The 71020-nt window shown below is 42.5% G+C and overlaps 3 protein-coding genes and 1 long non-coding RNA gene across 4 annotated transcripts; 3 read left to right on the top strand and 1 right to left on the bottom strand.

The window, feature by feature from the left end:
• Window positions 1-4931: 4931 nt before the first annotated feature.
• LOC140257534 (uncharacterized) lies at window positions 4932-12578 on the top strand. The gene is made up of 5 exons (XR_011905048.1): window positions 4932-5007; window positions 9507-9631; window positions 10502-10598; window positions 10691-10794; window positions 12485-12578. It is a non-coding gene; the product is annotated as an uncharacterized lncRNA (long non-coding RNA).
• A 6437-nt stretch (window positions 12579-19015) lies between these two features.
• LOC140257332 (hepatocyte nuclear factor 4-beta-like) lies at window positions 19016-41112 on the top strand. Its single transcript, XM_072346564.1, has 12 exons — window positions 19016-19120; window positions 19899-20036; window positions 21010-21137; window positions 27220-27391; window positions 29181-29275; window positions 34684-34790; window positions 35570-35725; window positions 36070-36157; window positions 36719-36871; window positions 38608-38844; window positions 39440-39553; window positions 40523-41112. The coding sequence occupies exons 3-12, from the start codon at window positions 21023-21025 to the stop codon at window positions 40657-40659; spliced, it is 1374 nt and encodes a 457-aa protein (XP_072202665.1). The 5' UTR covers window positions 19016-19120; window positions 19899-20036; window positions 21010-21022; the 3' UTR covers window positions 40660-41112.
• Window positions 41113-42602: 1490 nt separating this feature from the next.
• On the bottom strand, window positions 42603-58723 carry ZDHHC7 (zDHHC palmitoyltransferase 7). Its single transcript, XM_072346798.1, has 8 exons — window positions 58533-58723; window positions 54266-54351; window positions 52434-52756; window positions 50994-51118; window positions 46750-46846; window positions 46235-46316; window positions 45839-45969; window positions 42603-44844 (listed from the first exon to the last, which is right to left on the bottom strand). Exons 3-8 carry the CDS (start codon window positions 52737-52739, stop codon window positions 44668-44670), a joined length of 918 nt encoding a protein of 305 aa, XP_072202899.1. The 5' UTR covers window positions 52740-52756; window positions 54266-54351; window positions 58533-58723; the 3' UTR covers window positions 42603-44667.
• Window positions 58724-62002: 3279 nt separating this feature from the next.
• LOC140257403 (uncharacterized) lies at window positions 62003-69640 on the top strand. The gene is made up of 11 exons (XM_072346694.1): window positions 62003-62283; window positions 63311-63445; window positions 63794-63918; window positions 63989-64057; window positions 64836-64949; window positions 65201-65316; window positions 65883-65938; window positions 67191-67243; window positions 67836-67963; window positions 68150-68306; window positions 69283-69640. The coding sequence occupies exons 1-11, from the start codon at window positions 62080-62082 to the stop codon at window positions 69383-69385; spliced, it is 1260 nt and encodes a 419-aa protein (XP_072202795.1). The 5' UTR covers window positions 62003-62079; the 3' UTR covers window positions 69386-69640.
• The last annotated feature ends 1380 nt before the right edge of the window (window positions 69641-71020 follow it).

Genomic DNA, 71020 nt, shown 5'->3' with positions numbered 1-71020 from the left:
CCTCCACATGCAGGAAACAATAACAGTTTAGTAGTATTGGCATGAAAGGGACTGATCTCAGCTTTATCGTATTGGGAATGTAATAAACACTCATATTAGAAGAGCTGTAGATCATTTCATTCTTCCTGCACACCCACTGTGGTCCTCCCATTCCCCTTCTCTTGCCGTTCCATAGGGGAGATTAAATAACACAGAGGATGGACTGTGTTGCATGGCTAGAAGATTGCTGAGACCTCAGGCTCATTTTATCCACACTACAGTAAGAAGAAGCAGTCTTTGTTCCAAAGATCTCCTAAGCCCAAAGAAAAATACCTTCTAAATGGTTGTTCCTGGAAGATGCCTCCACCAGTAACTCCAGCCCAGCTCACACAGTAGACACCCCAGGCAGAGGACAGCATGCAAGGCATGGAACTGCTGTCCTCAGCATCAACCAGAGAAGAACAGTCCTTAGAAAGAGTGGTCGGGCACTCACAGAGGCTGCCCAGGGAGGTGGTAGAATCACCATCCCTGGAAGTGTTCAGGAACAGTGGAGATGTGGCACCAAGGGACATGGTTTAGTGGGCAGTATTAGAGGTAGGTGGATGATTGGACCAGATGATTTTTGGAGGTCTTTTCCAAACTTAATGATTCTATTATTCTATAGAGCTCAGATACGAGCCTTGAATTTCATTAGTAAAAGTAAATATTCAGTCTAAGCTACTTAACTAGGATAATACACTGGACCTTTCAGAAGGGACCTTACCTACTGGGAATGCTCTCTCCTTTCCAATTTCCTGCTTCTTTTTTCAGAGTCCTGGAAGGAACTCCTGAATAAGCCTGCTCTCATGTTTTCATTCCTGAAATACAGAAGGCTTTGAGACATGTCGTCTTCTTCCTTCACTCCTCAAAGGACTGTGGTAGAGAACATGAATTATGGTGTAACCTGTGGCTGGCAACAGCATGTCAGAAGTGGGCAGCTCCCTGGGGACAGGAGAGAAATCACAGCCTCATTTCTTCTTGTCCACTGCAGCCAAAGGTACTGTGTGTGGTAAGGTCGTTGTTGGGTTGTGGTTCAGCTAGGAGGGCCTGTTAGCAGAAATCCAGAACTCAGGATATGCAAAGCAAGAAAATCCTTCTCCTTATTGTTGTTATTTATTTTTTTTTTAAGGATGGAAGTGCGTGGTTGAGTGTCTTGTTTAGCTTTATTGGTAACTTGTTTCCTAGGTGTGCTATGGTGGACGTTCTAGAATAGGTCGAATTGAGTTTTTGCTTCTCATAAACAAGAGGGACAAAGATTTTGTTCTTCCATTGATACTTGCTGGAATTCACCACTCTATGCTGAATCAGCTCCTCCAGGTTAATCTGTTCTTTAAACCAGACTTTAGGTCGATGCTTGAAAAACACGCTTGGGTTTTTTCCTAATTCTGCATTACTTTTGGACTTAAAATCTTTGAAAGCGCATGCAGTGAATGTGTGTGTGCCTGGAAGCCTGGTTTACTGCATCACTTCACTACTTAGAGCTGACTTTAGAAGTGGGGAATTTCAGTGAGAGCATCTGCCCTATAAACCTGATCTGCAATATACCACTGACTGGATAAGTTCATCCCCTGTGGTTCTGTCATTCCCTGTTGGTAGAATCTAAGTGCCATTTCCTTCTGTATGCTTCTGCATGACAGTAATTCTTACTGGTAGTCACAGCGGATCCCCTCCACAGCATCTCCCTGCCTATCCCATAGTTAGTCTTGTTAGGAAACCGAGATGCTGTGCAGCAGTCTGATGACAGGCTTTACAACAGAGTACCTATATCAAGTAGCAACTTGTCAGGAATATTGCTTGAAGAATATCTTGACAAATATCACTGAGTGGCAAGGTGCAGATGCTAATAATTTTCAAATGAACCTGGTGAACCAGGAATGGGTTTTGGCTGGATGGCTTATCCACCCTTCTACCACTTCCTCCATTTTTGCCTCTCCTGGACCATATCTGATGGCAGACACGTCAGAAAGGGATAAAACCAGCACGTCACTTGTCTTTGATGTGGGATTATTTTATATCCATCCATCTGAAAATTATTGCAGCGAGGCACTACAAGCGTAACATTGCTTGGCTATTATTAAATATTTTTTTTCTTGGATTATTGCCCATAATACAGCAACTAAAAGTAAAAAATAGAACGCATTTAGCTTGCACTTTCTCTTCACGCTGACTCTCCCTTTTGTTCTGTTTCAAGTTCAGAGGCTTCCTCTAGAGAGTGAGTGTGAATAAAGTATGTAATGAGAACTTGCACGGTGGTCTAGGTTTAAGACTAGGTCTGTACTTTAATCAGTTGCCAAGTAATCATCGTGTTGAAACTGCAGCTACAGTCCCAAATTTAAGGACAGTCAAGTGGGAAAAGTCATCTTCAAGGGCAGACAAGTCTGTAGTTTCCTGAGAGACTCTGATATTCTTGTTCATCATATGGAGATTGCACATGAACAGGCTCAGTGAGGGAGTTTATCTTTCTTTGCACCAAAGAAGGACCCAATCAAGTCAGATACTTTGTATGAAGCATTTACTGGAACTCACAGTTCTGAGTTTACAGCAGCGGATGCTGTTATCATGATGGCACAAAGATGCATGGCCTGGCTGGTAGGAGGAGCAGACAGCTTCAGTTGAAACGGTGCTGGATATTGGCTTTCTGCCCTTATAGAAAGCACCCTGATTATTCAGGTACTGGGAAAATCTGCAGATAAGGTTATAAAATATGCCAAGGTTAAGGATGTATGAGTGCCACAAATAGACTGCCAAGCTAAAGTCCAACCTTGTCCAAATCCCTTGCACTGGCACTGTATTTCAGCAGACCATTGCAGCAGGAGCAGCAGAAGAGGTAACAAAAAATGGAAAGCAGGCAAGACATCCCCATTGATTGTGTGCCTGAACATTGCAGGCAAAAGGAGTACGTCAGCCATGTGTTCCTTTTCAGAGAAGAGCAGGACATCAGGAAGTCTCTTAATCCTTGCTAGGTTGCAAAATGATGGAAACTTGAAAGACTGCCAAGGAGAGCTGGGATCCAAAGCATTAGCATTCTATTTTTTTGGGAAGAAAACTACCTATTCTGTGAAGAAGAAAAAAAGCCTTGTAGCTGAGTGGAATATCTGTGTCTGAAAGATACTTGAGATGGGTTCTTAAAATACTCCATCACTTTATGATGATGGTTTCTGAGTTCTTTCAAGTGGTTTTTTTTGGAGCTCCATTAGATAGTATGGGACAATTCACACGGCTCTTAGAAACCATCAAAGGCCGTCACAGACAGAAGCAGGAGGGCACAACGTGGAAGGAGTTTTTCTACCCACTCTGCAGATCTTAAGAAGAAAAAAAAATATTAAAAAAATACATTCATAATCAATCTGGCAAATTATAGGAAAAGATCACAACAACTTGTACTTACAAGAACGTACTTCGAAGAACAAGCTGTACTTTTATGCCGAGTTGTTTTACTTTCACTGCAAAATATTTTGAAATTGAGCTTTCCTGCAGGGTTATTTATCCAGCCCGTGTGGTTTAGGAGCACTGCAGAGGGTTTCAGGTGCTACCTCTCTGCCTCATCAGGGCTTGGGACAATGAACTGAATCCCATAAACAGACAATTTAGGCACCTGGGACTGAAGCCATGAAAGGAAGTAGCTGCCTGATAGTAGCTTAGCTCATCATGTCTCGGTTCAAAGTACAGATCCTTAATGCTCCTTTGTTTGGCTGTTACTGATTCAGAAAGCCCCTAACAATCCATTGACATCTTTATTTCCTTAGTGATGTCCCCTTCTGGAACCTTGCCACACTGTGTCTCTTGGACTATCACCACCCTCAAGAAAAATGGAAGCAGAAGTACAGGTGTCTGTCTCTCCTCGTCTCATCTATGGCTATGACTATGGTACCTAGGGCTATGGGCGCACTTCCCTAAAGCATTTGGGTTCTCCTCTGTTTGGTCTCCCTTCTCTGGAGGAATCTGGTTACAAGAGGAGGTGGTCCCAAGGGATCTGTAGAGATTGCATGCAGTCTTGGAAAGAGTTTGTCATGACTGCACTGCCCAGCACAAGTGGAGAAAAGGGCTGTCACTCAGGATCCGGCCCACAGCATAAGATATTGACATAATCATTGGCACAGGGATGAGAGGCATGAGACTGTGAATGCACAGTGAGGGCTGGCTCTTGCGATTCAGGTGAGGAGTCTCCATTAGATCTTTTATCCAGAGATGGAGATTGCCATGGGAAGAATGGGAGGCAGCAGCTGGAGCACCTAATTCCCCCTGAGGGCAGTGGCTTGAAGGCATACTTCTTCTGTCGGCATACTTCTGTAGGCATTTTCCCTTGGCCAGCATCCCTCTGCCTCCCGAGCCAGCTGTTCAGGATCCCAGTCCACAGGTGTCTTGCTGTCTCCACAGACTGGAAAATGAGCCTTGGCAACAGCAATCTGCTTCACACCGTAGGATGTTCTGGCTACTTGGCTCATCAGGGGATTTAATGCTGTTTGATTTGCCTGAAGTTATGTATGAAAGGAGTGAATTCACTCACAGGGATTGAATTAGACTCATCTCCCTGTTCTGCCAGAGCCATTGCATCCCCCCAGCTGGGCATCTCTGGCCCTTAGCCTGCTTCTCAGCTGAGCAGAGAAGCTCAGCTCACCATTAACTATCAGTGAGTCTTCTAGCCATCTCAGAAATCCCCAAATAGGTAAATCGCTTTTCTTCTCTGCCCTCCTTTATCCTAATGGCTTTTAAGTGCTGTAATTACCTTTCTCTTGCTGATGAACTGAGAAGGAACAACCTTCCTATAGCACGGCAGGCTTAACAAGGCAACATTTGCATCATCTGAGAACAGCAATCCCCAGTGACTCCATGACGTATTTGCCCCGTGCCGTTAATTATCTCTTATCTCAACAGGGCAATTGGGATTCACAGTTCTCCCATGTGTTTTCCTAACAGCTCGTGCTAAGGAAGAAAAGGTTCAGAACAGAAGTATGCAAAGAGCAGGGTGGGAACAGAAGGGTCACATAGGTAGGTGTCATTTCTTTGTTAACTTCTCTGGGCTGGATGCCAGTGACCTCTTTTTTCTTGAGCGTCCACATTTATTTCCAAACTCTATTCAATCAATTTGCTGCTCGTTGTGTTGAGCACTTTGTCCCCTTGATGTCAGTGCCTTGCTGTTAACTCTACAACATGTGCTTTGAAAGTGGGTTCAAACGATCTGTATTGGTGAGACACCTGTATTGCCATTTTTGTTTCACTGACTTGTGATTTACTGACTTCACTACTCATGGATAAGTTGTGGGAAGTCCCTAAACCACTGACCACTGGCTTGTAGGAGGCTGTATCAGGGGAAGACTTTGCATATATATCCTTCTCTACATATACACATTAATCAGGGCAGAAGGATGGGCAAACCTCTACTCTTAGAAGGCAGTCCCATGAGCAGCAAACCAGCATCTGTCAGTCACTTCAAATGCAGCTCATCATACTTTAACTTTTCCCTTTGTTCTCTGCCTTTTATCCTTCTTATGGCTTAACAGGCCACACTAAACAGAGGAGATTCCTGGCTCTTCAGAGCAGGCACTTAGCAGCATCTTGTGCAGTAGCTCAATCTTAGACGAAAGAAATGCTCCCCCAGCCTCTGGGGGGAAAAAAAAAAGCAGTAACAAATTGCAGAAGGTTTATTTAAACATGGCTGTTTATTTTTATTGGAGAATGAGTTACCTTCCCTTATAGGAGTAGTGTTTTGGAATCCTCAGTTCGCCTACAGTAAATCTCAGTTTCCAAAGAAAAGGAATGAGGCTCTTTGTCATTTTTCTTTGCTTTCTTCCTTTGGTGAGTGAAGGAAATTCACCATGAAGAATCATTTATAACAAAATTGCTTTTGAAATCATTGGCAAGTCCTTGGCATGTCGGCAAAATGAATTACTGCCCTATCCCTGGGCAGCCAGAGGACAAAGACATGGCTCTCTTGTTTCTACTTGTAGACTGGCAGAACCTCTACTATCAGGCAGCACAGAGAATAAAGAAAGCATGAAGAAAGATTCACAGCTGGATCTCAGAGAGGGTAGTGGGGATGGAGGGAGGGACCCGAGGTCCTGTCATGACTTCAAGCCATGTTTTGTCCCCGCAATTGCCAACAACCACATGGACAATGTTTTGTTGCTGGTATTGTGGCTTCTTGCAAATCACAGGCTTCATTTCTCAGTGTGGGCAAAGAACAATGTGAAGTTGCACCCAAGGCTCTTTAGTTCTCTGAGAAGGGATGGTATTTAGGCTAAAGCACAGTAAAGGGATCTCAGGGAAGAGCAGACTGATGGTGAACACCAAGACTTCAAAGATGTTCTCAAGTGGCTCTGGCTCTACTGGTTCTGAGCAGTTTTTCATTGAGATTTGCTGCTGTGGGCTGAATTGCTTGAAAGTGTTTGGCTGATAGGACAGCTGGAACTGGTAATCTCCAGCATCTCTGTTATGATGAATTTGTTTGCTTATTTATTTATTTATTTTGCAGTCACTTCTTGTTTTTGCAAATGAAGCTCTGAAAAGTTTTTACAATGGAGAACTATTTTTTTGCATCACCACAGATGTATGCAGGTAGAAAAACTGAGTGCTTATAAGTAATTCAGGATCACGTAGTGCACCAGCAAGTGGACAAAGGAGTGTAAAATAATGGGGTAGATACTTGGCAGCAAAGTCCAGGGAACTTCTATCCTTTTTGGTCTAATTTCATAGGGAAATTAATCGTATGATATCCATCTTGTCTGTATCTGATCATTTCCTTAAGTTTAAAGAGGGAATAGTTCTGGGATACACAATACAGCAACAAATAAAAACCTGCACGGTGGCAGAAGTTGAAATGTTATTTTAGGAAAAATGAAACCCCAGCATTCAACTACATTAGTGTAGAAATACCAGACTGGGCTGCCACTCTTTGATGGACTTCATCTAAAAAATCGTGAGTATCCAGTTTTTTACTGCTGATAGTTCTGTTTCAAGATTACTAAACCTTTCTGAGTATTTTGACATTATAAAGACATTGTACCTTGAGTGGTATTCATGCATGAGAATGTTGTGTATTCCCCCTTCTCTGTAGTATATACCTGAATCTGGAATGTAGCCATACTGCAGATCTGACTGAATAGTCTAGAAAGTCTGAAAGTATAGTTATTTTAGACTTTGCAAGGCAGGAAATGGGACATTTTCCTCCCTTTCAGTTTCCATCTCTGCTTAGTGTGGGGTTAGGATTTACAAGAATTTAGAGGATGTATGGCTCAGCAAAAATCATTTCCCCAGATTAGACGATGTTCATTCCTTGGTCTCCTTTAAAATTACTATATGAAATGTAATACATAAAGACCATGAAACACAGAATGTCCAATTAGAGTTTTATCCAAATAACCCAGGTTTGGGGGATCTTGTCATGCTAAGTGGGTTCTCTGGCCCTGACTACTTTTATTATGGATGGAGCCACTGTGGAACCACATTAGAAAAGGATATTGTTACAACACTTTCAATATCAACAATGCTGCTTGGAAAGGAGTAATGCGTTCCAGATGGCAAGTAATAATATCTGTCCTTTTCAGAAGTGATTTTTGTTTAGATGATTTATTCTGATAAAATTTGGGATAATTTAGATTTCCATCAAATTGTCATTAAACATGGAGATAAGGTTATTTGCAGAGTACAGGATAAGTTTATTCTGAAAGGTTACTTTAATTTAATTTGTTTAGATATGCTTTCGTGTTGGTTTTACTTCTTTCACCTCAGATATTGTGGCTAATATTGCTTTGTGAAAGCAGACATTGAAACTGTTGGTTATATCCTGGGCTTTTGCACACCACTGGTGAGTGATGGGAACCATTTGTGTCTGTAACTGGGCATAATAACAGACACTGATATTGCAGGTGAGATTATGAGTTTCACCACTGAAATTTATCTCAATAAAATATACCTCAGTAAAATACTGCCCCAGCAGTCTTGCACAGGATATTTTTTTCAATTCATCTCCATCTTTCTGGTTTGGCAGGGATTTTGATGCTTAGTTTTTTGTCTATCACATGCCATTGCCCCAAGGATGGCAATGTGAATGAAGACTGTCATGACGCGCCTTGGTTTTTACTGTCTGTTCTTTAGACTTACTGTTTCTGGGCTCTTTTCCAGTTTCTCCTTTGGCCATTGCTTAGTCCCTTTCAATCAGGTATTCATGGGCCTCCAGAGACACTGTAAAACACAAGGCACATGGACAGCAGTGGGATTTGGGCTGTCTGAGTCTGGCTGCCCTTTCTGCTGAGCCTTGTCCATGGTGAACTCCCTTGGTGGGACTCAGTGTACATGCCTGTAACTCCCTCTCTGCTATACCCAGCATCATCCACCCACATCTCCAGCCACTGGCCTTTCTGTCTGAAGATTTGGTTTTGCTTTGTGTATTTCTACAGCAGGCATTAGTTAAGCTGCCCACTGAAAGCCTTTTGAAGACATTCCCCAGAGTTGGTGGCTGCTGAGCATCATGCAGAAAGAGCTTGAGGAGGTTTTGTTAGTCCTGGCTGACCAGAATCCTGTTTCATATTTGAAATAGATCTGCAGCTGGTTGGTTAACAAAATATTATGCTCAGGATAACTACCTGAGCCACTTCGCCAAGCCAAAGATTCATAGTAGGGTTCCAAAAAAGCCAATATTAAATCCAGAGATGTCAACATTAGTGAAGTAGGACTAAATCATCTCCATCTGGCTTTTGCTCTTGCCTGAGGCAGAGAAATAAGTATCTCCCTTAAAAAGAAGAAAAGATGAAGGCTGTATTAACAAGGACCATAACAAGGCTTGCAGCTCAGGTCACATTCTTTTACCAGTCCTATCCAGTTCAGTCAGTGATCATCTCTCAGATCCTGTTGCTTACCTGCTGGCTTCTCTACTGAAACCCAGTTTCCTTGACAATGAGAAGAGCCAATGCCACCATGCAGCATCAGAGATGTGAGGCGACCTTGTTTCAAGGGGGTGGCCTGGTGTAGGCAACATGCTGAGTTTCCTTGTGCTTTGTGTTGTTCTTGATTAAATTAGCTGTTTTTTACTCTTAGTTGCAAGTTAAGCACAAACATAAGTTGCTACAAAGTGCTTAGAATCATAGAATCATCTAGGTTGGAAAAGACCTATAAGATCAACAGATTCAACCATCAACATGACCTAATGAGTCCTATCATTAAGCCATGGCCCTTAGTGCCCTACTTTCGCTATGAATCTATGCATATAAGTACATCAAAAATGCGTGCATTTTATAGGTATTTCATTTATGATTTTATTTTATGTATTTATTTAATGATTGGGCACTGAAAAAGGTCTTGGCACGTAGTATTGGGCAAAGTAGAGATGGGTTTAATGTGGCATGGAAAACATAAATTCAGTTGGCCGGGATCATGGAGAGGGGGAATTATCCCTATGGGAGGACAGCAGGTGGATTAGTTACTGGGCTGCATCTGCAATAAGCAATTAAAGGAAAACATCTGTTTCACATCATCTATTTCTTCTCTTCCAGGACACTCCTCTGGTTTGTCTCTGACATCGCAACCTGGAGACAAGTCATTTCTCTAACGAGGCCATGCAAACATCATGTGTTCCTCCGTGGAAAGAAGTGGAGAAGGCCAGGAGCAACAGTACACAGTAAGTAACATCCGGAAACATCTCCCGACTCTCGTTTTATTTTCTATTAGATTCTCCCTTGTTCCAACACAAGATAGATCTGTTTCCAGTGACTCGAGAGTGGAAGTGCAGAAAATACATCCTGGAGCCAGCTCTGCTGAGTGACTCATAGTATCTCTGCTGCCATCTTGAGTAAGAGGAAAGTCTGAGCATCGGGTCAACATTTTCCCGTCAGAGCTGCTCAAAGTGGATTTGTTAAATTAGCCAGAGCAAAGTGGTATCTGATGTGCAATGCATTGTGAAGCCTCTGTTTGAGCCAGGAGAGGTTTCCATGTTCTGTAGTGCTTCAGGGTATCTGTGGCTGATGATGAGTAAAAGCTAAGAACAAATGAAACGTAAATGCTGCACTTTGCATCATATATCATTGCAAGCATGATTTCTTCATGCTCTTGATGCATTTAACTGGACTGAGTTCTGTTCAATATTATAATACATTCCAAATAACCCTGCTTAAATGGATTGATTCTGTAGTGCTGGTGAATATTTACATAAGCATTTGAAGTACAATGAAATTGTTGTCTGATATGAAGCGTTCAAGCAACGTGAGAACTCTGTTTCCCCAGTCTCTCTTTTAGACAGATTAAAATGCAAATATTTCCAGTGCAATAAGAGTTCATTTAAACGGACTATCGCCTAGGGAAATATGCCTTTTGGCTGTGATTCAGTCAACTCTCCTAGAAAAGAATAGAATAGAATCTAATTAGTGTTGCTTATTATCCTGAGAAGAAAATCTGGCCAACCTCACTAGTACTTGGACGCAGTGCAGCCAGGTGGTGTAAATTGCCTTCTTCTGTTGGAATGGTTTTTCAAAGGAGCAAACTTATGTTACAGAGTCCTAACCAGAAGCAAGCAGAGATGCTGGAGATGTCCTGGAGAAAGATAGAATCACAGAATCATAGAGTCACCAAGGTTGGAAAAGATCTCAAAGGTACAACCCAGCCCAACCTCAACTCACCCCCACCATGCCCATTGACCATGAACCCTCATTGCCACATTTCCACATTTCTTGAACACCTCCAGGGACAGTGACCCCACCACCTCCTTGGGCAGCCTGTGCCAATGTCTGACCACCCCTTCTGAGAAGAAATTTTTCCTAATACCCAACATGGAACACAGAAGAGATGGTAGGATGATATATTTTATAAAACCATGAAAACAGTAGTGATATATTCTTTTATCTTTACCTTTTATGTGCGTCAATGAATTTTTGGCCAAACTGGATGGATTTCGGTCCATGATGATGTTGTTTCACTCTGTCTCAGCTTGTGGACAGCTTCTTGGCTGGTGACACAGTGCTAAATTTTTTTCCATACTTGCCATGGTCTTTCTGCTTTTGCATAAACGAATCAGTGCTGCCGATCAACTCCCTGGTGCCTGTTTAAGTTAAAACGATTACATGCCTGATAATACTTTCTCCCACACTGTGAGATACGAACTCAGGAGTATGTCATAATGATTCGGTGGGAAACACACTATCTGCAGCTGAGTAGATCTGCCCTCTGCTTTCATCCTTGACAACTTGCTTCACTTTCGCTTTTCCTTCCTACTTTCTTTCTGCTTTATTCGCTACAAGGAGGGACTGTTTCTTACCACGTTTCTGAACAGCACCTGGTCTAGAAGAATCTAGCCCCTAAGTGCTGCTGGAATATCAATAAGAACCTTTTCCCTGTGCTAATATTCCATCTGTGTTTTTTTTATGCAGAATTTTGGCCTGGAGCAAAGCATAATTGCCAGGTAGCTTTTAGCTAGGGAGGCCACATTGACCTATTTCAGCAAGGGACAGAGAATAACAAACCCATATTGTGCACTAAACATAACTGAAATGAGGAATGAAACTTGGGTTTGAGGGCTCCTTCAGGATTTAAGATAGTTCCCCACCAGCACTGCAGATACCTCAAAAATAAAGGACAGGTCAGCTTCTTCCACATAGTAGAGGAAAAATAGTTGTAGTAACAGGAATCTGAGCGCATTATTTGGCATTGCACTTCAGCTATGTCCATGTAGATCATCCCATTAACACAAATCCTGCCTCTTCTTCCCCTTACACATAGGCTCCTGAAAGGAATTCTTATTGGAGCTGGTGAAAAGCTTCCATTTACCATTACTTCTTTTTCCTCCATTATTTTTTCCTTCTCTCTTTCAAAAAGTAATGTAAGGAGGCAGAATCAATGCGTGTTAGGCAATAAATAAAAGGACAGATGTGGCCAGCTCATTACTGGGTTTGTCTCACCAGCACCTGCAGGGGAGCCACAGGATTAACTCATTGCAGGGCAAGGGAGGACAGAGGGCTTCCTTTTACCTCTTGCTCTGAGCCATGACATAAGCTAGGAAGCAAAGCAGGGGTGGAAGAGATGACTTTGCATCCCACACGTGTACTTGCATACACTCACATATAGAATAACAGAATCATAGACTTGTAGGAGTTGGAATTGTAGAATCAAAGAATGGCTTGGCTTGAAAGGGACCTCAAAGATTATTTTTTTCCAGCTGCTGTTGTGGGGCTGGGCTGCCAAGCACTCCAGAGATCATTGAGTCCAACCCCACCACTTAATGCAGGTTTCCTACAGTAAGCTGAGCACATAATCATCTATATTATAAGTAGATGTATGTATGCATGTATACATACATATTTTTAATGTGCAAAAATATATGTCCCTATATATAATGTAGTGTCCTACTACTAGTATTGCAATATCCCAATACTGCAATATTATATATATGCTCTCTTTTCTCTTTCAAAAAATATTGTAAATGCCACTGCTGTTTTATTGTTGTTTGTTTGTTTTTAATTTGGAATGCATTTCTGCTTGACAGTGGGGAGCCCAGTGGCACCAAATCCAGGAGTCTGATGAAAGTTTTCCCCCTGGGATTACTGATGCACAAACACAGTCACCAACAGCTAAAGGATAACTGCTCTGACTGTCAAGGTAAGCAAGCACTTTCTAGGAACTGTTTGTTAGAGTGAACAAATGCACGAGCAAATCTAGCAGTGGGAAAGGAGAAAGCAGACAAATGGCTTTCTTTTTGTGTGTCCTGCTATTCACAGATTAGCAGCACAGACTGCAGGATTGACAGAATCGTTTTCTGAATCCTTACTGGTGTTCAGAAATTGAAACTTGGTGTGAAACATAATCATAATTTTTCCTTCCAGTCTTGCTCTTATGAGGAGGTAAATGGTCATGAAATAACTCAGTCTGAGAATAACTTCAGCATCTGGAAGCTTGCAGATGGCTCTTTTTGAGTCAGCAAACTGACTGGAGGGTGCTGTGGGATGTTCTGTGTTTGGTTTGACCTAAATCATTGCGGTCACAGTCGTCATAACAAAAAGAAATCCCTTCCCCAGCACAACCATGAAGAATGGAGATGAGATTCCACCTTTGCAGTCTTCCAAAACTGGCTAGAGCCAGTTGGATTGTGGCTATAGCCACGCCAGATCCAATTTATATTGATAGGAATGCTCACTTCAGCTCACTTTTTACTGCACTGTGAAATCATGACAAACAAATTCTCTTTGTTGAGTGTGAGCTCAGATCTCTCCAAATTAGGAAGAATTTTGCTTGCTAGAGGTAGAAGATGGAGAGACTCACTTTGGGTTCATGAGGTCATTTTGATGAAGTGAAGGCTTCTGTGCAACTTTCCTTGTGATAAGCATGTTCTTTTAGATTTGATTTAGGCTACATTCAACAATTTCTGAATCCATGCAACATTTTGTTTGCTCTTGGATTCAGAGTATTTGTTAAAAACATGGCTATGAGTATATTTTGACACTGCATTTTAATGGTTAACTCCATTTTCTAAATAATTCATTTGATTTCGCCTACACTTCATAACATGAAATTGGCCTAATTAAGGACACATGGCAAAATATAACCTATATGACGGATGTAAGGAGAACATAATTTTCTGTGTGAGTGGTAAAGCCCACAGCCACAAATACCTCTCCAGTTTGGTAGCCTCAAAAATGCATCCACAAATATTATTCATCTCAGTGGTCTGCAAAGATTTATCAGGGGTTATAGCTTCCTGAAAACATCTGCAAAACCAGGAGTCTTGTATATGAACGCATTTGTCACTCAGTAAACACTTCCTTTTACTATGCCCACCAGTCTAAGAGAGCAGCAATTATGAGTAAGGCAGTCCAGAAGAGAATGAAGTATTCAAAAATATTATATTATGGGGAAAATATAGCTTAATGTTTATAATAATTTCCCAAGCTTCAAGTCATAAAAAGCGTCTTTCCAACACGTCAATATGTTTACTTAACACTTTTTTTTTTTTGCTTGTGGAAGAATCTTTTAGTAAGAAAATCTGTCTGAATTTGTCCCAAATACTTTTAAAATAGCTTCTCAGTTTGGTTGAGGAAGGCAGAACATAAGAACCTATAGAGAAATGCTGTAATCCTGAAATGTCAAAAGTTGAGCAAGATGCATTTAGTACTCCTTGCCTTTGAGGAACTACGGCTTCTTGATTAATGTCTGTTGTTGGATCAATACATTATATCAGATTTCTTCACAGTTGCTCCAGTGTTTTTTTAATGATATTCCTACTAGAATATCTTTCTTAGAATCTTGCAGATGGAGTACTTACAGACTTGGTTTGGATGGGAAATATGGTGTGTAGGCGTATATGGTTGGACTAGGTGATCTTGGAGGTCGTTTCTAACCTTGATGATTCTAAATAGAAATTTGCTCAAATAGAAATTTACTCCAAAGATTCTATGAGTTGGACTAGATGACCCTTAAATGTCCCTTCCAACTCAAATAATTCTATAATTCTATGAAATAAGAAAGAGCCCTCATGGGTTGTAGGGTTGTGGGTTCAATAGAGTGAGTGGGTACACTGGAGTAGTCCAGAGGTTGTACAGTTACAAATATGCACTCAGTAGACACCAGCATTTCTTTCCAGTATTAACTGGACTGCCAGCAGTATTTCCCAGAGGTTTGGTTTGTGAAGGATACGCTTCTGAATGACACTGCTAAATTAAATGTATGTTGATAATTACAGCCTCCTGTATTTCAATGTCCATCTGAGATGAATGGTTTATAATGACTACTTCTGGATGCGTGGCCATAGAGGGGAGAGAGACATTGATTTCTAGGGACCATTGGGTTTCCTCATTTTGTTTTAAAAATATGGTCTGCTCCTGTTGTCCACTTTTCTAGGTTAAACTATATTTTATAATGATTTGTCTCATTTTTATTTTTTCCCTTCTCTTTGATATTATCCATTAGCACTCCCGGATTTTCCCTTACTCCCCCCCAAAAACGTAATGTTGCTCTTAGATGGGTGAGGTAGTAAAAAATGTAAAGGGAAGGGGGAAACAAGAATCACAAACAGGAAAAATGATGTTGCTGAGTGTTTTCTTATGAAAGAGCATGGAAAGGAGTAATTTGGAGGAATTCCACGTTTGTTCTGAACTATTAATTTGCCTGCAAAATGACAAAGCTAGAAAATCTGGAGACCATGAACAGAAACCAAAACCACTTCGCTGAAATGCTGCATGATTTCTCAGGTAGGTGACTTGCTTTCAGCTCCTGTATTTACTGGAACACAGACGATGATTCACATGAACACAGCACAGGTTGGCTCATGTTCTTGACTCTTCTCTTGAACTCAGCAAAACTCTATTGATTGTTGTCCAATGTAACGAAAACGTAGTATGTAGATGGAGTCAGCAACTTACAACCAGGAAAAGTGAATCTAGGGGGAGATTTGAATCCTCGTGGTGGTAGAGCTGGCTCTAGATTTCATCACAGAAGTCTTAAGATACAGAAGAAAACCATCAAAACAGCTATACACCTTCAAAAACAGAGGTAGATATCTATAAGGTGCAGGAAACTTTAAGAACTTTAAGACTAATTCTTGGAAATGTGAAAAATTTAATTTTAATAACATTAATTTGTTGGATTACATTGAAAATTGCTTTACATGGCAGGAAAGGTCTCATAGAATAATAAAGGCATCCCCTAAAATAGAAAGAGCAACAGTAACATAAAACACTCATCGTGCTTTCAGTGTGAAGTGAGAATTTGCACTCCTAACCTCCCACTTTGGGTCTGGGGCCTGAATAGCGTTTCTGTTTTCCCTTCAGCTGAGCTAATGACAGATCTGAAGAAGTGTCAACACTGCAACTGAAAAAGCTCGAAGCAGCAGGAATGTCGTTCGCAGGGGAGATGGGAGTCATAGCAAATACACTTTTCAGGGCTGGTTACTCCTGACTAATGGCATGCCGTTTTCAGCAAGTAAAGCCAAAACCTTGTCCACAGGCAGCAGCACGCTCCAGATGAGTCCCATGCCTACTCTGAGCAGCAGCAGATTAGGTAATGTTGCCTCTCTATGCCTGGCTCCTCTCTCCTGCCGTCAACCCTGGTTCAGGCTTGTGTATTTGCTTTAGTCAGAGGCCAACATCACCCACAACCAAGGAATCCAGCCTAGTTCACGATGGCTGCGTGCACTGTATGGCTGTGGTGAGGTACTGGAACAGGCTGCTCAGGGAGGTGGTGGGGTCTTGGAGGTCTTTAAGGAAAAGATAGATGTAGCACAGAATGACACGGCTAGTGAGCATGGTGACGATGGTTTGATGGTTGGACTAGATGGTCTTTGTGACTTTTTCCAGCCTTAATCATTCTATGTTCTCTGTTGTCAGGAGCGAATTCATCTTTTGTGACTTTATCTTCTGAAAGAAACTGCAGAAGAACAGGAATTCAATCTGCTGCATGGAGGTATCAAATGTTTTCTGTGATGTGTTCGCCAGAAAGAGACAGGTTTGTAAAGGTAGGTACAGTCCAGGATACTCCGTGTAGGCTGTGAAATCTGATTTTACTCAAGTGTCCAAAACAGGAGATTTATTTCCAAGATACAAATGGCCTGTGGCTACGTGAAGACATCTGCAGATCCAGTCTTTATTCCCAGTGGGAGTTTCTCAACAGATCCGAAGGTCAGATTGTTTCATTTAGATATCTAAATGAGTACTTAGCACTTCTGAAGTTCTGGAGTTGGCCAAATGCACCATAGCCAAGAATGAAAGTGATATGAACTTGGAAAGAACAAACTACCAAGAAGTTAACCTTTGTTTGCTGAAAGAATATGAAACATCTCAGATTTATTTCCCAAATCCAGCTCAGGTTTCATCTGCATTGGACAGTTAGTACGTCATAGAAATAATTGGGAATTCCATGAATCCACTGACCTGTCTGGCAGCGGAGTGTTTGTGATGTATGCTTGATGGTTTATAAGAACCAGAATCCATAAGTGCATCCAAACACAGACAGGTCTTTAAAAAAAAAAAAAAAAAAAAAAAAAAAAAAAAAAAAGATCCTAAAGGAATTGTTTTAGCATAGTGATCAAAGTTTGCTTACCTTTCCATTTTACCCCACAATTGATGCCTTCCATGTCAGTGTTCCTCCTTCGGAGAAGGCATCCTCCTACATGATGTGTGATGTTATCTTATGTTCATCACAGCATTGTCCATCACATCTAGGTCCATCATGGGGACTTGAATAGGGCTGGTTGGTGAATGCCATCCTTCCTGTAGATGCTATCAAGTCGTTTTGAAGAAAAGTATATGCCCTAACTCAGGCTTTGTTCACTACCACAGGATGTGACTCATTGGCTGACCATTGGCCCTACTCTAGAAATGTGGTCTGACTCTAAACAACCCCAAATTTATTGGGTTTGGACATCAAAGGATCTCTGTCATGTCCATGGGTTTCTGGCAGGGGATGAAATGAATGTTAATGTAAAATGGCCCCCAAGCCAAGCCCCAAATTTATGAGGGTTCTGGCAAACTTTTTCTGGGTGAATGTGTAGGTTTCTTGGCTGGTTACCATTAACTTCTAAGCAAATAGTATTAACTGGGGGCTACAGCATTCAGAGATTGTCTTGAGAAGTGAGTGACCTGCCCATTGGGCTGTGTAGAGCCCATCATTCCCAAATGAGGAGTGAAAATGTGCACTGTGAAGGAGGGAAATCTTGGGGAGACTCTGCACATCCTCCTCCAAATGTGTTGAAAGAATAAGAAAACAGCAACCCCATCCCAATAACTGTCAACTTTAAACCTTGTGAGCATCCTCTATGGTCTGTTCATCCCTGCAACTTTCAGTTTAGGCTGTGGTGACACTGACAGTCCCAGGGTATCTGCTGTCCAGATTTTTAAACACACTGTGATTAAGTTACCTTGATGATTTTTGGAAAAGCAGCCCCTCACTATACAGTAAAAAAGTCAGTGCCATGAAACTGTTCATCATAATAAGAAATGCTTATTATGTAAGTGCAAGGATACAAGTCAAGAGAAATTCTACTGTATCTCGTGTTAACTGTACCACAAGTAAGACGTGCTGTCATATACCATAAGAAAGGAGGGAACCGATCTAGCAGACATCTGGTCTGGATGAATTTGTCATGTGTGAACTTGTAATTATATGCTAATGATATGATTTCACACTGTTTACAATCCCAGCAGCATGCTGGTTCTAATTATACTTTAGTCAGAGAAGAAGCCTTACTGGCTTCAGTCTTTCAGTTGTTGTTTGTGCCCAGTCACCCTGTCTCCAGATATGTAACATTACACCTACCATCATTTCTGGTATTGGAGAACCACCCAAGTGTTGGTGAATTCATACTCACAAACCCTTGAAAGGGAAGGAGAGAATATAATGATTGCCACTTTTCAAGTGGAGAAATTAGTGATAGTGGTTTTCAATGTGTTTCTAAGAACAAAGGCAGAAAACTCTCAAACTTTTAAGCTAAAAGTCTACACACATCTCCCAGTGCTTACCTTGCCAAAGAAAGGCTGCTTCTGACAGAGTGTTCTTGTTAGTTTGTATTCTTACCTCATTAGCCCAGGATTTCTTACTTTCTTCTGTACTTCATCTTGTCTTATAAGCTCTCCCAAAGGTATCTGATTTTCTGCCTAGGAATAAGTGTGTTGTCTCATGGCGACCATGTGTTTGCTAGAGCTTGCCCTCTGTCCTTGCTGCCGTGCATATCATACAATTAAACTCAGTCCTGGCCTTGTATTGATAGCAGCCTTAACTCAGAAAGTGAAGCAAGAAAATGAGGAGAGGAAAAAGAAGCAGCTGCTCACCCCTCAGCAAAGTTTCAGTATTCTTCAGGGCTGGTGGTGTGGTTTGGAACAGGGTGCTGACATCTGTTCGCAGTGGATAGAAAAGTGGCATTGAATCACTCCAACACCACCCTCCATAACAAAGTCAGTCCTGATTATCAGCATGGCTGTGACATTGAGAGTCTGGTCCCAAACTGTGAATCTATAACTGTGATCTATAACCTTTTCTCTTTCCCAGCGCCCTTTTCTTGTTCCCAGAACAAAAAGTGCTTAAGCACATCCTCACTGCCAAGCTTTCTTTGGAAAAGAGCCTTAACTCTGTATCTTCGTACTGAAAAATTGAGAACATTGAGGCATTTCTAAACCTACCAACTGTTGATATCAAGGTAGGAGCCCCAACATCCTCTCTCTGCGTCTTAGATGCCTGAAAGTATGGTGAATGCATATATAACTATTTCAATGGTGAGTAACCCATTCAAAGCCCACCAGACCTGCAGGAATCTGAGTCTCCTTTCTTGGCTGCAATGGTAGCAGAGTGCTGAGAATCAGGCAGGATTGTGCCTATAGCTCAGTTCAAAAAGATGTGCCAAATTAGTAGGTATAATCAAGAACGACATTGAATAAGAGGCAAGAACGACTAATCAGATGCTAACTTAGCTGATGCTGGCATTACTGAAAGCCTGGGGACATAGTCCAAGGATAAAAACATAACGTCTTATCTAACCAAGGAGTCATTTGTGCACCACTGGTTACAACACGTACTTAAAAAAGGAAAGAAGGAAAAAAAAATCTATGGCACATTAAATTATTTTATGCCCCAGAAATGATAAGAAAGGAAAGGTAAGTGTTCCTGCACCCAATCTTTATAGGGGAAAAGCCCATCTAGAGTTAACCCATTGCAAAGTCTACTGTAAGTCGCCAGGATGTGGACAAACCTTGACTGCCCACATGTAAAATGAAGACTGTGTAGATAAAATCAATTTGTGTGTATTTAATACATTTAAAAACTCAATTTTGGCATATTTCTTGCTATTTGGAGTTTGCTAGGATACACGGGGCCGCCCTGAGCTGTGGTTCAGTGAGAGTTCAGGCCGTCTGGCAACCTCTTTTTTCTGGCAACGCATTTCCCTGTTTCTCAAGACTTCTTTTCTCTAAATTCAACAGGATGTTGAACTGGATCTCACAGAACAGCTCATGGAAAGGAAGGGCTCTCTGACACACAACAACGTCACTGGAGAGGGAACTGTAAGGTCCAGGAAGGCATCTGGAGGATGAAACCAGAAGTAAACCAGCCACCTCAAGGTACAGTTCTGGAGGAAATTCATGGCCATGTTTTATTTCCAGTCCTTTGTGCTACATCTCACAGAGAATTAAACTTTTATGCATAATTTGGTAAGTTAAAAACCCAACAGCACAGTCTCTGGGGAAAAGCTGGACTTGTACTTCCATAACACGGGCCTTTCCCAAGGAAAGGAAAACATAAGTCAACGTGAAATGAAGCACCACACATCTGTGAGGGAGTCTGCCTGGTTCTTTCCAGCCTTTTCCATTTCCATCATTTGCCATCACATGAAATCTTCTGCCCCAGCAACTTGCAACTGCAGCTCAGTGGGAGTTCTGAGAAATCGGGCTGCCTGGAGCCAGGAGGATGGAGAAACAGGACTGGTGGGAGAAATTACCTCTCCTCTGTTTGTGGGGCAGGGTGAAAGCATGCATCCGGCTGTAATGATCCCTTATTTTCCCCTTCCAGTCGTACCTTGGGATGTGATCCATGTTCTCTTGGCAATGCCTCGAGCTCTGAACACCGATCTATCTTAACGGTTGTCAGCCAGTGGTGGCACTGACTCTTGGCTTCAGCAGCTTCAAGTGACATCACTTGATCTTTTCCCAAGGGCTGGTAGCCAAGCAAGGTGACATTGCAGTGGCACAGGAAAAGCAGTGAATATGTGAACGCCTCTCTGCAGCCCTTTTCAAAATGTTTGCTCAGGAACGGCCATAAACTGGGCTGTATTGACCCAAAGATGCAATCCAAGTCGTTTGAGTCTAGGCCTTATCTATGCCATATTATCAGGACTGAGAGCGCAGATGCATCCCGGGAAGGGAGGGGACTGTGAGCAAGAAGGAAAGGTTTCGTCCCTTCTCTGCTGGCATGGGGAGGGGACTGTGGGCAGAGCTGGGTAATGATTTGTCACGGAAAGGGCTGGGGTGTCTCTCTTTGCAGAGGAAAACTTGGCCGTGATTGACAGTAGGGCTGTTTTTGCTGCTTCTCTTGCAGTTGACAAGTAATAATGAAGCTGTGTCAGTCCATCATGGACATGGATATGCCAGATTACGTCGACTCCTTGGACTCCTCTTATACCATGCTAGAATTTGAAAACCTCCGGGTTCTTCCAAACAACACTGGTGAGATTTCTGTTCGCTTCCTCTATAATAACCTCTACCGCCTTTGTTAAAAAGCTGAAAGCCTAGGGCAGGCAGGTAGGAGGTGTGGGGCAAAGGGTGAAGAGGCAGTATTTAAGCGGCTGACCTTCCAACTTCAGTTGCATCGGCAGCTATATTTGGTTTGAAATGGGACGGCTTCACTTCCTAGTCCTTTTGGGGTTATTCCCGTCCTTGGTGTGCGAAGCATCATGTCCTGAAGAGCCCACAAGATATTGCAAGTGCCAGTGGAGCTCTTGATGGCATACTGTGCATTTGTCTCCCTAAGTGACTAATACAAAAAGTTATTATCAATATTTCTGCCTTAAAATTTATGTTTCACTCCTATATATGGCTTAGGTTCATATTTAACTATTGGGAAAAAAAGATACCATCTGCATGGCTATTCACACAATACACCGCGTGTCTGATATAACTTGTTCATAGGTACATAGATGGAGAAGCAGTATTCAGAGGATTACTTGACTTGTTTTTTAGCTTGGTATCAAGGTTGTCTATAAGCTTTTAGGGCACATGAAAAATGTGACTGGGATTCATTAAGTTTTATATAGAAGAACTTTCACTTTGTTCACAGAATTAGAGCATATCGTGTGATATTTGGGATCTGAACAGTCAAAGGCATTCTAAATTAAAGAAAATACTATTCTATGACATTAATCGTTCACTGCCTGAAAAGCAGAGGACATTTAAGTCATGCAGCATAAAACCGATAATGTAATTGAGATTCTAATGTTAGCGATGCCTTTGGAGAGTTTTGGCAATATTTCATTTAACTTGCTAAGAAGCTTAGTGAAATGGAGATGGGATTTTTATGGTCTCACATTTTCTCATTAGTTGACTCCTCATCAAAAAATAATTAACATTTCTAAAGGGCTATTATCTACAACATAAAATGCTTCTAATTATTATAGTGGGACATGGAATATGTCAGGAGAAAAATGAAGTTAAAAGGCCCGAAGAATTTTGAATTGACAATTAACTTCAAGAAAAGTTCTTTCTGTCCCCAAATAGGATCATTCTTCTTAGTATTTTTTCTCTCTCTCTCCTTTATTTTTTGCCAGATAGAGATCTTATTTCTTACTTTTGTGGAAAGGTTTTGAGACACCACCCTACTACATAAATGACATTTAACGCAGATATCTCACTTTATCTGAACAGCAAGATACTTTTTACTTTTTAGAGTGGTATAAATTTCCTCAATATTCAGTATATTTTTGCAAGTTAACTACCAAAACCTGCGAGGGGATCTTTATGTTTTTTCATTCAGTAGAACTGACAGGCTGAGTCTTTCTGAAGTTTATCTAGATCAGTGTTGGGTTGTTTGTTTAGCTGTTAATGAGTAACTGGTTCTCTCAGGAACTAGCAGTTTTGAAATTAGCTTGTTTGTCTTGGGTAAGTGTCCTCTTCTACAGTTTGTGAAAATAACTTGAAAAAAGACCTCAGATGTCCATGCTTGGAAATACACTGCTAACCAACCAAGTCATCTCCTGTAGATAACTCAAAACTAAAGTTCATAGAGATTCAGAAACATTTTAGAACTGTTAGAATCAAGAGATAGTCTCCTTTTACATCATTTTAAAAATGTAATGGGTTTGTTTTAAACCAAATCTACCTCAGTGTGTGAAATTATTCCGTATTTCCTTTACTAAACTGGACTGCAATTTTATTGTGCATATAAACTTGATCAGGATGGAGTGCCGCAGGAACCTTAGTGGTATCAGAACCATTGCTTACATTCTGAGTGATGTGAAAGTGAAAAATAGTTTGTTTTCAAATAAGGCAATTTGTTTTTAAAAACAACTCTTTTCTTCTTTGGAATGTTATTTCATCAAAACTTGGTGTTGATTGATGATGTGGAGTGATTTGTCGGCTAAGCTTTTCTGATTCAGGAGGTTACAGTTCTGAGATGTGCCTAGATACAGTTTGGTTTTTCCACCCCTAGGCATGTCATAATTTGCCAAACAGAAGTTCAAAATGAAGGGTAGAATCCATGATGGGAATAGAGGGAAAGTTTAAAAAACTATCTGTTTTAAATAGAAAGAAAAGCAAAAGGAAGTCACTGAAAATCAATGTTGATCCTTTCTTTCCTTTATAAAACAGGGGTTGTAACTGCAGAAATTGTCCCATTTGGTACAAACTTGTTTCCTTTACCTTGGCTGTCACTGCAAGCCATATTCTCACTTGTTTTTTATGTGCTGCTAATATCCATTTCCTTATGCTCTTGTCAGAGTTGTCATCTTGCATAAAAAATGAAGCAATATTAAAATATTGCACTAAATCTTTAGTGAAGTGGCGGTGAACATTTTCTCCCACTGCTGTGCTCATTTTCCTTTCTCAGCACTCAAACACCACACTGAACCTTGTTGGTAAAACCCAGTTCCCGACCCCACTGCTCCCTGACTCAGCTCAAAGCATGAAAAAAACAATTAAGAACATTTGTCCATTAGGAAATGCATATGATGGGTATCAGAACCATGAACTAAGACTGGCTTGTATTTCTGGGTGCATAGAAGGGAAGCACAGCTTCCCACAATCCATATCTCACAAAAGACATGCAGCTGAAACTTCAGGGATAATCTTAATGAGGAGTCTGGTCACAACCACAGTTCTTCAGCTCAGCTCAGGACCCAACCAGTGGCAAGATGAGTTATGGCCTTTGCTTGGAGAATATCCTCATCCACACCTTGCCAGTAGAAATTTCAGAGATACTGTGTTAGAGTGGGTTAGGAGTCATTCTGTTGTATCACAGCAATGAACATCTATAACTGATTCATTTCTGAGCATCTCTCCCCTGGGTGGTGAGAATAATCGCAAGCTTGGTTCAGATGACCAGCTACATTTGTTCATCTCAGTGCTGAATGCCAGGCAGCAACACCTCTGGAGAGGTACAATATATTCCATGATGTGCTGTGCAGCTCCTTGGCTTGTGTCAATTTGGGCTCAAGGAAACAACCTACAGTTTTCAGCTGATTTCACAGGAAAGCAGCAGTGATAACATGGGTCCTGGCTTTCCTCAACCTTTCTTAGTAGTGATTAGTTTTGGAAAAAGCCAGACATTCCCCAAATACTGAGTAGGATTGAAAACCCCAACAAAAGTTACTGGATGTACGCAATATTGTTTGTGTCCTTTCTGTTTTTCTGAGCTGCTTCTTGTTAGGAACTGATGATTAACTGGATTTTGTAATTAAAATTAGTCATTGCAAATAACATGTGCATGCCAGCTTGTGGCTTTCTTTTATCTTTTAAAATTTCTATTCTCATCCAGCTCAGCTGGACAGGACATGTGGACACCTAGTAGGGACTGAACTATTACCTATGAGTCTGCCTGAACATACAGCCACCCAACAGAATTGTAGTCTATGGCCTTGTTTGTGGTTTCACAGGTACAAAGGAAAGCAAAATTTGGCTCCATAGGCCCTCTCCTACTCAGAGCTGCTGGCTATGCCTCCAGTAGTACCCAGTTTAAGGCCAGAATATGATTTTCTTACTTAACACAGTTTCTCACATGTCTTACACCCATACAGGGTACAAAAACAACAACCTTTTCTGGTGAGCAAATGCTTTTCCAGCATCATTTTGCAATCTGGAACCAACTGAAGAATGAAGAGTCTATTTGAGAACCAAATTGCATGACCTTGGCTCGATTCCTCTGAAGCCAGCAGAGAAAGCATGGGTGTAGCGAGGAGAAAATTGGCTTTCTTATCTTTATTTCTGTTATGCAATTTTTTTTTAACAGAATCCAGCACATTCAGTGTATTTGTTTTTGTTCATATATTCCTTCAAAAAAAATAACAGATGAAGCAACAGATGCACAAACGTTTAGCAGTACAGCTACCTTTGAAGGAGTATTCCAGTACAGCTTACTGAAGACCGAGTTATCAAATCAATATTAATTATAGATCAATTTAAAAAAATCCAAAAAATCGATTTGAATTCCCATTAAACCCTTCTGACATGGACTCTGTCTGCACTTACCTACTAATGAATGGCACATGGCACATGGGTTATGGGTTATGGGAACAGGGAAATCGCAGTTCCTGTCATTACAACCTAAGAATTATTTCAGTGTTGTCATTTTTAAGTCTTGTGTTGCTCCCATCTCACTCCAACCTACTCGCTTGCTCACCTGTGTGTTAGAAGGTGAAATAGAGATGAAAAGGTCTTTCTGAGGATGCAAAAAGAAATATAACTTTTGCACTTGTGAAGTCTTGGCTAAAAATGTCTCCAACTCAGCCTTAGCTAACAAAACTCCCATTAATAATAATAATAATCATCATCATCATAATCAAGCCTTATTGGCTTTTTGAGGGGGCTTTTTATTACAATCTTTGTTGCATAGTAAATACTTTTGCTATACATTTTTGATGTGTGTTTACATACAAAAATAGCATTCTCTTGCTGTGTATTTATACATAAGTTGCACGAGGATAACCCAAAGATGTTTTTATGCATTATGCATTAGAAAACATTCTCTAGACTGCCCACATCAAGTACCAATTCCTGCCCTTCAAGTAATTTTCTCATTTTTCTCATTGTTCAATACAACATCAGCTGAGCTGTTCTCCTTTCTGCCCAGCTCTCTTGTCCCAGAGCCTTGCTTAGGTCACTGTAGCACAAGATCGGCTCCTCTGGAGCAAAGAATGCACTCCCAGAGGAGTGATAAATTCACAGAACCCTCCTGCAGTGAGTGCTTAGGTCAGGACAGACTCCATAAACATTCCTTCTCTCAGCTAGATGTAAACACTGTCATCTGCATCTTCTCAGGTCTCTTTTTTTTTCACCCAAGCTCTGCCTCGAATTAGGGGAGGATTCAGAGGGCAGTGAGTCTGGTGGTTAAGGCCAAGGGAGAAGTTTAAAGGGGAACTTTCAGCAGTGTATACACACAGCCCAGGCAGAGCTATTCCTGCCCCAAATGAGTGGGTGCAAACAGTGGGCATTCATATGACATAATTTTAGGTGCCAGATTTAGAAGGTCAATCCTCCTGCGCTCCTCTGGAACCAGTGGAATGTAATGTCCCCCTTCAGTGGGCAAAGCAGAGGAAGAACCATATTTAGGGTAACTAAAGTGACTCTTGTCTGTGCTTCTGTCTCTCTCTCCCAGCTGCAGAGGTGACCCCAAAGTGTCTTTCTTTCACCTCTATTGTGTGCATGAAGTAGCTCAACTTTCCTGTTTCTTCTGTCTCTTCTCTGCTTTCTATTTATTCAAGCTAACAATGTTTTTCTTCCATTGCTTTTTGTGGTGCAGGCTTTTGACCATGTTCTTCAGGTGTCTAATTGGGGAGATGGCTCTCCAGCCCTCAACAGCATATATCTCACATCCAGATAAGGTTTCTCTGCATCTGGTCTCCCCAGAGCCTTCTCTTCAACCTGGAGAAAGAAGGCTCCAGGAAGACCTGAGAGTGGCTTTTCAGTATCTAAAGGAGCTGTAAGAAAGGAGGAGACAAACTCTTTAGCAGGGTCTGTTGTGATCAGACAAGGGGAAGTGGTTTCAGACTAAAAGAGGGGAGTTTTAGATAGGATACAGGGAAAAAGGTTTCTACAGTACGAGTGGTGAAGCACTGGAAGAATTTGCCCAAAGATGTGGTGGGTGCCCCATCCTTGAAGACACCCAAGGTCAGGCTGAATGGGGCTCTGGGCACCTGATGGAGCTGTAGGTGTCCCTTTTCATTGCATGGGAGTTGGACCAGATGGCTTTTAAAGATCTCTTCCAATTCACATGATTCTATATACTTTATTGTCAAGAAAAGTAGCAGTAGCTGTTCAGTTCTCATGAGCACACTGCATTATATGCCTTGAAGTCTCCCTGCTCACTGAGGCTAAGAGAAATACCGGTATCCAGACACAAAGCCAAGTGAGCTAATACCAACTGGGGCTGAGAACAGCATGGCTTCCGTCTGGAGGTTTCATCAGCAACACGTACAGTGTGTGCACATGCAGGTATGGGGCAGGCTCAGTGCATGATTCATCTGTCAAAAACCAACCTGCTGTCTGTTGATTCTGGTTTCCATCACAGAGGAGGCTAATGGGCGCTGTTCAATGCCCGCAGAGACCATCGCAGCTGAATCAGCCAACACCAACCTGCTCAACAACGGCATTGGTTCCCTTTGCTCCATCTGTGGGGACCGGGCAACGGGCAAACACTACGGGGCGTCCAGCTGTGATGGCTGCAAAGGCTTCTTCAGGAGGAGCGTTCGCAAGAACCACGTGTATTCCTGCAGGTACCTGCTCACTCTATGAGATTTAAATGCCATTTATTGATACTGTAAGTAAGTGGGGTGGCGATCAAGTTGTACAACGAGGCCCCCCCATCCCCTGTGTTGAATTACTGTGATGTGAATGCTGACAATAATGTTGCAGTTTAGCTTGTGGTCAGAAGATAGGGAGCTAAGGAGTAAGCTATGATGTCCTATCTTATCTTGGGCGCTGGCACCTTTTATGACACTGTGCAGTCTGTTTTCTGAGTTCATGCCATCATGGTATGAATCAGGGGAGACTTAGGGTCGTGAGGCTTGTGTAAGCATACGGCCTCTGGATGTGGGGTGACACCACAACCTCACCACAAACCAGCAAGGGAAACCCAAAGGGGAAAAAGAACCAAAGCTTCAGAGATTTCTTGTCAAAGTCTTGTTTTTCCTGGTAACAATAGGAAAGCAAAAAGAATCCAAGAACCCATCACTTCCAGAGTCACCACAGCTTCTCCATCTTTGTTTTCAGACCCATTAAACTGACATATCTCTGATAATTTTACAATTATTCTGAGAATGTAGCATGGACCAGTGATGATTCACAGCCACTTTGGCACGTAGGTATACATTGGAGAGATTTGTTTTCCAGGAGGATGCTATAAATTATAAAGCAGCTATCTAGGTTGGCCTTGGAAAAAAAAAAAATGGTGTTTATTTTAGCACAGGAGGAAGAGAAAAAAATTTGAACCCACCCTCAACCTTTTAATCTGTAATTAAAACCTGGAAGTTTTCTTTCTGTTCCAGAGTTCTTCCTCCTTTAAAGGAGTTCCATATTTTTTTGTAATGCAAGTTGCTCTTTTTGTCAGAATGCTTTTGGGATACTTATCAGTCCAGGTTACAGCAGCCACAAAAGACACTCAATCTGATATCAGCCTCCACCTTCACGGGGCCCATCCCATGCAATGTGGGATCCTGTCAGGAGGATTGAATAGCTACTATTGATTTCTTTGAAATTTGGCTCTTTCTCTCCTGGGAGTATAATTGTTGCCCCTCCCTGTGAATCGATGAATCACTGTGACATTTGGCAGCCTGGGGAGTTGCAGTGTGTAAGCCAAGCAAATGGTAAATGCTCGCCTGTCTGTGAATCCTTATTTGGTGAGCCGTGCTGTATTTAGCCCAGCTCAAAGCTCTGTTGTTTATCACAGACTTGAATTCCTTGGAAAGTCTTTGGGCTTTTGTACCTTTGGCTTTTTACCAGCCTGGGAATGTGCCTCAGCTTTTACAACCTAATGATGTCCCCGGAACAACCCGCAGTGCCTCCTTCCTGCGCAACAGATTCCTCTTGATCCCTTCACCCATAGTGGCCTGTCCTACACAGGCCATCACTGGGATGTTTCTCTATCATCTCCTGTTGAGATGAAGAGGAACGTGGAGGCCACTTACCTCAAAAGCAGACTATAGACACAAAAGTGTTCGTAGGCCATAGTGCATTTATTCTCTGCAAAGTAAGACAGTGTTAACAAGCTGGTCCAAGCTGGATACCTGATAACCATCTGAAAGTGGGAGATGGAGACCCCCACTTGGCCATCCACCAGCCCAAGTTGTGTCACCATCACACTTCAACAGCCAAAACTATCATAGTCCTTATGGGATAGGTGGTCTGAAATGCTGGCAGTGGGAAGATGGGGAGTGGGTCCAAGCCAGAACTGGTTCCACCCATTCCCTGCAAAGCCTTTGGCTCCTTAGTGAGTCCTGGGATTGGGGCTGCTCAGGGTGAGCAGGGCACAAGCCATGTTGTTCCATCTTTCCCATCTCCTTCCAGGTTCAGCCGACAGTGTGTGATAGACAAAGACAAGAGGAACCAGTGCAGGTACTGCAGGCTGAAGAAATGCTTCAGAGCCGGCATGAAGAAGGAAGGTAGGTGTGAGGAGGCTGCTCAGAACCACCTGCTGCTGTCTCTGGCCTTGCTTCATCTGTGGGAGGTGGTGGAAGGAAGCAGCAGCTCTCATCTGAGCTGCTGCTGTGTTTCTCAGTGAGAGGGTTCTTGTTGCACCTGAAAACCTAATTTTCCATCTCTTCAGATGGGAATTTCAGCTATAGTCTTGTGCCAATATCCACACATGCCGGGAGGCTTCTCTCTTTAGGTGATTCAATACTGGGAGAGGGATTGCCACCAAATTCGCCCCTTACCTAAAGGCTGAAATCACAATTCCACAGAAACCAGTGGGAAATGTTTCACTCGTTTCTGGTAATTCATAAGGTTTCACCAGTGATGACAAGAACCTCTTTCCAAATCCCTGACCATCTGTTTTCCTGGAGAACGGGGTGTCTTGCAATTTGGGATAGGTCATGGATGTGGCTGAAATGCCTGCTGGTTTCGTTTAGGAGAAATGGAGTAAATACACAGCTGGGAAAAGATGGAATCCTCAAAGTAATATTAACCAACCAAAGCTGCTCTCAGTTCTAGATGAGGACTGAGACAATCACCAGTGCAGCAAACTCCACAGTTTGGGAAGGCTGAAATCTGGTTATCAGCTCCAATCTTTCATTTGAAGCGTGATTTTTATTGGTTTTATGGTAAAAGTTATAAAACCTTGGCTCATTCCTTCGTTATTGATTGCAGCTCAATGCGTGATGACTCATTCCAAGTTCCACATCGCCACATTCCTTGAAACTTATTTTATGAGTGCATGGTCAGTGCGTGCTTACAAACTGCTCATGTGTCTGGTACAGAAGGTTTTAAAGCACCTTGAGCAACTGCTTAGTAGGAATTAGCCGAGCTGACCAGAGCTGTATCCAAAACACGTGTGCAGAACCCTGAAAGAAATTTTCTTGCACAATTGTGTGTACAAAAAGAACGCCGTTGTTTGCTTTAGGTTGGTTCTGGATTAATATTAAACAGCACCGTGAAGGATAAGGGAAAGAAGAGAAGCTGTGTCTTGGGATAGAGCAGCATCGGGATGATAAAAGTGTTTATAGAATTGTTCCAGTGGTATGCACCAATTTGTGCCAGGTCCACGACACCCACACTCAGTGTGTCAAGTTGTCCCAGTGCTGGCGCGCAGCACTTTGACACTTGTTCTCTGGCACATCATTTTTCAACCAGCTCACGTAACAGCAATCAGACTTTCCAGGGTGTGGTAACAGCACTATTTATTCACCACAGAGGGGGAAAAAAGATGGAAACGATTCTTTTCCCAGCCTGGGTGTGACAATACACCTGGGGTGTGGCGGTGGGGGTTGTGTCACTTTGCCTGGTTCTATGTGGCTGGTTCTATGCTGACCTGCTGCTTCATGGCGTGGTGTGCAGCACTGGAAAACTTGCTGTTCTCTACATATCCTCAGCCTGGCAGAACTAATGGATAAGCTGGAGCTTTGGACCCAGTGTGATTTTTCTTCTTTTTTGATCTTCTTTCATGTTGTAAGACATGATGTGACACTTATGAATATTTTTTCTCCTTGTTTCTATGTTGGAAACAACTCTATTGGATAAGAGATTGGATATTAGTGGTGGAATGGCAGTTTCTGCCCAAAAGAGAAGATGTATGATGCTAAAGCTTGACCTCTATATAGGGGTAGGTGCATGGCTGTCTGAGCACTCTGAATTTGAATCTGCTTCTTGAAAAGCTCTCCCACACTTGAGCCCGATACCTCTAGTGAGAAATTTTGGCAAAGGAACACCCAAAATATCCAGCCACTGCTTGTGCCATGAGAATGGATCCAGGTCCCGCCGTCACCAGCGAGAGTAAAGAAGGGCCAACACATGAGTCTTGTGGAAAACAGTCCCCAGATTTCCTAGAAATTAGCTCACTTAGGAACACTCCTACCCCTATCACATTTTTTCGTATCAATAACTCACTTTAAGAAGTAAACACTCATTGAAGTTGGGACAAACTGTGAGGAAAAGACTTGCTAGAATGCTCTCCAGATCTCAGATAGTTGCAGATCTGCTCCCTTTCTCTTGCTGTGCGGTGAAGGTCAGGGCAGTGCCATGGGGCAGCAGATGTGTGCTCTGACATCTCCATCCCTTTCATGTCTTTTCTGGTTGCTCTCTCTACTTCCTTTTCTTTGCACAGAAGAAGGTTCGATCTCTATTGTTTCACACAATACTACCAGACAGGTTTTTGGCCAGCAAACCATCTATGAACGAGGTGTGCACCTGATATTAAACACCCCCCCCCAAAAAAAAACCTATTTTTAGCAGCTATTTGTCACCATGCTCAACCTTGAACAAATTAGTAGGCTGTGATTTCTCAAATGAGCCCCGCCGTCCTGCTCACGTGGAGCTGAGCTAATAACCTTGGTGCCTTTTGAAATGTCCAACACCGCACTGTCAGGATGCAGTTTGCTGGTGAAGAAAGAGGTTAATATTTAACCTCTTGTCCCCTTTAAAGAAATTTATGAATGTACATGAGCTCCTCTGGTTTTATGCAGAAGTAAAAAAGAATGATTGCTACCACTGCACAGTGGGAGGATCTGAAGCTATTTATTTATTCTTGTTAGATCAGACAGGTTTATAGGATGGTTTTGTTTGCACTTCATACCTTTTTGTGTTTGCACGTCTTTTCTACTAACCTGTAGAATTCTAGGACTGCAGACATTGCAAAGGGAGATGGAAAAGGTAAAGGACCTCCCTAGCACTGCGACGGCCATAAACCATCCCTCAGCATGTGAAAGGATTAAATGTTCACGTACCATTGGCTTTTATGTGCAAATAAAATATGCCACCCCTACAAGATAGTATGGGGAAAAGAAATGTTTTGTGCATAGAAATTAATCCGGCAGCAAGAAGGAGTGAATCTGTCAGCAGAGATGAGCACACTCTGAGCTCCAATGGGATACTCAGAGCTCCTCCTCCTGCTGTCCCCTTGTATGCTGCTCATTTATTAGCACAATTCCAGTCCAATTGGCATTAGAGATTGTTTAGCAGAGTGGTTATGGCATCTCCCATGTAGGCAGGTGGCAAAGGAGAGCTTTAATATCTGCAGTTCCTATGGAAAGTTACTGGTTTGCTGCTATTCCCTTCAAATCAGTGCCTGTGCCTATATGTATTGGATTCTCCAGAGGTTCCTTGTCACGTGCTCTGTACCGATGTGGCAAGGCAGCAAGGACAAAATGTTTGGGAAACGTGGGATTGTTGCAATCCCACAAACACACCGCTGTTTGCCCAAGAGCCGCAGCGAGCACTCCTCACGCCAGCATCCTCAGTGTGCTCATGGCAGAAAGGCCCAGGGTTGCTCTGAGTATGGAAACGTCAGATGGAGGAGATGTTTGTTTTCTCATCTGCTTCCCACAGGCTGGAACATGTGGTGAATTCCTTGGAGGGAGATGCGGGCATCATTCTGCCCTCCCTCCAAGTTCCCTGGGGAGAAGCCGAGGTCAGAGACACGCTATCCCCGGCCAACAGCATCACAGGGACATTTTCCCACTGACGTCTCCTTGTGTGGGGTTGCAGGGGTTCTTCTCATCCCTGGCACCCATCTGCCTGCAGGGATCCTGAGCTATTTGGGGTCATGGAGCAGAGCCATGTGTGTTGTGTGCATCGTGGTTGGATATTAGGAAAAAATACTCTATGGATGAGAGATTAGGCATTGGCACCGGCTGCCCAGGGAGGTGGCAGAGTCACCATCCCTGGAGGTGTTCCAGCACCATGGAAATGTGGCACTGAGGGCATGGTGGGGTTGGGTTGGTGTTGGGTTGGGGATCTTGGTGGTCTTCTGCAACCTGAATGATTTTATAATTCTGTGAGCTATGTGTGGTCCCTCAGCCATGAGCCTGATCCAGGTCTTTCCATTCATTGGCTTTGGAAACCAGAGCAGTGAATTGAGGACAGTATGAGAGAAAAAGGATGGGGAGTGAGGCTTGCTGGGTAAATAATGGAAATAGTGGAGTTTTAGTCCTTTCTTACTGTCAGCAAAGCCAAGATCACATCCAAGCCAGAGCACCTTCTGCACAGCGATGCCTCACCACTGTGACCTACCCCTTCCCTTTTACAAGCACAATAATTATGGCAATATAATTACCACATAGCAATAAATTATTTTTGTGGCAGGTAAAACATTAACTCCCTTTTGTATCTAATTCCACAGCATCTTGGGTACTTTCAGTGACAACGCCCAAATCACCTTGAGAAACTCAGCCAGAACATCCACTTACACTTGAGATTGAGCTTATCAGGGCATGAGGAAAGCACTGAAATATGTGCCATAAAAGCCACCAGAAGAATAACAAGCTGGAGGCTCTTAAAGGAGTCTGTCATAGGGGAGAAGGAGAGGTTTGTGGGACCTATGTCATTGTGTTGACCGATTAATAAGGGAGAATTATCTTGTCTTGGGAGTGGGTAAAAAGATCCTATTCATTCCAAGGAGAGCATCTGCTATGGAGCCAGTTGTGAGAGATAGGAAAGGGTTGTCTTTGGGTTGGCTTCTTTCTGTTCAAAGCTGGATGCTGTCTGGTGTATAGAAAAAAAATGCTGTGAAGGGTTAATCTGTTCTAAAGGTTAACTGTGGCTTATGGATGTATTTCCAGTAACCACTCATCTTTCTTCAAATCACCTTTTAACTGCCTCAGACTGAAGAGGCTCCACTGTTACATGTGTGTGCAGAGTACCTCTTCCAAATGGACTCTACCAAAGGTGGCTTTGAGGTGTAGAACCCCCAAATGGCTCTGGTGTCTCAGTCCTGGCAGCCCCGTGTCCAGCCCACCCTGTTCAACTACCAGCAAAGCTGAATGCCAGATCCTGGAAAACAAACAGCAGGTTTCTACCCATCATGGGAAATATTGATTTTGCTGCTGCTGCTGCCTGTTTTCTGCCCTTTCACTTTGTTGGCCTCTCATCAGGGACCGGTTAGGAACACAGATAAGAGGTTTGACCTGAGCTGACAAAAGAAGCCCATAAACCAGGCAGCTTCCCATCCCATGTGGGAAATGGTGCCCACGGCTCCTCCACCTGAAGAAATGTGCCCTGAACAAAGAATCACATTAAGACTGGAAAAGATCTCCAAGATCCCCCAGCCAACCCCAACCCACCCCATCACACCCATAACCGTGTCCCTCAGTGCCACATCTCCATGGCTCTGGGACATCTCCAGGGATGGCAATCACTCCACCTCCCTGGGCAGCCTGTACAGGTGCATCACTGCTCTTTCAAGAGATGAAATCTTTCCTAATATCCAACCTGAAGGGAACCTCAGATGGAAGCAATGGGGTGAGCAGGGCCGAGAGGATGGCTTTAATGGGGAGCAATGGGTTGAACCGAAGAAGTTTCTTATCTTCTGAGCTTCTTTAATGAGGAGAGTTCTCCTGTTCTCTGGCTCTCGTTGCAGCGGTGCAGAATGAGCGCGACAGGATCAGCATCCGCAGGAGCAGCTATGAAGACAATGGCTCGCTGTCCATCAGTGTGCTCACCCAGGCTGAAGCAATGGCACAGCAGGTAGGAGGCTCAGGGACAACCCCGCTACAAAACACTGCCTTTGGGATGTGAGATTCAGAGCTGCACTTCTGAGGGATGCCCCAGGTCCCCTCTGCTCCCCACCTCAATTATTGCTGCACCCCAAAATCTCCCCGAAGTTCAGGCAGAAGTTCAGCCCTCATTGCTGCACAAAGTGTCCTCCTGGCTAGAATGAAATGTTCCCATTTTGGTCACTTACATCTTTTATTTGTTACTCCTTTTATTTTTTACCAGGGAGAAAAAAATTGCTGTCTTAAGCAGATGCTGATTGCTTTCTGGTTTCACAACGAATTTCGCCCTGAGTGTCCTTTAAATTATTATGCAAATCGCCTCTCGCCACAGAGGCATAAGGTCCAGATGTTGCAGATTACATGCAACAATGCATCCATTTCCTTTGCAAAAATCATTACATTTTAACTCTCTCCCCACCATGCAGCTCTTTAGAGATCAAAGTGGGTGGGTTTCGTCCCAGACACACACCTCTGGGGGGGCCGGGGGGACGGGGGGGGATGGGGGGTGTGCATTTTGTGCATCCTGCTGGTTTGCTGTGAGCCCCAGTGCTGTCAGAACGGGGACACGGAACAGACAGTGAAGGAGGCAGGGATGGGACGTGGTGCTGGGACCGAGCACCACCTCGTGGTGCTTTGCCTGGGGAAGAAATGTGCAGCCATTGCTACGGGGGAAAGATACAGGCAAGAGCGCGGGGGTAACTACTTTGAGTGGTATTGCGCTGATCTGGGTGTGCCTTGCTTCTCTTCTAGTATTTGCCACTGAGCCCCGTGCACAGCGCAGATATAGCAATGAAGAAAGTGGCGACCATCAATGATGTGTGTGAGTCCATGAAGCAGCAGCTGCTGGTGCTGGTAGAGTGGGCCAAGTACATCCCTGCATTCTGCGAGCTGCCGTTGGATGACCAGGTGATGGGCAAACACCTTTCCCTGCAGTGCTGCTGCTTTCCGTGCTCATTCTCGGCCATACTTTGCAATGGGGAAATCTGGCATCAGTATATTACTATGCAGAGCAATAAACTAGCAAGAGATAAAGAATAACAAAGGACAAAGGCAACAAGTTCTGTAGCCTAAAAGCCCCCAAAATACAAAACTGATCACTCCGCTGTGCACAGGGAGCCAGTTTTCCCCTTTACTGAAACTTGGTAGATGAGTAGAAATGCCATTTCTTTCCTAAGAACTCAAACCATCCCCCTTTTCTGCTCTTTGAGTTGAAGTTCTATTAAGACCTCTCTCTTCTGTGCTGTCTGCAGGTCGCCTTGCTCAGAGCCCATGCAGGGGAACACCTTCTCCTTGGGGTAGCCAAACGGTCCATACCCTACACCGACTTTCTGTTATTAGGTAAAGTACTGAAAGCACTCCTGCTTTTATTATCTGCACATACAGGACCTGGATGGGTCACTGCACATCTGGCTCAGGATTAAGTGCTCAAGGAGGCCTCTGGAGAAGAGTAGAAAGGGAGAGGCAAATGCAATGTGACCTTTTGTAGAGTCATTAAGGTTGGAAAAGACCACTATGATCATCTTCTACACCTGTACTTTCTGCTTTGAAACTGTGGTTGGGAAAACCTCAGTATTAAGTGGGATCTCAAACAGTTGTGTCTTGGTTTTGCTGCAGGTTGCCAGGGCACAGTGAGGTATTTGGGCATGGGTGCTGAAAACTGTAAACCAGGGCAGAATATGGAACAAAACTGAGTATGGTATTAATGCACTGATATGTGCAAAACTAAGGACCAAAGACTCAGATCCACACCTTGCTTCTCCATTGTGAATCTGGGTGTGAAGATCTCTGCTGCAACTCTGCTCTGCATGGCAGTAGGATCTGGCAGCTCAGTTCTGGGTAACTGATGGGGGAGACCATTTCTGCAGTGCATTCAATGTTTATTTTCTCCCTTGTCCCCAGGGAATGACTTCATCATCCCAATGCACTGTCCAGAGCTAGAAATCGCTCGTGTGGCCACCAGGATCTTAGATGAGCTGGTGAAGCCTTTGAGGGACATCCAGATAGATGACAATGAGTACGCATGCCTTAAAGCCATCATCTTCTTTGATCCAGGTATGTGACTTTCCTGCTTACAGGGGCAAGCACAGAGCTCAAGGAGATGTTGTGTTATAAGAGGATATGGGAAACAGGGCAGTGGGTGGGAAAACACAGCTCTTCCTTCTGCTGTTGCATTCCTAAGAGCAACTCTGATAGCCAGGCTGAAAACCCCTTGGCAGCAGCTCTGCATTTCACCCTATTCCTGAACACTTTGCTATTTAGCATGCAGTAACTCCAGCCAGATGTGCAAGTCTCAGCAGAATTCAGAGGAGTTTTGCTCCTTCTGTAGGTGGCGTCAGGAAAGCCCATTAATCTGAAATGAAAGAGATGCCTATCGAGGACATATATGCTCATATTGAATTATGCATTAGCTGAATTAGTCAGCTGAGCGGCAGTTTGAAGCGCCCATCAGAGTTCTGAGATGAGAATTAAAAACCACAGAGAACTGTGGACGGTTCAGGGCACTGAGTACCCAGAAACATCAAGAATGTCTGTTAATGGATCTTGCTGGCAGCCAGCACCAGTGAGGGCAGAGCTGGGCAGCCCAGGTTGGAGAATAGAGCAGGGAAACATGGAGCAAAGAAAAACCTGCTTTGTATCATCCCTATATTGTCATTCTACAACCATCCCACTCAGGTTCACCCCAGACAAATGCCTACAGCAAGCACACTGTCCCCTCAGTAGAACATTCAGCTTTCGGTGTATTGCCCTGTAGCTTGGAGAAAAGGAGGAACAATTCCAAGCTGAGAGCAACGCCCCTTTGTGTTTGGCATCCACTAGCATGGAAAATTAGATTACCATCTTCCATCAATCATTTTTTGCTATGGTCTCTGATTTGAAATCAAGATACAGGAGTTCTACAAACATCATGAACTTTGGCTTGCCAAAGTGCCTGATGCAAACCTGATGTATAGGGATGGCATTATCGTGTTGTTAGACAAATTACCTCCTTAGCTGATTGGTATCTCAATTGAGCTTTAGATCATTGCAACAGTGAGGCACCGTGATTTCATCTGAAAGAAAAAAGTGCCAAGTTCTATGGAAGCAAAATTCATTCGTGCTAACAAGTAGGCTTATCCATGGAGCTGCATATTGACAAACAATAACTTGCTAACCACTTTATTTAATCTCTTGGTATGATGATCCCTAGGATGTATTGCTTGGCTGTTCTTTGTAGACTGAAGGAAATGGTCCAGTAGCCAGAAATTTCTGCTTTAGGTTGCAAGGAAAATCAAGAATGGAAAGCTACTATACATTATGCTCATTAACATACCTTGAACATTTACTTGATTAAGCAAAACTGGACCAGCAGTCCATGGAAAACAGAGTGGCCGTGGGTCAGAGACAGGAAATCAAGAGAAGAACCTGGTGCTAGAGCTCATGTATTTAAACAGATAAGCTCTAAACCTGCACAGATTTAGTGACAGCAATTGAAACTCAAAGCGAATGGGTGAAAGTCTCAGCAGCTTGCAGGACAAATACAAATCAGTCTCTAAATCCTCCCTATTCACTTATACACCCAGATACATCCATCTGAATTAATCTCTTTCTATTTGCACTGAAATAGCCTTCTCCATCTGATATATGAAGCAGTGACAGTGAACATCTGTCAGATAGACCTGCACACAGGGATAATTGTCGGAGAGTCACTTCTGTCTCAGCCTTTTCCCTCCCTGGAGCACAGTTGCCAGAGTAACACTTCTTGGCTACAAGGGTCATCAATTAACTTCATTTCTTCCACCCCTCCCTAGATTGCAAAGGCCTGAGCGAGCCTGGGAAGGTGAAGAATATGCGTTTCCAGGTCCAGGTTAACCTGGAGGACTACATCAATGACCGCCAATATGATTCCCGGGGCAGGTTCAGCGACATCCTCCTGCTGCTGCCCCCTTTGCAGAGCATCACCTGGCAGATGATCGAGCAGGTCCAGTTCATCAAGCTCTTTGGTGTGGCAAGGATCGACAGCTTGCTGCAGGAGATGCTGCTGGGAGGTAGGAGCTCTGCTAAGAAAGGGGTTTTATTATGAAGCCATTTAAGGGGCTTCCTGCCTAGATTTTTGTTCTCTGGGGGATGTTGGTAAGGACAAGTGGAAGAGAAGGATCAGGTTTAATTGTAGCTTGAACATGGGACATTCTCACTCAAGTCCAATTCCCAAAGGGTCCCCTTCAAGCCTATCTCTGGAAATGTGACCAAGGGACAGCTTATAGGAGTGGGTACACTCTGTGTGCTCCACACCAGCCAGGAGCTTGACTTTTAGGCAGCCTACTAAATTGATGCAAGCTGCAGGGAGACAACATATTTTAGCTAGTAATATACAAAATTATATGGGAAACCCTGATAAGAGCAGTAATTGTGAAACACAGATGAACAATGCAATTGGTTATTAGCTGAAACCCCGACCGTTTGGGAGCAAAAAGACTAAAAGCAGAGAGCAGGGGCAGGAAGGAAGCAAAGAGGAGCCAAGACATTAACCCCCACCCACAGAGGTCTCCCATATTCCCTGTAAAAAGAGCCATGTGCCTGACCATCTGACTTCTCAGTAATGATGTGAAGAATAATGTCTTTCTTTTCCCTATTACATCGCAGGAACTACCGTTGATGTCCAGTACCAGCCAGCACCTCCCAATCTCAACCTGGACCCGCTGCCAGGACACGTCCTCCCAGGCAACATGAGCTCTGTGATTCACGCTGTCCCAGACCGTATGTGCCCTTCTTTTTTTTGCTATTAGTGTCAGCGTCATGAGGGGACTGGGAGGGAGAAAGGATTAATAAGGCATAATTAGGTTTATTGATCTATTTAAGCGTCACACTGAATCTAAGTCCACACCACCCCTCTGTTGACTTCTTTTACTATGAAGTCTGGAGACATCCTTCCAAAGAGAAGGCATGATTTTCAATGCCACTAATGAATTAATACCAGAAGGATTTTGAGATGCTCCTGGAAGAGTGGTGACTGCGTGTATATGAACATAGACAGTGTTGGGTAACACCACGAAGACTCACACAGTTATCAGTGGCAAGAGGTGCATAAAGCATCTTGGTTGCTGTCAACCAGAACAAAATACGACATGATCACATGCCCACCTTTAACCACTCTGGATACTGCTGCCAGGCAATGGCTCTTTGTTAAAGCATTTATCCACTGTAGGATCAAATGGACCATGCTATTCACAGCTACTGCTGCCCTGCAGTCATGTCTTACAGTTTCCTTCTGCAAGTTATGACCATACACTTCTTACAGCATATTTTGCTGTTTCTCAGCCATATAATTCTACACCGTGTTTTCTAGCTTTTTTTCTTTTTTAAGGTCATCTTGCACATGGGAAATTAGGGAGATGCTGATGGAGAAACATTATGTTCTGTAAATGAAGTCCAGCTGCCAGCAGGTTGAGCTATCTTCTAAGGGTGGAAGGATTAAAAAGCAATTAGGGGCAAGCATTTACTAAGGGCAGAATAGTGGAAAGAGCTGATATGTGCCTATCAGTCCCTCTGGGCCTCATTGCAAAGAAGGATATGCCTGAACTTGGGATTGCTCCCCTATGCCCCACTGCCCTTCCCCCCCCCTTTGCTCTTTGGTTCATAGGATGGTCTGCTGATTTTATATTTGGTCACTGCTTCACCGAACAACAACCAAGTCCATTTTAATTCTGTCTCTTTTCTCTCCCACAGCATCTCCTGAACCATCCCTTCCATCTCCTTCTACAAGCACAGGCAGCGAAGACTATAAACTAGGCTCTAGCGCAGGGCCCAGCGCCGTAGCACAGCTCTTACCTCAGACAATGATACCCAAGCAGGAGATTTTATAGGGAGAGGTAGAAGGAGAAGCTGGGAGCAATGTGGGAGCCATGCAGAATGTGAACCGGGTCCTTTCTTTTTGCAGAGGCAAAGCACAGCAATCCCCTGCCTGCCACCGGACCTGGGGGTCACGCTCTTCCCTGTCAGTGAGTAAAGCAGAGGGCACCAAGCTGCAGCAGGAGCCTCAGCATGGGTCACCCCACAGCTCATCCCACTGATTTCACCCTCATTTCACACGTGATTGGGGTTAATGCTCGTCTCCGTACGACCAAGACTGTAAGCTCCTCAGAGCAGGCCTTGTTTGCATTTGGTATCACCTAGCTCCCTGTGATCACAATTCTTTTGAAGCCTCTGGTCGCCGTCATCATAAAAACAAACAGCTGATGCAGCTCCTGTTAATTGGCAATGAGTACAGCCTGCATCGAATTATCAGTATGGAAAGGTCTATCCCTATTAAAAATGTAATTACACTCCTAATTCTCCTGCTGCAAATTAAGCTTTAGGAAGAATGGAGTCCATCCACAAGTCATTTGCAACCTCTATCTTACTGGAATATCCATCTAAAACCACTCAAGAGACAGCAGCGAGGAGCTCTGCATTTGACTATTGGTCTGGCAAAACCCACGAGGAACAGTAAGCTCAAGAAGCCACCTCTAACCATAGTACTACTTAAAACAATCCCAGCAGATGACTGTACAGCCTCAAACGTTCCTGAAGCACAGTCACACAGTCACTGGTGCTGTGTTTGTTTAAACTGAACATCGCTAGAAAGCAGGATCCTTGATTTCTATAGAGCTTATGTTCCTTTCTGTAAAGCCCAAGGACATCCATCAGCCAGCTCTCGAGGCATTAAGATGGACTCATACTGAAGTGTAGAGTGCAGTGGGGAATCCTATTCTTGCACAGCACGTTGAGCTGTCAGCCCACAAGCACAGACCCCTTCCCATCACAATGCTGAGATGACGGTGCCCAGCAAAGGCTTTGTGAGGCTCGTGAAGCACTCTGAGATCCTTGGATGGAGTACACTGCAGAAATGCAACCTCACTGAAAGAGGAAGAGCAGACGAACCTGCCCCAAGAGGGTGTTCCTTTGTACTCAGGTTATTTCTCACTGCTTGGGGAGCCATTTCAGAGTTACCGATCTGCAGTACAACAGAGGTCTGAAAACCGCTGAAGACTGGGTTGATTCCACCCAGCACCTCGATGTTTTCCTTTTCTAATGCCTACGATGAATCTGACCTGATATTACACGCTGATAACTTTGATTTGACACAGCTACAGCTGGAGAACAAATTCCACTGGCAAGCATTCCTGCTGCATCCGTTCTTGTGTAACATTGCTTCCAGTTCCTCCATCACGTAAACTGCATTGCTTTTCTACAAATTAAACGTACATTTGTATTCATTAATGGTAAGAAAATAAATCTAGTGGAAATAAATTCCATGTGGTTCACAGTTCTTTAAATGACAGCTCGCCTTTCTTGTTTAATTCCAAGTCTTCAGCATTCTCTGTTGATTTCTGCGATACAAATGCCTTAGGTATTATACACCCATAACATAAGCAAAAGAATCAGCTATCCCTGCAAAACACAGCATCCTCTTGAGATCAATGCTATTAGCAACTTTAAGATACTAATTAATAGAAGAAAATAAAGCTGACCTGGCACAAGTAAGTAACAGATTCAGGTTCCATTACTGGTTAGTCTGATAAAGGCTTCAGAGTAACAATAATGCGTTGTCTCATGACAGGCCCACATTTAGGGCCAGAATGGAATCACAGCTAAAGTCTTTCTGGCATCTCTATGTCAAAAGCCACCCCTAAATTAATCCCAGGTTGTTGGAAGGAGCATATTTAATTTGGAGTAGTGTCAGCCATTGGTTGGTATACACAGCTTACAAACCAAAGGATTCAGCACCATTACCCTGAAAAAGCATACTATGTATGGGGCAGAAGTTAATCGACTTTAAGACTTCAATTAATTACTTTATTTCTTTCTTTACATTAAAAAAATTACAACGAAACAAGGGTTTGAAAAGCCAAGTAAACCTGATTTCACACACGCACACACTTGCTAAGTCACAGAGTTCATCCGTTTGAAGAGATACTCTCTGATTTTCATCAGGGTATTTTTATTAAACAATATACACATTGAGAGCCTCATGACAAAGCCAGACACATTGTTTCTCCCAGCATTTAAGATGTGCAACCGAATATGCAAAGATTCTCGTGGAACTTCTGCTTCCCCCCCTTCAGCTGTGTGAGATGTAGCTTTGTTCAACTGGCTACAATTTCAATGGCAGAAACTCCTCAGCCTTACACACCATCACCCCCAAGCAAAGTGAACTTACTACACAGTATTGCACAGCTCCATCCGCAGGGTCATTGGTAACAAAAGGGACCCTTTGGTAAGTTCAGCTCACACAGTGGTATAAAACCTGATGAATTCAGATGCCGCAGACAGCTACAAAGAAATGGAGAAGCAGGTCACTGAAGAAAGGAAGTGTAACTTCTGTGGTAAGTAAACTTACTAACGTAAGATTCTTCAGCACACTGAACTGCTTGAGGTGGGACAGATCATCAGTGCAACTTGCAAAGCAAAAGCAAGAACAGGACAATTTTAAGGCAAGTCCCAGAACAGGGAGCTAATTACTTCCTAGGCACGATTTCAAGCTCTGCATCAAGGCTCCTGTTTTATCCTTTATATCGTCAGTAATTTCCAGAAGAAAAAAATAATAGTTTAAATTTCTCAAGAATCCACTTGTAGTTGAATTCCATTACTGGCAATTTGCATTTCGTTACCTGCAGATCTACCAACGTTTCTGAGCACTACTGTTGTTTGTCAGGCCCACATAAAGCAGTTCTAGGTCTATACAGTTCTCCTCTCTTGAAAGCAGTTTCAGATGGAAGGTGATGAAACTAAAATTAATTCCCTTTATTGCAGATTTTTCTACTTTGAAGACATGTCACACTTGAGAAAGAGGCGAGCTGTGTCAGCACTAAAGGAACCTCCCTCGTTTTTCTGAGTTCTCTGCTCATGGGACCATTGAGTTAACAGTATTCCTTCCATGAAAAGCCTGTACAATAAAAAAAAAGGAGCAGAACAAGACCTTACAAAGACAACTGTTCTGAGTAGATTGATGCCAATCTGCAGTGTTTTTCAGTGTAACAGTCACTGGCCCCAGTTATCCCCGCTCAGAGGACAAGATACAAGCTTCAGAACACCTTCATACTTAAGTTCCTCTAGAATCAATGCATGAGAACTGAAGATGCATATTTGAGGGCAGAATTCTGCCCTCAGCTGTTAGAAGTGTCATTTACTGAAGACTGAGAACTTACCTAAACGCCACATGAGATTAATACTGCCAAACACAAGACGTGCTTCTGTGAGCCTGGGAAGACATTTGGCAGGGGTGTAACAGTGCCTCTGACATGTTATGCTGTCGTGTGCACAAGTCCCTTGAATCACTTGCATATGAGGAATGTGTGTCTGAGGTGGGACACAAAAGTATAGCTCTGTTTATTAGGACAAGCTGAAATATAAATCAAAACCAAACGAACCACTATTCCCTGAAAACTGGATTTAGAAGGCTGGGTCTCACATGAGATCACCTTTCACCAGAATGCTTCTCCTTATGATTGACAACTGCACTTAAGTATATAGTTTTCTTATAAAAACACACTGGTAATTCCCCAAACATTTATCAAATAAAAAGCGTTTAACAAAAAGAAAATGCATAATTAATCTCAAAAAATAAATTACAGTAGCATGACAACATTTGGCTTCTTTAGTGTGACCACGTGCTTTTTTTCTATGTTATCTTGCTGTTAAGACCATTACAGATCCAGTTTGTGTCTCTGAAAGTTAATGAGATGTCTGTGACGATAAACGTATAAAACTCTGCTTGCTACAAGCAAATGTCTGGTATCAGTCTCACCTGGTCACAGATTATATGTAGACAGCCTTCTCTGGCCCCAAATAAATATTATATAGTATTCTTGCAAGTTCCAGCATAACTAGACTCAAACAGAAAATTCAGGTCCTCCTTTCTTTGATCTCAGTAGGATTTGTCTGATTCTAAATCCTGCGAAGGGATTGATCCACAGGAGTGAAGGCTGACCCCCAAAAACAGATTTCATTCCTTCCCACCGCAGTCTCCGCTCCCACGTTGGCTTTTCACTCTTCAGTCTTTCAATCTCCTGTATGCAAACAGATGTACAGTGAAACACTGTCCCAAGTCTACAAGGAATTACCAAAACTAATGATTTAACATTCTTTTAATTTACAGAGAGCTCACTGGTTTCTTACTGATATTTAGCACAAATGAAATGAGAAAAGCTGATTCAGCCCCATAGGTAGACAGAGGAAGACTTAGAACATACAGTGTATACAAGACAGGCTGGTCTATTTCTACCTTTTCTCCCAGCCCTCCAAACTGAAAGACAAAATGAGCAGAAAAAGCTGATGCTAAAAGCTAGAAGACCTGCACACAATACACCTACACTAAATGCTCTTTACTCCTTTAATGGCATCAAGTAATAATGCTCCCAAGAAGATGCTTGTATTGCAATTACCAAAGCTAGGCTTACTCTCCCAAATGCATTTTGTTTTCTTAATTTCCCACTACTGAAGGCCAGATATTTACTGATTTGTTTTTCATTTTGTAACACACAAAGGTCATTAATACAGGAGTATAAACAGCCCCAGATGAGAAAATTCTAAATAGCCACGATGTTCAAATTCCTTATATCTCAAGTCAATTGTCTGGCACCAAATATCCTCTCAAGGCCTGAAGCTGCAGATCTCAGGGCAAGGGAATCAAACATCCAAACTATGATATATTTTGTTCAGATAGAACCAAAGTAGAGTAGAAATGTGAAGAATTAAAACAGCTGAGGAAAGCCGTCATTTCTCCTGACATTTCAGGAGTTTCTGATAGTTGAGAAGTCCAAACTGATGTCAGCAGTTGTGCAACATGCACAGTTGAAAACCTAGCTATAAAATTTACATCAGAAAAGGAAACAATGCAAGAACAACTGCTGGAAAGCATAAATCAAAGTAGGCTCTCAATTTTATGAGTGAGACTAAAAATTGTGATTCATTACAGATACCAGGTTTTCCCTCATGTATATCAAACTATGTCTAATCCCATCTTTCTAGAACTGTTACTGTATACAAAAGTAGCAGACTTACCGTTTCATCATTGCATATGGAGTGGATTTGGGTGCCAAACATGACTGCAGTGAAAGTGAGAAACAGAAAACCCTCAAGGCACAAGAAGATCATCAGGATCACAGTTACAGGTGGGGAGAAGTCACTGCATTCTGTGAAAACAACATATTTAGTCACGCAAAAGGATAAATCTACAGAGCATGTTCATAGTAAGTTATCCCCTCTTCAATAAACAGTAACAAAAACTGTTTGATACTTGAAACGTGCCACAATTATAAGAAACTTAACAGGCACGAGGACATTTTAAGACCTCACAGAAAAAGGCTAAAGGCTCATAATATGTCACACATGGGACTGAAGTAAGTGGAAGTGATGACTTTTCCTTAGTAACTTCATGGAAGTTAAACGTTTGCTTACCAGTCCACTGCCCTCGGACACAGGAGAAAAACTGAAACCCACACAGTATGAGCGCATGAGCTGATATTAGGGCTATATACATCTGGAAATGAGAGAGAGAGAGTGTGCTTACTTTTGAATGATGCCACAAAGTAAACCAGACACTGTATTCAGCCAGCCACAGCAAATATACATCCCAATTTTAGTTCAATGCAATGATGTACAAACAAATTCTAATTAAGTCTGAATCTAAAAACATGGGCGACGATTAATATTTATAAAGATTAGCTCCATAACTCACGCTACAATTTCAACTACTACATAAAACAACAAAATTCAAATGACTTTAAAAAACAGGTTAAAATGAATATGGACAGAAATACCTGGAGAGTAACTTGGATAGGCAAAGAAATGAACAACAAAAAAATCACAAAGGAATTTTGCCCTTAAGCCATTACTCTCTATAAACTCCATCCAAATAGTTACAGCGAAGGTAGATTCGTGCTGAAATCATGCTGTTGTTGATTTTCCCTTACCGTAAACAAAACAAAAAACCTCTGATTTTTCTCCCCCACACAGTTATTCACCCAAGGGCAGTGGTGATCCATCTTTCGAATGCATCGTTTGCAAATGCTAGAGAAAAGAAAACAAGACTTTAGTTGAGAAACCAGAGCTTGCACTTTAGAATAGAGATAAATGTATTCAGTGGCCGGAAGACGATGTGCTGAAATGAGTTTTCTTGATGAACTGAAAAATGAAAAAGTCAAATGTTTCAAAAGTTCATTTTACATCTGGCCATACAGCACCAAAGGGCTCAATTCTCTTATACTCAGGCCCATCTGCAGACAAATATCAAGCATTATATGGGAGAAACAGGACAAAAATGAACTGAGCTTCTTCCTTATATCAATAACTTAAGACAGGCACAGACTCAGAGCATTTCATATTTTCCTGCAAAACATTCAAAATGTTACGCATTTTCGTTTCAGCAAATACAGAGCTCAATAAGCCTCACAAATTCAGGCACTGTTATTCAAAACATGTGCTTATTTATGCGTAACATCTACGAATGCTGCAGCAACAAGCCATGAAATAAAGCCAGGTTCCTATCAGAGTGGAGAAAGTTGGAAAAAAAAGCAGTGTTCCCATGCACAAAGGAATCTTTAAATCACTGCATATGGATGACTACAAAGTAGTTGATGAAGAAGCAAAACACGCTCCTATGCTGGCAACAGGAAGGGATCCCAAATCTTACAGAGCCCCTCTGAAGTTCCCTTTGCTCTGAGCTAACACAACCCACCCCTACATTCTCACTGCTTCTTGTTTTATCCATGACAACTCCTTCAATGAAAATCACTGTTCAAATAGTGTTGCTCTCACACAAGAACATTCCCATAAGGAAACACAGCTCAGAAGAAATCAGGTATGATTCATGACGAGATGTTCAGAAGGCTGTCCAAAAGATTCTCCTTCCAGAGCATGAGCCTTTAAGTGCAGCCTCCTGTTAATTTTTGAGCTGTATGGGAAAGATGAGCTAATGCTAGTCGCCATGACCATGCAGGTCTTCTCATGGAACACAGAAAATACACTGCCACTCTAAGAAGACTATTAAGGTGAAGGACTGAGTAAAATCACGCCTAGATTCAAATCAAGTCAATCACTTCAAAGGATGGGAAGTGGGCAGGAATCACTTTTGCTCATGCAGTATATCTCACAAGCCTACTCAGCTCTCCTAAGACATCAGATGCCTGGAACCCTGCCTTCATTTCTAATTTAACTCCACCATTCAACGAATGCTTCCAGCTATCAAACTGGCAGTGATGCTGAAAGCAGTGGCACAGCTTTCCTCCCACCATAGCCATTTGTATGCTGTTTCCTCCCTGGTCCCAGCACTGACATTCATGCAGCAAGAGTTCAGGGAAATCACTCCATTCGCTGCAATCTGGGTCATTTCACTGCACAGCTGCATGAACCCTGATGCCTGCATGAGAGGAAGGAGCAGCATGGCAGTAAGAGCAAGAAGCTGCAGACAAAGGTAGGTCTTCTCCAGCTTGCTGAATGCACTCAGGCAATTGCAGATGCAATTACAGTTTTGAATGCCAAGGATCACATTCAGAAAGACACAGCTACAGGCTTGACAGAAATTGGCCTGGATAACAGAAACTCACAGAAAAACTGAAGCAACCATCTCAGTGACTTGACTCTGCATATTAGTTCCCCACACAGAAACACAGGCATTCAGAATAGGGTGGGAATAACAACAGTTGTGCTTCTGCAGAAATGAAACAGCATTCACTCTGCATAACCTCCTCCTTATGCTGAAAGTGTTAACTGCCCAGTAAAATCTTGGTTTCAAGTGTTTTATGGAGGTTAGATACCCGAGTTGTAAACAAAGGTTTCTTGTTTGTTTTCCCATCACGAGTGGTATTATGAAATTATTTTTCTTCCTCAACAGAACTTCTGCAGCGTTGCACAACAATTTTCATAACTACATCATAAGAGTCTCTTCTGTTAATAATTTACTACTCAAAATCTGCACTGTGGCTTTGAGTGCAACTGTTTCTCAATAGGGAACGACTTCAATTCGCTTTTCAACCCTCTTTTATCAGCAAATTGCCACTTTGACTACTTGGAACTAAACCATCTTCTCAATATACTCAGAATGGGTTTGTAAGCCAATAAGAAGCTGGCAGTATAATCAAACTAACTTCTTTTTTCCCATTTGGAACACTTTGGCAGCACTAAGTCTATGGCAAATAAGCAGATTCTAGTAGGTGTTTTCCAGCCTGTTTACCTGTCCACACAACACATAATCAACATTCAGGAAACTGCAGAATAAAAACAACCTTTGTTTTTTAGTTATGAAAAGTTAATAAGCTACTAGTAGCATGATATGGCTAACACAAAGAAAGACTGTTAAACTGGATACCCAACTGCTGAGAAAAGCATGACAGCAGGCTCATAAAAACACATTCAGGTCCAACTTTTCCCTTTCAGAATGCAGAACATTTCATAAAGTATCTTAGCAAAGCATAGAAAAGTAAAAAAAAATAATAATCACAAGGCCACACAATAATAGAATAATTTGAGTTGGAATGGATCCTAAAGACCATCTAGTTCCAACTCCTGCCAACTTCTACTAGACCAGCCTGCCCATGAAGAATACTAATTATTCCATCAGCACTGCCTTATCTGGGGATCCCAGGCTACTGGAACACCCAACATTGCTGTGTCTGCAGCAGGAGGCCCAGATGTAAACCAGCAGCTCTACAGTTTCATCTGAAACCCTCACAGTTGTTACATCCAGATTTACCATTCAAGCAGTGCCTATGCAGAGTCACACAGCTGCATGGGCTCTGAGCTCTTCAATTCTCCAGCTTCTTTGTTCATATGTAGAGTTCAACATAAAATGTCTTCATTTTGCAAGCTAGAAAATCCTGTGGGGATTGAAGATGTGGGAAACACTTTACAGAGATACCTGTAAAGTCTGTAGGAGTCAGCCTAAATCTGCCATGAGCAAATTAACAAGATCCAACCTACACTCAGTAGAGCCTCTGGGTATCCCTTTGCTGCATCCCATGAACACAACACAATCTGAACAGATGGCACGAAGCTGTTCTGGCTCCCCATAGGATAACAGTTTATATTCTAGCACGAGAAAGCAGCTGCACTGCTTCCACCCCCAAGCCTGCCCAGCTAACAGCACAGCTGTGTTCATGTAATGCTCTGCTGGAGCTAATACTGCCAGCCAGAATCAAACTCATTGCACATGAAGCCATGCCTGGTGTCTGCATCCATGCCACAGCTAACCTGAAACACAGAGAAATCAACCGAAAGATAATTCTATACATGGCTACTTATATACGACACTTTTCTCCTCATATTCCAGATACAAAAACCCACTCACATCTGAGATGAGAGCAAGATTTCAGTGCCAAAGCAGAGTATTTATAATGGAAACAGCTTTTCAGCCATAACTTTCACACAGATATGTGACACAGCGAGACATTTAATTCAGAAACCACACATTTACAGAACATGTAAAGTGTCCTGAGAAGACTTCTGTTCTTTTGAAGGCTACTAGCTCAGAAACTTAATATGCAACTTAATTCAATACATATACTCTTCACACCTAGAAAGAGACACCAGAAACATGTACGTATTTATATGAGCCCTAATTATGCAGGTATATCTATTTTCACCTCACACTATAAATATCAGAAATGCACATTCATACTGCCTGAAAATTCAGAAGACTGAGAATGATCAAAACCATGTGTATTTTACTATCCCATGCCTCTATTACCATCCCTCTAAGTTCAAATTACCATCGCTTTGATCGTAATTAAAATGAATCTTCAACAAACAGAAATACATTGAATTGATTTTTCATAAAACTTTGAGAAAACAAGAAACCAATACAGATATAATTTCAAGTGAAGCACTATGAAATCTATCAGTATTTTCTTGATTTAAAATCAAAGGAGCCACTTACTTCATCAGTTTCTATCTTGAGATTCTTGCCTTCACCCCCCATTACTAAAGTGTGGCACAATAATTAGAATGATGCAACGGTAAACAGATTTTAAGAGTTACAGCATCTCTCGTTTCCTTCCCCTCATCCACATTCATGCTATAGCATAAGACATTCTGCAGCGTATACATATCTGAAAACTTTATTGGATATCAAAAGATATCTGTGGGGAAACACTGACATATAAATCAGGAAGACACACCATGCATAACTGCTTTAAGAAAAAAAAAGCAAACCAGGGCATACCTGCAATGGTGTGCACGTTCAGGTTTGATACTACAGCACTTTGGACATTTGTAGATCACTTCTCCTGGTTTTAGTTGCAAATTATCCATGTACTCTTTAGTGGCATTTCCTTTGGGTACAGCCCCCTGAAATCATTTCAATTAAAAGAGAAAAAGCTGCTTAAATGGTATGAAAGTGTTGAATAATACATTTTATAGACTCCATACCAGTAATCTCAGGATAATTGCTGAAACAAGTTCATTTACATGATGTTAATCTGCCAGAAGCCAGAACCACTTCAAATGAGCAAGTTACCAATACGTGACCTCCAGTTCAATTTCATTTCAGCAAGACACATCTATGGCCAAGTATTAGCATACTTCTGTCACAATCTGTCATTGCTTAAATAGAATGATCAGGAAGACACACCATTACATGCAGATATAGGCACTACAGGTATAATATTAGCTTACAAGTTACTCCAAATTCAGCATAACTAGATTTGCCTTCACATAAATGTGACATTCTATTGTTAGGCCAAGCCATCCACAAAAGTTAACTCAGCAACAACTACTTGAAAGACTTTATTTCAACTCTCCAGTTCCAAGCTTTTGCTACCCATCCCACATAAACAAGATTTTCCGAACCACATCTTCTTTTTTATCCTTTACCCCCAAGCTTTTAGCTTGCAAACCGCCAGTATAACCACCACCAGCTTCTCCATTTTGCACCCAGCATTTCCTCTTCCCTTTTGCTACTGTGAAACATCTTTGTGGCAGACAGCTGAAAAAACCAAGTCAGAGGAAAAACAAACCACCAGGAAAAGAAATCATGTCTTTAATTGATTCGTTTTTCAAATTGTTCACCAAAATGTTCCATTAGCAGCTGTCCTGACACACAAAGGGTGATGCTGAACAGTCAGGAATTGGCAGGATTGCTTCTTCCATTAACAATGTCGGAGGCAACAGGCAACAATATTGCATTTATACTGCCTGAGAGACAGTTCAAATCCTGCCCCAGATGAACTGTGCACCACAACAAGTTTTGAAATAACCTACCCTTAAACTTTCTTAGGTGTCAGCCTGTAGAAGTCATAACATTTTAATCAACTATTCCATCAACTCTTTCAAAATCCTAGAGAAAATAGTTTTTCCCCCCTCATCATTCTTCCAACAGGTTTACTTCCTAGAAGTAATAGATTCATTTAACAAATGAACTGTACTTCTCACAAGCCCACCTCTGCCTTATAATGTGTTTTATGTTGCCTGCTCCTCAATTCAAAGCTTATTTGTAGTTTCATTCATATAAAAACAGGCAAAGTGTAGGTATAGCCCCTCCGACTTGAGGAGTTCTTGTCTAACACTATTTTCCCTAGTAAGAGGGAAAAAATACCAAATTCCTCTGCTGCTGATGAGTGATATGAAAGAATACTCCAACACCAAGGAGCAGTTGCATACTTACTGGATCAGTTAGCATGGTTCTCAGATGTGATGACAAAGCTAGCACTGCCAAGCAGTTAAAGAGAACACCGTTGATCACAGAGTACCAAAAGTCTTTGGAAGGCAGCAGCATGACAAAAGTCACTACGAAGTCTGCATAGACAACCAGAAGCCATGTCATTATAGCACAGACCATACCACAGCCATCTCGGATGAACCAAACCCTCTCTGCCATGTCGGCCTCTGAGGAAGAGGAATCATAGCTGTCATTTTCAGCAAGAAGTGGGTGGTGCTCAACATCACGGAACCTGTGCCCCGATGACTGCATGGTTCTCTGGACTTGCCCTGCATGAAGCAAAGATACCATTATTACACACGAGGAAAGCAGAAATATGGGTGCTCTCCATTTCCATTTCTGTAAAATAAAATATATTCAGCTTCAAAATAATGGATAGGATTGTATAATCAAAACTCTACAGTTCTGTGACTGCATGAGGATGATCACTAAGATGGTAATATTCAAAGTTTCAGCAACAATTTTGTTCCTTAACTTCATTTTTATCATGTTAACTTGATGCTTGATTTCAGAATAAGCTTAAGTCCACCTTGCTATGCCTGTAAACTACCCATCTCTTTTTGTTGGAAATGTAACCTCATTTTTTAGTCCTAATTATTCCAAATGGCAAACTGTTCATCAGATTACAGACGATGTCCCTCAGAAAACTGCAAACTACAAGATTAGCCTGTAGAATTTTTGTACTGCTTCATAACTTCAGCGAAACGTAGAACAGAAATACTAGTGCTCCAAAACACTGTTAACAAAAAGCAGAGCAAGTTGGAAAGCAACTAAATTTGTTGACAGAAGTGCAATTGTATTTAAAATTTTAAAAACCAACAAGAAAACACCCACAAAAGCATAACCATACAACAAAAATGCTACAAAAACAATAAAAAAGGACTGGATAACTGAGGAAAACATCTCAGATCAGACCAGACTTAAGGGAAACAAATGGCAGTGGTTAAATTAGCACAGCAACGGATTGCATGAACCAGATTTTCAAAGAACACATTAATTGATTTCATCAAAATGCTTTTAAGGCTTTGCTGTTGTTCCAATATGAAACAAAAACAAGATTCAAAACTGTATCAGTCTTTATGAAAACAGTTATTTTTCAAATATCTCTAGCCCAGGATAAAGATACACACTGAAGTGTTGTCAACAACCAGAGACAAATTAAAGCCTGAACATTAAGACTGGGCTCTTACCTTGAAGTATACTGTGTTCCAAAACTTATATTGATTCATGCTATTAAAGGCCATATCAAAGAGAGCTGTGAAAGCATTATATTGATTGGTGATAGCTATGAAGAAGTTTCAGGTTTTTCTCTGTAATAATGGTAATCTATATGAGAGTTTGGTGGGTTACATCCCAAGACTCTGAATACAGCCTGAAAGGGTCAAAGCTACCAGCACCAAGTGAAAAGACTCTCAGTGGAGACAGTTTTCAAATGAAGTTCTATGTTTTCAGAACCTTAAAAACCTCTCAGTGCTATCTACCATCTCAGCAGCAGAAATGTGCAATTATTTTTTGATCAAGGCAAGTTTTCAGCTGCTCAGGCCCAACAAGTTATCATCATAAATCATAAATCAGGGTGTCAAGATTCTGAAAAGATATAAATCAGTATCTGCATACCCCCTGACAAATGTGAGTTTTAGATTAATTCTGCAAACGGCTACTCCAATATGCAAACAGAATGGCATGAGATTGCTGTATTCACTTTGTTTAATTGTTTAAAAGATACCTGAGACATTTTTAACACAGCATGAAAAATGGAAATAAAAAGAACAGCATACCTCACAATTGTTTCGTATGTTATTCTGACATCATGTCCTTCCTTTGGGCTACACTAGGATATTCACATAGTCATATCCGATGAAATCTGTAAAGGCATCATCAAAAAACTGATTAGTGAAGCACTTTTACTTCATCAGGAAAATGTTAAGTAGAAACAATGTGCTACAATAGGAGTATGCTGCACGTTAATGTCAGGAAGCAAGCTTCTGACCAGAGGGGCTAAAAGCCTTCTAGAGTTTTTAAGTTATAAAAATCACTCGAAAAAACTCTAAACAGTGTTTCAATTAACATAGTATCCATCTTGATCTTTAAGATCACAAACTAAAACAGCCAAAAAGTTTGGTTTTCCTGTTTGCTGTTCCTCTATGAATAGAAGATAAAGTATGCAAAACCAAACAAAAAAAAACCAACTTGACTTGATGGACTTCATTCCTTAGAGCAAGGTTTTTGGTAACAAACGTGCCTGCTATTATTTCTGTAATTCTAACATAAGAAACTAGGAGCGAATGCTTTAAAACCAATTATTAATCCAAATTGGGACAATTCAAAATAATGAAGGTACTCTTTCTAGATTCTGTATATAAAAGAAAATGTTCCATAATCACACCAATGGAAATAAGCACTTAGAAAGCTCTCCCTGCTGACATTTCAAACGCAGGCAACTAGTTGTTATATTATTACAGGTACAAGTCAATGTAAGAAGTGAAACGCCGGCATAAGCTGTTCTAACCACATCTTATTTCACAATCCAAATGTTTCACCAACTTTAATCACGCTCCTTCCTTTTCATTAGGACATAACACCGAAGCTAAAGCCAGACTGGGTGAAGCAAGAGCATTTCTTTTAAACAGCCTAGAAGTTTACCATTTTCATAATGAATAGGAACACATTTTATTTAGCAAATCAGGTGCTTCAAAGCTTGAAAAGTGTCAGCAGTTCCATTCTGGAAATCAGCATCTAACATTTGGAGCAAGGGAAGTTACACCAAGACAGGCTTCCCCTGGAAACAAGAAGACTCATATCTTATTTAAACAAAATTGTATCATCTATAGAAGCCTAAAAGGTAATGAATGTTCTTAATGCACATATAACTGAGCAATGCTACTGAACTCTGTTTTGCTTTGTGAATAACCTTTTATACTCTCGTTAAACAAGCTTTCACAATGTTGTGAAAACTAGGATCATTAAGTTGTCACTGACGTGGCATTCTGAGGAAGTAGAAAAAGCAAAGGAAGACTGAGTACATCACTTTAATTTCCAGCGTCACCCACCTATTCCCTGAGGTGAAGATGACAAGCAATAGGAGACGACATGTTAAACCTCTGCAGGTAAAATATTGAAGTCAGAGGAATCACTTGAAATTATTAACAGAGAACTCAATGACAAGACAGGGACATGATTCGTTTGGTCAGTTCCCTAATCCTCACTGCAGCTGCATGTGATATGTCAGTGCTTCTTGCAGCATCTCTTGTTCTTGCTTTACATGGGAGTGCCACCATAGTTCAGCTTTCCCAAGAGTAACAGATACAGTCATTCTGATGTGACTCCTCCTTCCTTGGCCATTTCTGCTACCCCTCTCTACCCCATTACCCATTGGTGTCCTTTAAAGGGAGAGGGATCAACATACGAAAAGCAGACACTTTATTAAGCACCACGCATCCCCACCAAGACACTCACAGCTTTCCTATAGGTGGCTGATTTACTCACTGCACTGTTTGTCCCCATCAAAATTTACTCTGTGTCTTTGTTAAACAGTTGAAGTACAAACATCCAGGACGAAGCATAATGCTTTGAACCTAATATCTTCAAACAATGCTTTTTAATTTGGCCTTTTCCAAGTATCTGGCACTGGAAGATAACATTGAATCATTTAACATTTCATGCAGAACATAATCTCTTTACACAGGTGATTATATTAAATCTAATCTAATGCAGTTCCACTCTTAGGTGTTATTTGAAATTCTCAGGTTAAGTATGTCCTATCTGACCTACATCTCATTGTTAACTAAATGCAGGCACAAACAGCAGGCACTTTATTGGAATAACAAGGGTATTAAGAAGTGACAAGCAGGCTGCTTGGAAAGCATGGAGAAATATGAGGAAAAACTGAAGTTATGTTAAAAACTCGAAACCAGTGGATAGACAGATATATATTTCACAGATATACAGATCTAAAATCCATCAGCTGTCAAAACCCAAATATTCTGGGGTCACTTTATAGCTACACAATGCACAGCTCTATAGATTCCTCTTATTTCAGTGACAATGCAGTAAATAGAACTCTTTTCCTTCAGCTCTGCTGACTAAATACTGCTAAGTCAGAAGTTGTGGGGATGCTATCAGGTATCACACACTTATATAAGCAGTGCTTACATACAATCAAATCCTGCGTAGAAAACACAGTATTGGTGGCATATCAAAATCACAGAATCGCAGTTTAAACATTAAGTTCACAAACTGCAAAGTTTAAAAGCACACCAAACGGGCAAACCTACTATTGTGCCCATTATCACGGGCAATTTGGACCATTTGTTGCTGATAGATAACCACCAGATAACATCTAAACATATATCTAAACCATGCCTAATCTGGGTGACTAACTTTTCATTGCAGATGCATGCAATCCAAACTGAAAAGCCACTTAATATGTAAACTATGGCTTGTTTTGACTTCTCTCGGTGACTGAACCAGCAAACACCCTCAGAGCAAACAAATAAAACTGCTCCAGTAACTCCATCAAGCTGTTACTGTATGGAAAACACTTTCCTCAGCCCGAGCAACAGTCCTACTCCGTATCAACTCTGAACCAGCCCAACATCCACCAACTACAACCCCAATTCTGCTCAGTGACAAAGCTCACTCCTTCTTTTTACACACTTTATGCCATATTTGTCTCATTGAATGCATTATTTAATCTTTGTTGCCCTTCTTTGAACTAAACAGTATCTCCTCTACTACATGCACGCGCTGACATTTCACGGTGGAAACATGTAACAAATGCGATGCTGTTTGCATGCACAGCTGGCAGCAAATTCAAGAGATGATCTTCATTAAGAATGTATTTAACAGTGAAGTTTAAAGCCACTGTAACGATTCTCCTTATGCCAACCTTACACAGCAAGTAGGACACGAAAGAACAGTGAAGGAGTTCATTTTCAGCTCTAGAAAGGGAATACATTTCACAAGACTTAAGCGAGCAACAGAGAAGTACAGTAACCGATTTACCACGAGCTCACAGGCCTACAAGAGCAAGGACAAAACACTTTTGGACTCGAGAACAACCCCATGTCCTCTATCCAAGGACAGACACAAGCACAATTTACAAGAGTAACAGCCAGCCTTTATAGCATACCTACTTTGGAACAGGGCCACAGACTCTTAATTGAGATTAGACTCTAGAAAGCTTAAACAACTACCAGCATTGTTGCATGGAAGCTGGAAGCTTTACTCTTTTGTCAATGACAAATGGATGTCAACGTTCTACTTGAGAGCACAATTCCTTACTGCAACCTTTGTGTTTATTACATGATGCAACATCCTTACAATCATTTAAAGACAGTTTGCATACGACCATCGTTGACTACACCACAATCTCAGGCTAGCAAGTAGAGTTTCCCACTAGTTTTATATCCATTTCTACATGCCATTTTTCCTTTAAGGTTCCAAGAAGTAACACCACAGATCAAAGCTGAACTCACAATCTTCAGGATGGATTAAGAGTCTTAAAGCTTTTGTTTTCATAGTGGATAAGACCACCAAGAAACTCTTTGTTCTCTGGCCTTTCAGCCACAGCAGAATGCAAACCATTTGCTTCCCTAGAGTTCTACGCCTTCATCAAAGGCATAAATGGAAAAATCACGAGGAAAACATACACAAAATGTATTAATTTAGAGTAAAAGCATGAGAAATCGTTACCAGTTTTTTCAGTCATGAGCTCACCGAATTCTAACCTAAAACCTCTCCGTTTCCATTCCATCCCCTAATGAATCAGCACAGCTCCCCTTTAGATCTCCCAAGTCAGAGAGCACCGAGCTTCCAAAGATCTAATTTAAGGCTGTTCATGTGAACAGTCACATCCACTTCAACCCAATTACGTCTTCGCACTATAACCCAGCACCAGATCCCCATCCAGACGCTGTCAGGGCTCGGCCTGACCCCGCCAACCTTCCCGTCTCGTCCATCTCCCGGGCCCGACGGAACCGCCGTTCGGTAAACCGGCTCCCCGAGGAAAGGGCTGCAGGGGGGAGCACCGAAGGACGCACTTACCTCAGGGCGGCGGCCCCGCTGCCCTCAGAGCCGTAGCTGGCGCCGTTCTTGCGGGGCGCTGGGCCGAGCCGGGGCCGAGCCCCCCCCGCCGGGCCACCGCGGGCGCCACCGTGCCCCTCCGCCGTGCGCTCCGCGGAGCCGAGCACTCCCGGAAGTGGGCAGGGTAGCGCCGCAGGAGGCGGAAGTCGGACGGCCTTCACTGCGCAGGCGCAGCAGCGAGAAGAGCGAGCTGCTAGCACTAATGCGCATGCTCCTAAAGCGGGGGGGGCGTGGAGTGCGGTGCGCATGCGCACAGCGCACGACGGATCGTCCTTGGCCACCGGCTGTGGGATGGGAGCGTTGTGCGCATGTGCGGGTGATGGAGCGGCAGAGGGAGCGATGGGTGCGTGATAAGCGGGGCGAACCGCGCTTCGTCCAGCTGTTCAAGCGAGACATTTTCCTTCCCGATGTCTAAAAAAGAAGTTGTTTGTGGCTGACATGGTACTTCTGAAACGACATCTCAAAGGTTACGGAGTGAAGATGCACAAGGCTCCTCCAGCTGGCAGTGGGATGATGCTGTGCTCCTATAACCCTGAGACCCCCGGGCACTGCCCTGCCACAACCTGCCAGTGCCTCCCCCAGCCCCAGGCTGCTGGGTCAGGAGTGTTGCTGTGAGCATATCCTCTGCCCCTTTGGAACCCTTAAAACCCCTTTGAGATCTGCCTCTGGTACCCAGTGGCTTTGAAAATGAGGGACAAACCAGCTAACTTAGCACTGTGTAAGACCAAGGAGTATTTAAAGCACATTAAGGGTGGCATTATGGCAGCTCAGACACACTTTTCTCTCTTATTTTTCTTGTAGCGTGAACACCATCTAGTGGGGCATGGGCAGCAAGTGCTGATGCATGCAATAAAATACAGCTGTCTGCATGTCTGTGCATGTTCCTATGCTTCTTTCCTTCCATTTCCTTCTCCTTCTGCACCCAAATATTGAGGGCTTCAGAAGAATTTGCTTTGATATATCGTCTTCTATTTCCCAACAGATGGATTTCATACAATGGGTAGAACTCTATTGCCAAACTGTGCTATTCAAACGGCAGCACACAAATGTCTGTGCACAGAAGGTGATCTCTCTAACACTCTGTTCTCCCTCCATGCCATTCTGATGCAGTGGAAATGCCACAACCCATTTCAGTGCAACTGATGTCTCATAATTTGACAGTGTAATGTAATTGCTCTCGTCCACTGGATGGTGCATCACTTGTTCCTACAGCTGGAGGGCATCTTCAAACATGTTGGAGTCGTACTGACCTTAGCAAGCAGTGTGCATCTCTCTGCACAGGAAAACAGAGGGAGAAATAGTATAGATAAAGCAGTTATTTGTCAACTAAAAATCATAATTACATACAGTGTCACTTGACATAAATACAGGCTGAAAACAGGAGATTCTCTCCCAAACCAGAGCCTGCTCGAAGTTCAGGCATATATTGATCTTGCACTACACGTGTGGGTCTTGCTGGTGTTGGTGGATGTAGTTCTGATTCATTTGCAGCTCTCTGAGGATTAGAACTCAAAAAACAAACAAATCAGTCGCACGTTTTGCTTCCCACCTTTTTGCTAAGCGTGTGGAGCAGGGCTTGGGCAGACCTGTTTGAATATGCACGCTGTTGGCTTTTTTTGCCATGCTAAAAACACTACCAGACATGTCAGGACTTCTTCTGCAAGCCCTGCTGTTTTGGAATCACTTCCCCAGCAAACAGTACTGCCAAGATAAATTGTTTGTCAGAGATAACTTCAAGTCCTCCAACACATTACCTAAGAAATGCTGGAAAATAATGCTGCACAAAGCAAATTGTTTCCATGCTTCCTGTCCTCGTAGGAAGGAATGGAGCTTATCTCTGTTACAGATTCCATAGAGACAACGGCAATACCTTAATCAATGCACTGTTTAAACTGGGAGAGTTTTGGAATACTTCAGATATCAGGGAAACACATGAAATATGCATGCCCTGTTGTTCCTGCCCTCAGAAATGCAAATACTGACATTCAAATGATATTGTATGAGGACTCCAATGGTTTGGCAAAGCGCCGTAAAGCTGCTCACAGATTGCTTTAGACAAAAACAGTTCAGCAGAATATGTCATTTCCCATCGGCAAATCTCAAGACAACAAGCACAGTTTAGGGTTTAATTATGCACGTTTGTAAAGTGCCAAAGATGTGTCATTTGTGTGGATTCTTGCTCGCTTTGTGTCCATGTTTTCTTTACATTTGAGCTAAAAATAAAAGCTGTTCTTCATAACACATTCCATCGCAGCCTATCTTTGTACTGAGCCATTATCTGCTCTGCTGCAGGTGTGGTGATAACATTGTGACATCAATCTATCTTGTGGCTGTTTTTAGCCATTCTATGGCATGATCTGAAATAAGAAAATCACCTTTTTGTCTCTTGGGCTCTCCATCTACCATAGGTAGTCAACTTTAACACTTGCTCCTTGAGTATTAATTCAAGCAATGATGATTTACAGAAATAACTTTTTCAAACCACACTGGTGTCTTCTACTTTTTTAGTTCCTTCCTGTCTATTTTTGTTGTCCATTGACAGCAATAAAGCAATACAGTACAACTGTCTCCAGCCTCAGAAAAGGGAAATTGTACAAATAAGGAAGATTTTAAAGAAGATAAAATGAACATCTGTCTTGAAAGACAGACAGACAGATCATCATTGAGGCAGAATAAATGCACACATCAGTACCATAGAAGTCTATATACACCCACTGAGAAGTCTGTAGAGCTAACAGGGAGTCCAAACTAAATGTAAAAAGCATGGAATCTTGCTTTCTTCAAAGCAAGGTCAGCTACGCCTCAACCAATCAGCTGTAGCTCAACCCTAACCCTAACCATGATGAACTGGATGTAAAGAAATGAGACAAAATGCTTGCTAACTGTGAAGAGTGCATCTGAGTTGTTTCCCTGCCCATTGGCTGCAGCTGGCAGTGGGATGGTGCAAAGGACCCACTGAAGCTGAAAGGTGAATGAAACAGGGCCAGAAATCAAAACAGGAACTGAGATCCCAACCAAGGAGCTGGGAGCAGTCTGGGGTTTAAGGCTCAGAGCCACATGTTGCCCTGGGATGAAGGAAACCACAGAAGCCACAAACCCTGCACCACACCAGCGAACCGGGAGGATTTCCTAGAACTCAGTTGGTCCACTCCAGGGCAAGTGCCTGAACTTCTATTTGGTTCTATCCAGCTGTGCAAAACAGGAGCTGAGATGTTTCTCAGGAAAATAACGAGGATGACAAGGATAGTAACAGCAATAATAAATTATTAAACCGAGCAAATGCAACTTATGATAGCAACAGTAAACAGTAATACTAACAGTAACCAATTCATAAATACATCAATAAATAAATGCAACTTCTATGCGTGACCTCAGAGCTCCGGCAGCCCGGACGAGCCCGTAAGCAGCTTCGAGGCGGAGTTTGGCGACTGTCGGAGCGATCCGCTGCGAAGAGGTTGCGGCTGCAGCTCCTCTCCGCTCCCCGCTCTGCGCTCCGCTCCGCTGCGCGATGTTGGCGCTGCTGGCGCTGCTGGCGGCCGCGCTGCTGGCGCTGCTCGGAGCACGGCGGGCGGCTGCTCCCGGTGCCTGGGTCCCTCTGAAGCGCTGGGCCCTGGGCGGTCTATTGCTTCTCCTTGGCTCCTGGAGGCAGCGGGCTGCCTGCGGAGGGGCCGCAGAGCCCCGGAGGCCCCGTCTGCTCCGATCCGACCCCCACGTGAGTGGCCTGATGTGCCCCAGCACGACTCGCTTCCCTGGCACCTTGTCTATCTCTCCGGCGCCCCGTTTCTTTGGCACCTATTTCTCTGGTACTCCTTTGCCTGGCACCTATCTCCCTGGCACTCCCTTCCCTAGCATCCTCATCTCCTTGGCATTCCATCTCTATGGCACTCTTTTGACTGGAACTCCATCTCCCCAGCACTCTGCCCAAAAGCATGCCATCCCCAGGACTCCCACCCCCTTGGAGGCCCACTGCATCCCAGTGCAATACCACCCCCTCCCCCCCCCCCCCCCCCCAGAATCCCCATCCCCTGGGATGCCCACTGCATCCCAGTGCAGTGCAATCCCCTTGGATCCCCATTGTGTCCCAGTGCACTCCATCTCCAGGACCTCCATCCCCTGTGTTGCTCATTCCCCTAGCACAGCCATTCCTCCTGTATGCACACTGCCCAGGACTTTTGTGTGTGGAACTCACATCCCTCACGTGTACACACCCCTTTTCATCCCCTTCATCCTAACACCTTGCATCACCCTGTATCAGGAGCCTCCTTTCACTGCATCCCGATGCTGGGCTTCACTCACTACCCAACTTTGGGACCCTTTTTATCCCATAAGCATATCACTGGGATGGCAAAGTGGGCATGTCACCTTGGTTGTCACTTGCAGGTAGAAATGGAGTTGTGGATTTCTGTGCCTAGTAGTTCTTGAGACTTGAGATGTTAACACTGCCATTACTTAGTAATCGTAACAGTGAAGTGCTAGGTTTCCTAAGGCAAGGAGTTCCCCTTGCATGGCTATCATAAAGTAATTATGGTCCCTTGTTAATGCTGTTCCATCTCTTCTTTCTCATAAGGAAATGGGCAAAGAAGAAAGGAATAATGCTTTTTAGTTAATGAAAAATGTGGTATTAAATAGAGAAAGTGAAAGTAAAATCCAGTTCCTGAGAAAAAAACAACACAGAAAACAAAGCATGGCTCTCTTTCTCCCCCTCCAGCCTGAGCTGAGATCTGTTTCCTTTTCCCTAGGCACTTGATTCAGTTTACTTCACTGGCTTTGCAGAGACCAACAAGAGCTTTGTGATTGCTCGTCTTGCCAAGCGTCCCAATGGTATCTGTGAGATGTGGCTCTTCCTGAGGGTGGACGGAGTGGGAGAGTTTGAAGTAAGTGGTAGACATTCAGCGCTTAATTCCTATTGCTATGTTAGGAAAGCAAGTGAAAATTAATCACAGAATCATTAAGATTGGAAAAGATCATAAAGATCATCTAGCCCAACAGTCAACTCATCACCACCATGCTGTACAGTTACAGTTGTTTTTTCCCCTTTCTGCAGTGCCAGGGTTTTAGATGCAATTTTCCTTTTCCAATATGTGGTTACTAGAAAGCAGACGGAGCTGAAAAGCCAATTCAATCAGATGTTACTCATGCAGAGGGCTGTCACAGTGGGAATTCATCTTTGTTGCACCTCCAGAATTGGGTTAAACAAAGGTTTTCCTGAAATGTCTCTTTAGCACCCACAGCACCCAAACATGATGGTGAATGATGAATCTGAAGAGATTTGGAGTGGAGGAGGGCTCACTATTGAATACTTAGAGCTCCAAGAACACTGGAAAATAAGCTTCGATGGATTCCTCAGGTATTACAGCATTGTGGTTTCATACACATGAGACCAAGGCATCTTGAACACTGATGTTTTTCTCTTCTAGAAAAGGACCCTACCGACAGCAGTGGAGTGAAGAAGAGGGAGAACTTGTACCAGTTAAATTCTCTTTTCAGTAAGAGCATTCCAGTTTGCTTTGGTTTATATTGTGGGTTGGGGGTTAAAGATTTGGTTCTTCATTATATTCTTGAGGAAATGAAACCAAGCTGACTGCATAGTGGGAACTTCAGTATTTGTTATTTATGGACTTATCACACCAAAGACTTCTATGTCTGGCGTAATTGTCTTTGGAGAAACTGCTTTAAAAGGAATTCAGTGCTATGGCCTCAAAACAGACTGGTCCTTCTGTCTGGCATTGTTTCTTGGAGGGGGGACGGCTGTTTACAAGGGTGGACAGTGATAGGACAAGGGGGAATGGTTTTAAATTGAGACAGGAGAGGTTTAGGTTGATTATTAGGAGGAAGTTTTTTACCCAGAGGGTGGTAATGTGCTGGAACAGGTTGCCCAAGGAGGCTGTGGATGTCCCATCCCTGCAGGCATTCAAGGACAGGCTGGATGTGGCTCTGGGCAGCCTGGTCTGGTGGCTGGTGATGCTGCACATAGCAGGGGGTTGAAACTAGATGAGCATTGTGGGCCTTTTCAACCTAGGCCATTCTGTGATTCTAGAATATGATACAATTCTTGCATTTTTTCCCCCCTGTTAGTGGTAGAAATAAAACCCAAACAACAGTTATAGAATGATTCTAGCTCTGCTCATATTAAAAATGGAAAAAATCAGAAATTTCCAAACACCTTAACATGCAAAGCTCATCAATGGAGGAGCAAGTGCACAACTTGACCTAATGTGACCTGCAAGCCGATAACAGCTCTTGTTTTTTCCCTTCTTTTCCTAGTTGGGAGAACTCTACAGAAGTGTTCAGCTTCAGTGTTGACAGTCATCCCAGCACATTTGTCCGTGCTTTTGCCCAGGAACCATGGACCATCGAGTTCTTCCAAAGGGTCAAAAAGTGAGAGGCAAGAGTAATGTCTTCTGGGGTTAGCTATAATTACTCTACAGGTTGCTGCAGGGTATGCCTGTGTGTTCTTAAACACATTGAGTAATAGATGGGATATCTGAAAGTGTAGGATCCGACACAGCTGTGATCTAGGTGCTCTGAAACCTTCATGTTTGGGGTGCACATCCATCAGATTGGCACTGTGGTCTCCCTAATATACCATTGATATTGCCAGTGTTGATTCAATCTTTTCTTTCTTCCAGACAAAGAGAACAACATTTCCGACATGAGCAGTGGGGTCAGTCTGTTGGAGATATTGAAATAGAAAATCATGAGAAAACCAAACTTTCCCTCAAAGGTGTTCGGAGCCACTCTTATGGTAACAAGAGCAGATTTTTTCCCCTCATTCACCCCCATTAGACCCCAGTAGGGATTAAGTCACTCTGAACCACTAATCCCATCTCCTCACCTCCTTGAAGCCTGGTGCTCCTCTGGGCAGCAGTATTCCTCTTTAAGGGAGGGAAGGGATGTAATTTCACTGTAGAGACTTGCGATGGAGAGGATGTGGTCCATTCAGCCTCCTGGGCTGACACAGTTGGAACTGTTAATTGAATTTATCTTTTGAGACATTTTCCTGTCTTTGGACAAGATAAACCTTTTCTCAGTCAGACTCGACAAGTTACTCTGCTTCCCTTTCAATTATGATGGCCTTGATCCTGCACATACCAAAGGGGTTGAAGCTAGATGATCATTGTGTTCCTTTTCAACCCAAGCCATCTGATGATTCTTTGATACTCCACGTCTGTTTTGGAGATTAGCACATAGTCAGCTGATATCAGTTACTGCAGTACTACTGTATCTAAAGTCAATGTCATCAGAGATTGTTACTTCATGTTTTCCAGCCATGTTGTACTTCACATTGGATGATTTTGTTCTGTTTTACAGGTGTCCGGAACTGGTCTGAGATCTACCGTTATGTCATGATTTTGGCACGTTTTGAGGTAGACATTAGCATGCCATTAGCATTTATTTATTTATTTTCCTACGCTGGCTTAACTAAAAAAAATTGTTTTGGTAACTTGAAACTGTTTGCTTTGGCTTTTTAAGAAAAAATTAGGCAGATTTTTTTTTTTCCTACTGCAGATACCCAGAGCTCAGAGGAGGTGATGCAATGCTGATTCACAGCCTGAGATATTTGAAGTCATCTTAAGCCTTCATGACAGCAGTCAGCAAATATTTCTGCCTGTGCTCAGCTCTAATTCCCTGCTTTGCCGTGGTTGTTGTGCTGGAGGAGTGGCTGCTGAGAGCACAGCCTGGGGAAATTCTGAACCCTGGCATTCCAGGCTGGCATGCAACCTGAGCAGATGCTTCTGAAATGGCATTTCTTTTGCCAGCACAGGCATAAAGATGTCTGTTATATTCAGCATTATATGAGTTGAGACTGAAGGAAGAGTAAAAATTCTTGCCCGGACATGTGTTGGCCAGCAGAAAAACACACCTTGGAAAATCCCATATAGGTGCAGATCCAGTTGTTGCTGTGATCTAACTCATGCCTGTGTACCTTTTAATAAGATTGTGGTTTTGCACTGTGATGTGCATAATCAGTCGGTAACCTCTCCCTTTTCTTCATAGTTATTCAGGACTCAAAATAACTGCTGCTCTTCCCCTCCTAATTAAAAGCCATCAAACTGTTTATTAAGAAACAATTAAAGTTAATCACCGATTGAAATTCGGAGTTCTCACATCTTGGTGCCTGTACATTTAAAACACTGCAACATAGGCTTATGTTTACCTCCAAGCAGCCAAAGTGGAGCATGAGGAGATTCAGACTCAAGAATGGAATAGAAATGAATAAAAACATGAGAATCCACTTCCTCCTTATTTAACATTTCTTCTGTATGTTGCTTTATAGCATGGAATAATATAAGTTAGAGGAGATATCTTGTCCAAGATGTCTTGCAGTTCTAAACACAGCTAGCTGAGGTTTCTGCAGTTATTGTTTCTCTCCTCTTATATCTGCTTTCTGTGGACTTTCAATTGTCCTTAATGTCCTTTCTTTGTCCTCAGTTTACCTAGATTATATTAATGAACTTTCATTTGCAGCCACTCTTTCAGAGAAAAATTACTGGGAAGATTTAAAAGTACAAAGTAATAGTATGCTGCATAATCTGAGTTGAATCCAGTGTCTTCTTGGTCAAGTCAGAATATGACCCATACCAATCAGATTGCTTTTCCTTTATCCTTGTCTTTCAGGATGGGACTGCAGCACATTTAACAGTTATAAACATGCCTGCTACCACAACGAAGTAAGTAACCCAGGAAGTTTGCCTTGATGAAAACACACATCTCTAAGGTGACAGAAGTTGCTCAGCAAGACAGCTGTATGCACATTCTTGCTTTGAACCCACCTAGCCAGATTTCCATCCACACCCTCTTTCTGTTGCTCTCCACTCCCTCTGCCCAATTTTCCACCTGCAATTAGTTATAAGGACAGCTTTTACCTCCAGTTACTTCCTTTCCTTTCAATTACTATGTGGCTGATGCAGCTGTCTTTCTCACTGTCTAGATGACTTAGAGGTAGAAATCAAGCACTTGCATCTATTTTTGAGCCTAATGTGCTCCTGAGTGGTGGGGAGCTTAAGTCCCTGCATTCCCAACCCTTCAGCTCTGTGACCAAGTGCGACCAAATTACCTGCCTCTCCTTTCTGCACTTCTCATCTTCTTTCCTTCTTGGCCTCCCCTGTTCAACATTTCCAGGATCTCACAATGTAACTATTTTTATGCTGCTGGCCAGGAATGGAGACCATACCCAATGCTGAGCTTCCCTGGAAGGCCAGCATGTTGATTCATTTGAGCTTTAGCTGAACTTTTGTTTTGCTCCATTTCTTTCCCCTTCAGCCTCACTGTAGGTTATGTCTTTTTCCCTGATGGGAAGAAAGCTGGGATTGAGTGGTCCAATGCGTCCTTGGCTGAGATGGCTGATGATGGGGTAATCAAGGATGAATACAGAGTCAGTTTTACTGCTGGTAAGCTACACATAACACACCTTGATCAAAGTTCTTCCTCGATTCACAAAGCAAAGAGGAAAACTACAGCTCTTTGGAAAAGCATAAGAAAAAAATCTAGATGCAAAAATAGTAGATCTCGTGAATTTCTGAGATTAAACACAGTTGAAGTCTGGAAACATTCTTCCCTTTTTGCATTTATGAAAGGTGGCAAGCACTTTGATGTTTCTGCAAGGCTGGACAAGCAAGCTTGCCCTGTGGTGTACAACGGCCTAACTGGAAGAGGCGTTTTCCATGAGTGCATTGCAGATTTCCAACTGAATGGGTTAACACAAGGCTGGGGCTTGGCTGAATTTTATTACAGGTAAAATAATTACAGATTTCTGTTTTATTTTGCAAGCAGAAGGAGGTAAAGAGTTCCAATTTTCTCATATTGACCCATGTAGCTACAGCTCCACAGATAATGGCTGTGCATACACGTTTTTTATTTGGCATAAGGAATTGTTCTTTGTTTAATGCTTGATGTGTTTATTAATTTTACAGTTACGTGTTATTTGAAAAAGAACAATTGTACAAGCACTTTGTGCATGCAAACAAACCATAGACACTTGTTCAGTTGCTTGCTTTATAGCTTTATGTAGGTTTTTATATAGGTCTCCATATAGGTTTATGAGTCCTTGGTTGCATTACGAAGAGCATCTTTAGGCAATCAGGCACATCATAAATAGAATGAAACCTCTATCCCAAAGAGCAGGCTGACCATTTACAAGGCAAAATTTGTTGACACAAAAATCTGTCAGAATAGAGCACAGAGCAGATAAATGTTCAGAAAATCAATATAGCAATGCTTTTTATAGGGGAAAGGATCATATCAGCAAAATCCATGTTTCTCAGTGAATTGCTGTTTCTACTGCCACATGATTACCACAGCCTTTTACTGCAGCCTTTTCCCTTTTGAATCTTTTCTCTCATAAAAAGCAAGTTTGCTTGTTTTCACTTAGATTGCTTGTTAAAATAAACACTGATTCTTGGCTGTCAGAGGAGATGCCATAGATGACTTTCAGAAAATTGAATGCTCAGCTTCTCCTAATAACCAGACATTTCTACAGCACATAAAAAGGCATGCTGCTTGAACTTGTAAGCTGTGGCCTGTAGCTGCTGCCAGGTAGCTGCTCCACTCCATCCATGAACCATCTGAGAGATTTTTAGGTAGTCTACATATGGCAGTGCTGACAAAATCCTCTTTCATATCCTCTTCCAAGTGAAAGCCACGTCAGAAATTAAAAGGTAGCAATCTGGTTCTTCCTCCTCACCATTCAGCATCCTTCCTTTTCTTACAGGGATGAAGCTGCCCAGAGGGTTCCCAATTTGCAGCTCGGTCCCAACACAGAAGGCCCAGACCTTTCCTCCCTGCATCTCATGAGCAATGGCTCTCTTCTGTGAGCACCTGCAGGCTTGTCCCAGTGGTGTTAGCAGGCAGCAGAGAAATGAGGAACACTTTTAGTGTTGCTAACCTTGGTGCCTGGAGGCAACTGAGAGGAAATCTCTGCACGGCTGATTGAAAAGCTCAGGCTTTTGGTATTTTTCCTGACCTGTCATTTGCTCTCCAATTTGAACAGCAGGGCACAGGGCTACATGGATCTCTGACCCACATAGCAGTTCCTCTGCCCTTTCAGCTTTGTTTTTGAAATAAAAGCTCTATCTGTCTGAACTTTGGTTGGTGTAGTCATTAAAGTGTGGGCATACGCTATTACAGGAAACTACACTGTTTGATAGTCTTTAACCAGATCAGAAGTCAAACTGGAAGGAATAGGAAGAAACACACCTGAATGAGGCGTCCTCTAGGAACAGCAGAGGCTGATTCAACATGTGACACAAACATTTTTTGATTGCGTGTAGGGAATCCAGAGTCTGGTAGTTCAGTTTCAGTGATAATCTGAATATCTCATCATTCACTTGAACTTAGATGCCATATTCATCACAGGATCCATGATGGACACTGATAGTTGCTGGTCCATGTAACCTACAGCCCATTCTCTGTCTAGCTGTATCTTTCCATTACATATTGCAAATCACACATACTTAAATTATGTCAAGACAGAAAACAGTTATGTGGGAGATTATATATAAAAGTCATAAATATGTGCATACATGTTGCATGCATATTTATAATTTCTTCATACTTCAATAATGAAAGAGACTTTACAGAAGATCACCTCCTTTTTGAGGAAGTTCTTGCACTTATTACTACAGCAATGTTATCTGCAGAATAGATATCCAGTGCTTAAATGTAAAATTGTTGAGCCTATGTATACTATGGCAACGACTTCTTATTCAAATTTGGGATGCCAAATTGGAGTTGAGGCACATAAGGCTTTTGTCAATTTGTATTGGTTATTAACATACAGATGGTAGCAAATGCACAGAAGGAATAAGCAAAGGAGAACTCACCAGTGGTGGTGCCTTGGCTGAAGAAGCTGGGGCAGTCCTCACTGGAGGGCAATCTCCAAGAGATGATGTCTCAGTGGGAGTCAGCCCTTAAATGAGGTCTCAGAGGGGATGGAGTCAAGCTCCACCCCTTCCGGGAGCACAGCTACATCACTCTCACCTGTGCTCCCACAGCTGACCCCACACTTGCCTCAGCTGATTAATCAGAGGTTCAGGCTGTGATTACCAATCTCCCATACACAATTATTCAGCCCTCCCAGTCAGCAGTTTCTCAGGGCTGTGGTTCCATCCTTGTGGAACTGGTGTTTGTGAACTAGACTCTGCAAATTTAGCCGTGGAGCCTCTCCTTGCACCCCAGGCCATTGGCTGTGTGCATGGAGCAGCATTATGACTGCACCTCTTTTGGGACTGCCATGGATTCAGAGCTTTGGGTTCTGGCTCTTCTCTTATAAATACATCTCTAGTTACAGTGGTATTAGGAAACACATTCATGAGAGTCTTGCACAAACTTAAAGGTGTCTTAAAACTGCCTGTGCTCTGAAAGTCTCAATGCACTGAAACAGGGAGCTTCTAAGTTATTCAAGACAATGGTGCTTTGACGGAAGCAAAGGCTTTATGCCTCTTTTTACA

Source organism: Excalfactoria chinensis, chromosome 11 (assembly GCF_039878825.1).
Source record: "Excalfactoria chinensis isolate bCotChi1 chromosome 11, bCotChi1.hap2, whole genome shotgun sequence".
Taxonomy (NCBI): Eukaryota; Metazoa; Chordata; class Aves; order Galliformes; family Phasianidae; genus Excalfactoria; species Excalfactoria chinensis.
Note: the sequence above shows the minus strand (reverse complement) of the source record. Positions and strands in the feature narration are given on the sequence as shown.

Coding starts and splice junctions, on each gene's coding strand:
- LOC140257332 (XM_072346564.1), top strand. CDS start 21,023: ATGAAGCTGTGTCAGTCCATCATGGACATGGATATGCCAGATTACGTC. Junction 36,158..36,718: donor CACCGACTTTCTGTTATTAG/GTAAAGTACTGA, acceptor CCTTGTCCCCAG/GGAATGACTTCATCATCCCA. Junction 38,845..39,439: donor GCAGGAGATGCTGCTGGGAG/GTAGGAGCTCTG, acceptor ATTACATCGCAG/GAACTACCGTTGATGTCCAG.
- ZDHHC7 (XM_072346798.1), bottom strand. CDS start 52,739: ATGCAGTCATCGGGGCACAGGTTCCGTGATGTTGAGCACCACCCACTT. Junction 46,847..50,993: donor GAACGTGCACACCATTGCAG/GTATGCCCTGGT, acceptor TCTTTTCTCTAG/CATTTGCAAACGATGCATTC. Junction 46,317..46,749: donor GGTTTTTTGTTTTGTTTACG/GTAAGGGAAAAT, acceptor TCTCATTTCCAG/ATGTATATAGCCCTAATATC.
- LOC140257403 (XM_072346694.1), top strand. CDS start 62,080: ATGTTGGCGCTGCTGGCGCTGCTGGCGGCCGCGCTGCTGGCGCTGCTC. Junction 63,446..63,793: donor ACGGAGTGGGAGAGTTTGAA/GTAAGTGGTAGA, acceptor ATGTCTCTTTAG/CACCCACAGCACCCAAACAT. Junction 64,058..64,835: donor CCAGTTAAATTCTCTTTTCA/GTAAGAGCATTC, acceptor TTCTTTTCCTAG/TTGGGAGAACTCTACAGAAG.